This window comes from Scomber japonicus, chromosome 5, assembly GCF_027409825.1.
Source record: "Scomber japonicus isolate fScoJap1 chromosome 5, fScoJap1.pri, whole genome shotgun sequence".
NCBI classification, from domain to species: Eukaryota; Metazoa; Chordata; class Actinopteri; order Scombriformes; family Scombridae; genus Scomber; species Scomber japonicus.
In genome coordinates this window covers 18,949,607-19,007,783 of record NC_070582.1, presented here as the reverse complement: position 1 = coordinate 19,007,783, position 58,177 = coordinate 18,949,607, and the positions used below count along the sequence as shown (strand labels likewise).

At 39.0% G+C, this 58,177-nt stretch overlaps 5 protein-coding genes across 5 annotated transcripts; 2 read left to right on the top strand and 3 right to left on the bottom strand.

Moving 5' to 3' along the window:
* Positions 1 to 3,534: 3,534 nt before the first annotated feature.
* On the top strand, positions 3,535 to 6,310 carry tnni1c (troponin I, skeletal, slow c). The gene is made up of 7 exons (XM_053319140.1): positions 3,535 to 4,095; positions 4,226 to 4,264; positions 5,197 to 5,238; positions 5,397 to 5,528; positions 5,660 to 5,749; positions 5,881 to 6,063; positions 6,152 to 6,310. The coding sequence occupies exons 2-7, from the start codon at positions 4,241 to 4,243 to the stop codon at positions 6,251 to 6,253; spliced, it is 573 nt and encodes a 190-aa protein (XP_053175115.1). The 5' UTR covers positions 3,535 to 4,095; positions 4,226 to 4,240; the 3' UTR covers positions 6,254 to 6,310.
* A 3,247-nt stretch (positions 6,311 to 9,557) lies between these two features.
* On the bottom strand, positions 9,558 to 27,305 carry b4galnt3b (beta-1,4-N-acetyl-galactosaminyl transferase 3b). Its single transcript, XM_053319128.1, has 20 exons — positions 27,170 to 27,305; positions 22,908 to 22,957; positions 22,716 to 22,796; positions 20,596 to 20,691; positions 19,769 to 19,859; positions 19,567 to 19,667; positions 19,395 to 19,462; positions 17,502 to 17,580; positions 17,286 to 17,352; positions 16,918 to 17,052; positions 16,672 to 16,781; positions 16,059 to 16,159; positions 15,691 to 15,758; positions 14,342 to 15,590; positions 13,613 to 13,869; positions 11,798 to 11,951; positions 11,619 to 11,691; positions 11,377 to 11,530; positions 10,303 to 10,429; positions 9,558 to 9,696 (listed from the first exon to the last, which is right to left on the bottom strand). Exons 1-20 carry the CDS (start codon positions 27,303 to 27,305, stop codon positions 9,585 to 9,587), a joined length of 3,309 nt encoding a protein of 1,102 aa, XP_053175103.1. The 3' UTR covers positions 9,558 to 9,584.
* A 2,075-nt stretch (positions 27,306 to 29,380) lies between these two features.
* fkbp4 (FKBP prolyl isomerase 4) lies at positions 29,381 to 37,564 on the bottom strand. Its single transcript, XM_053319134.1, has 11 exons — positions 37,192 to 37,564; positions 36,535 to 36,679; positions 36,303 to 36,445; positions 36,046 to 36,166; positions 33,078 to 33,234; positions 32,806 to 32,896; positions 32,599 to 32,682; positions 31,545 to 31,730; positions 31,217 to 31,360; positions 30,784 to 30,879; positions 29,381 to 30,649 (listed from the first exon to the last, which is right to left on the bottom strand). The coding sequence occupies exons 1-11, from the start codon at positions 37,288 to 37,290 to the stop codon at positions 30,551 to 30,553; spliced, it is 1,365 nt and encodes a 454-aa protein (XP_053175109.1). The 5' UTR covers positions 37,291 to 37,564; the 3' UTR covers positions 29,381 to 30,550.
* Positions 37,565 to 40,555: 2,991 nt separating this feature from the next.
* Positions 40,556 to 49,132, top strand: ddx11 (DEAD/H (Asp-Glu-Ala-Asp/His) box helicase 11). Its single transcript, XM_053319131.1, has 27 exons — positions 40,556 to 40,636; positions 40,740 to 40,955; positions 41,063 to 41,149; positions 41,256 to 41,392; positions 41,488 to 41,545; positions 41,667 to 41,774; positions 42,756 to 42,843; positions 43,415 to 43,617; positions 43,816 to 43,890; positions 44,311 to 44,388; positions 44,474 to 44,520; positions 44,600 to 44,679; positions 44,819 to 44,860; positions 44,947 to 45,014; positions 45,109 to 45,147; positions 45,239 to 45,377; positions 45,709 to 45,843; positions 45,936 to 46,048; positions 46,133 to 46,205; positions 47,050 to 47,153; positions 47,257 to 47,406; positions 47,622 to 47,690; positions 47,796 to 47,896; positions 47,998 to 48,082; positions 48,583 to 48,658; positions 48,848 to 49,002; positions 49,100 to 49,132. Exons 1-27 carry the CDS (start codon positions 40,571 to 40,573, stop codon positions 49,130 to 49,132), a joined length of 2,625 nt encoding a protein of 874 aa, XP_053175106.1. The 5' UTR covers positions 40,556 to 40,570.
* A 235-nt stretch (positions 49,133 to 49,367) lies between these two features.
* Positions 49,368 to 57,869, bottom strand: wash1 (WAS protein family homolog 1). Its single transcript, XM_053319133.1, has 11 exons — positions 57,752 to 57,869; positions 55,582 to 55,722; positions 54,546 to 54,657; positions 54,247 to 54,393; positions 52,195 to 52,331; positions 51,879 to 52,014; positions 51,578 to 51,773; positions 51,267 to 51,431; positions 50,917 to 51,075; positions 50,339 to 50,410; positions 49,368 to 50,252 (listed from the first exon to the last, which is right to left on the bottom strand). The coding sequence occupies exons 1-11, from the start codon at positions 57,757 to 57,759 to the stop codon at positions 50,110 to 50,112; spliced, it is 1,416 nt and encodes a 471-aa protein (XP_053175108.1). The 5' UTR covers positions 57,760 to 57,869; the 3' UTR covers positions 49,368 to 50,109.
* Between the last annotated feature and the right edge of the window lie 308 nt (positions 57,870 to 58,177).

The window sequence follows — 58,177 nt, the reverse complement described above, 5'->3', positions numbered from 1 at the left end:
GTTGTGGTTGGTAACTCTTTAAAGTAGAGAGCTGACATTTAGATGTATCTCTATAATAAGTAAAATAAAAACTTAAACTTAAAGTTTTATTTGTGCTTTTGGATTTATACTGTACGTTTTTAGCTTTGGAAATGTTATGACACATAGTTAAAAGTTTCAAGCAATACAATGTGATACAAACCAATTCAATGTTAAACAGATTTTATAGCTTTAAGACTCCAGCTCTGGCTATGACCCTGTGAGAGCTCATGATTCAGCTCTGGGTTATTTTAACTGCGCTGTAATGATGTATTGCACTGCAGTGCCTTTTACAATCGTGCCAGAACTGTCATCTTGGACACCACCTTCCCCTTGCTGGCCTTTGTTCCCCTCTCAGGATTTATGCCTAAAATGTAATAACAGAGAAGCATGTAAGGAATGTGGTAAGTAAAGATTATTTGCACTTAATAAAGAACACCATTGCATTCAGCAAATACAAACTCTAAGATGCTTTCCCATAAAAGTAACCTCTGAGTAAATATGATTAAAATAGACCAGTTGTTTCCATTATGACAGTATCGCAAATCATTATTTAACATTTTGATGGCAAAAAACATTATGATGAGAGAACTACATCCACAAGAGATCAGAACCAGAAAATCATTGCCAAGGAGGTTTGCACATACAAGGCAAGGCAAGGCAAGGCAAGGCAGTTTAATTTATATAGCGCATTTCATACACAATGGCAACACAATGTGCTTTACATAAAACAGACACACATGTAATTTGGGAAACATTAAACCATACAATTAACCCCTTACCTCCACACCCCCGCACTAATAATAAAAACAAAGTACAGAAAAATGGAAGAGAGAAATAAAATGCTAGAATAGAGCATTAAATATAAGGGATTTCCCTCAATGTTGAGCTGCATAACAATCAAAAATATATACAAAATAATGAAATAATTCTAAAAAGGAAGAAATTTGCAATAAATAGTATATTCAAAGTGAGAGCTGCCACCACTTTAAATTATAAACTTTCTTGTTGGAGAAATGATAACAGCTAAGCAAAACTAGAATTAGGTATGTGTGTGTGTGTGTGTGTGTGTGTGTGTGTGTGTGTGTGTGTGTGTGTGTGTGTGTGTGTGTGTGTAAAAGTGAACACTGCCTGTTGAGAGAGGAAGATAGGCCTGAAATAGACTCATTCTATATGGAGCATTCTGCCAGCTGGATTTGTCTGAATTAAATCATAGAGCCTTGAGCTTGTCATCTCTCTCTCCAGTGAGGGAAGTCAGACTATAGGTTGGTATTTTTGGCCAGTATCTTTGAAGACAATTATCTGAGCCATCCTGAAGAGGGTGTCATCACTCAAGATTAGGTTACACATATGTAACCATCTATGTGAGCTAATAAAATAACTCCGCTCATATGGACACATTTTAAAGGTAGGGGCTTCAATCGAAGGAGTGAAGGTGCCTTTTATTTTTCTAAAATAAAATGTTTAATATTGTAGTTTATTACAATGCATGGAATAACTACATAAGGACAAGAAAATTACTCACCAACACTGCTTTTGTCCATGTAAACAAAAAAACATCAGTCTCAGAGAAGTGAGGCATATCAGAGGAGGCTTATACCATCGAGGTCAACACGTTCCTTCTTTCAAGGGATGTTATTAGCTATGAGCCATAAAGTAGAAAAGGGTCAAATGTGAATAACCAATATTTACTTTCTTTGTCATTCTATAGAGTCACGTCACAAAGTACACACATGCTATGTGACAAGTGATTTAGTCCCATGCAAATGTATTCTGTTTTCTGTTCAAATGCAGGACAAGAAAGAGGACAGAAGGGTACAAAAAAGTAATGACACAATGGACATTCATTCACTTTCTTGGTTATTTCACATAAACCTGTAAATATCCTCTTGGAAATATTAGTTTTGTGTTCAGCACTGTCACCTCATGTCACAGAAATGTCCTCTGTTCCAGTCTCAGGTGTGGTGTTTGTGTATGTTACCACAGTCCAAAGATATATTGTATAAGTCAGGTGAAGTAGCCTGAAGTAGCCTGGCATCCCTCAGTCCATGCTGGCACTCCAACCTGTCTGTGACCCTGAATAGGAATAAACAGGTATGGACAATGAGTGAACACTGCAGTTGGAACTTTTGATGCTGTTGCTGAAGTCTGTGCAGAGGTCATATTACACAGAGTCATTGCACATGTCCCATTAATAATATATTTAAGTAGAAAGAAAGCACAGGTCCTCACAGACATGGTCTTGGTTTCATTCTTGGTTTCAATAACACAGTATTGCATATCTTGTACGTCACTCATACACACATTTTACTGTCAGTGTTTTATTTACCTACTGTTATACATGAGAAGGTCTTGTTTCTATTAACACCCAGGATACAGATTCAACAAATGTGTCCAAAACATTCAATTTTACAAACATTATTCAACACAATCAACATATTTAGCAAAATGCAAAATTGCTTTATGTATGAAGGTTATGTATTGTACTGACAAGATACACATTCCTCATGAAAGATGTGTTTAATCAAACCGCCCAAAACTATTAACACATAGGAAATCCTGTTGCAAGGTCGTATTACAGTTTACTGTAGCAGTGCTAGTTGATTTTTGGTTCTGGCCAACCAGTGTAGCCAACCCTGTAGTTGATGTAAACCTGGATGTGACAGGGTATGGTACATACACAGAGATTAAGGGGTGTTTGTAACAACACAGTTTTTCACCTTGGTCGCCATACAGGTTAATCCAGCCATGTCTTAATAATAGTGGCTGAGTGGGTGTAGCACATTATGTGGATGACAGACATAGCAAAAGAAAGGTTACTGAGTATGGCAATGTGACATCTGCTGTTGAACAACACTAACAGAAAGATCAATAATGTATGTTGTTCTTTTGCTTGTATCTATATATTGTTAGAGTGGAATAGTCACTAGAAGGTACACATATGTGTGATATATTTAAGTGTTCTTTGAAAAATTCTTCTCAAATAACACCACAGCTCAGAATTTGAATGAGCATAAGGCAAATACGTATGTCCATCTGGTTTGCTGATAGGACATTATCCTTTCTAAAAGAGGTGATAATCATATCAGTCAGTAGAGAGTTGTTGAGTTAACAAGCGGAGCTTTCACATTAATCCTTGGTGACCGACCAAAAATTTTTGACTGACTAGTGGGTGGTGTTGCATGCCTGCTATGTGAGCAGTGCAGAAAAGAGAAGACATCTCACTATGTGTTTTTTCTCATTGTACCACAGATATGTTCCTGACAAGAGTGTGCTCTCACATTACTAATATCAATTCCCTTTCAAACATTACACTTTTATTTGGATCAAATTGTATTTAACTTTAACTTTAATAATAGAAAATACTGATGTAGAGGGCTTAAAGTTGCCTTTGTGTTATACTGGTTTTGATCATAGCCTATAAATGCATAAAATATCAAACCAGATTAGACATTTTGATGACAAAATGTGATGCTGTCATGGCATTCAGATAGTGAAGTGGTTACTGATATAATAAACTGATAAGGAACTATTGACTTTGTATTTTGAGTCAAAAGTTGCAAGATTTGTGAATTAACTACTGTAACTGCAAGGAGACAGAAAGTAGCAGGATGTCAGTCATTTTCAATAGAAACCTGCAACACAAGACACTGTGGTTTCTGCCTACACAGGATCCTGTGACTGTTTTGTAAACCAGAAGACGAACCTTAAGTGGAGTGGTTCATCTTCATAATAGATTATCTTTGGTGCATCAGTATATATATATAAAAGCCAACTGCAGTGAAAAAGCCATACTGATTTCTGTCTGTTGTACATTCATAATCCATGTTCTGATACTGGAGGTGTTTTCAGTGACTGGACTTGTTTTGTTTTTCTTTGTCAAATCCTATTTTATCCTAATTATTTCTTTGTGAAGGGTTCAACAATGTCTCATGAGTAAGTTCTATCATCACAAAATTTAAGAGTTTGCTGTTTCTAATTGTTTATCAGACAACATTTTATGTTCAAATATTTAACTGTGTCTCCTGTTTGCTTGTTTCTGCGGTCCAAAAAATTCCATATGGACAAAACAATAGCGTAAGTTACAGCCTGCATGCCTTACTCTGCTATCTGACTGAAAAAAATGCAGAGCGCATAAGAAATAATGTTCATGCAGCTCAAAATTCCCTTTCTTCATCGCTCACTTTCTTTAACTCTTTCTCCTCAGTATACGCCAGCACCCATGGCCCCCAGGGCTGAGATAAAGGTAATGATACATGAACTGACAATGTGTTTATGAATAATAGCCCCATTGTACTAACCTGTCAAGTAGTTTGCATGACTGCATCATATCACTCAGCTGGACAGCTTCCCTGGAAGAAAACAATAATAAAATCAGGTGGGGCACAGCACAAGAAGATAGGATAGGATTAAAAATGTAAAACCATGAGTTATAGATCGTCATTTCATATTATGACTACTGTACTATATCATATTTACTCTGACTCATAAATTCAAATTTAACTCTTTGTGAAAATGGGTACAACAAAACCCAGAGACATAATGATACTAACAATTAAACTCTGACTCTCTCAGCATTGCTGACAGCTTCAATGAATGATTTCAGCCTTAAAGGGTGTGTGCATGGACTAAACAATTCTCTTGCTCATTATATATTTTGTTGATGTGTTTGTGAACTACATTTTGCTTTCATTTACATGGCAACAGGTTTCAGAGATGGGTTCATATTTAATATCTGTAACGTATACTGAAAGTAGAGTCAGTTGTGCTGCTAATGTATCCTGACTTAACTGGGATTTTCAGAGTAAGGAGACATTCTGTGATTATTTGGCATAGAGGTTGCATGTATTTATATGAGAAAAATAACTTTTCTCACTGCTAAAATATTGGACTTTGAAAGCTGCTGTTGTCTTTGTATAGTGAAGTAACAAAGTCACATTTAGAGCAGTGAGCATGGCAGTGAGCAAAGCTTTTTCCTAGTTTGTAAGCAGCTGGTTGGTTTATGAGGACCAGTGGTGAATCTGTGTCCATTGGTAAAAGGAAGAGGTTCTGTTAGGCTTATGGCTTCAGGAATCTAGATGCCATTTACAGATCATGTACACATGGCAAAATACCTCCTGAGGTTAATTTCCTACTACAAAGTCAGGTTTAATATGTTATATCTTGTATTATTTTCAGCCCAAATCCAAGATTTCAGCCTCCCGAAAGCTATCACTGAAGGTAAAGATCACATAAATTAGTAAAATAGTCATATCTTATTGTATTAGCTCACACAATGAACATAAAACTGTCAAAATGAGTGACACTTTTCTCATGTAGAAATACACAGGAATATTACGAACATTAAGATTGCAAACACTGACCTTTGACCTCCTCAGATTCTCTTGCTCACTCATGCAACGGAGCAACTGGAGGCAGAGAAAGCTGCAAAGGAGGAAGAGAAGGTTCGCTACCTGGGAGAAAAGCTTAAACCACTGCAGCTCACTGGTCTAAACACAGAGGAAATGCAGGTGAGAGCCACAGATAAACAGTCAGAGAAGGTAACCATAAAATGCTGTTTTATGCAAAGTAATAAGAATTAAGTAATTAGTGTTTAATCTCTGTATTTGTGTGCGTATTTGTGTTTGTTATTGTTTTGTAGAAACTTTGTAAGCAGATCCATGCAATGATTGATCAGGCGGATGAGGAGCGATATGACTGTGAGGCCAAAGTCATCAATAACAGCAAAGATGTACGACATCAATACAAACTGGACAGTAACACACAATGTTTGAGTCATGTACATTGAAAACAGAAGTACTTAAAGAAAAAAAAATCTTCTATTAATATAAACTCACCAGCAAAGCTTTTCACCATGTCTAGATCAATCAATTGAAACTAAAAGTGCAGGACCTCGGAGGGAAGTTCAAGAAGCCGGCCCTGAGGAAGGTAAGAGTGTCAGCAGATGAGATGTTGAAAGCTCTCTTTGGATCCAAAAATAAGGGCTCCATGGACCTGAGGGCAAATCTAAAATCTGTGAAGAAAGAGGACATCAAACAAGAGAAGGTATGACTACACAAGTAAACACATGTGGAAGGAAAATAATGAAACTGCAAAGACATAATGGTCTAAATACGTGTTTTGAAAACTTTAGGAGCTGACCATGGAGGTGGGTGACTGGCGTAAGAATGTGGAGGCCATGTCTGGCATGGAAGGCAGGAAGAAGATGTTTGATGCTGCTGGTGGCGCTCAATAGAAAAGTCAGTCATACTGCACAATGTTAGAGAGTGATACTGAAACTGAAGAATACATACAAAATAAATAATAAAACAACAAAAAAATGCACAACTTAAAAAGTGAAAATATTAATATGTTAATTAAAACAAGAATTGCCTTGGAAGATTGTTACGTGATGAAGCTCAAATATAATTTTGTTTACAACAGCTGATCTTTGTTGATTATTTTTTGCTGCTTCTGTTTTTAAGGAAGTCTGTTATTTTTTACATTCAGTTCTTATGTAGACCATTTGTTAAAGAACATTGTGACATTGTTACTGTCTGATAATGCTTTAGATAATGTTAATAATGCCCTTTAGTTTCATTTATATTTATATACCACACAACAGATTTGAAGCACACAGTATATTTAATACTGACTTGACATTGTCCTTTCACAGTTATGAATAAGACATAATAGCTTTTTTCAGGTACAGTGTCGCTAAGTTATGCCATTGAATTATAGTGACAATTTTGTGTCAGTGCCAGGATATACTTAGTCTTTACTCTTGACTGGAATGAATTCCTCTCCAATAATAAATAGTAAACATCGTCACACACTTCAGTAGCTGTCCTTGGGCTGACGGGATGGAGTCGACAGCCTTCAAGGAATTTATTAGGGCCTGCTGAACATCAGGGCAAACGCATTATGTGCCTGTCTGAATGACTATTATTCATACCGTGTAGACCACATTCATCACTATTTTAAAAGCTGCCCTCAAGCCTCAAACCTCTATTCTTACTGTACATTGTATAACCTCTGAGAAGTTTATTGAGACATTATTTGTGTTTTTACTATAATTCAGGTAAGACAAAATTAGGCAGGAACCCACAGTGAGGGAGGGTAATTGTCCCATAAACCCATAATCATGGGTGGCCATTTTTTGTGTGTCTGTTTGTGTGTGATGCTCTGGATGGAACGTTTGTACCTGCCACAGGGAAAATTATAGCACTTCATCTTTTTATTTAACAATGTCAAAGAGTCTTACTTCATGCCCAATCATCGGCCCAATGACCACATCCCAGTGAATGGGAATATTACAAAATGCTGTTAAACTTAATGGACACACTTTAAGCTTGGAACTTTTTTGTGTCTTTACTTTAAGAACTGTTCTATATGTTTTCTAATATATTTCTGTGTGACACTGCTGTCTAGTAAAAACTGTCAAAATTTCAGCAACTACACTTTTCTGTATATCTAAACAGCTTTAAAAGGGTGTCATACATACCATACTGACCAAGGTGATCAATTGAAGTTAAAGCAATTTCCATAATGTAAGATTGTAACCCAACAATGAGAATTTGCAGAAATGTGTATTGTACAGGACAAAGAGGCACAGACTGCAGACTGAAACTGACAGAGACGCCATGTAAAACAAAACATGTTCAACAGCACAATGCTCATTGGAAAATAAGCTTACCCCACAAATAGAGTTACCTCTTATTTATCTTAATTTGAATGCTGTAGACATACAATTGACAGCCTGAATATCTGTTGTTTCCATTTTAATTTTGCAGCTTTTCTAAGGCCATTACAGTACCTGAAAGACAGGCAGTTATTTAAAATATACAAAATGTAATGAAAATAAAAGCAAGAAAAACTTTTTTTTTGAGAAATTTATTCCTCTGATTTGTCAAGGCAGTGTAAATGTTAAAGCCTGTCCCTGAGAGAAGAGAATTCCAAACCGTATTATTAAGGCTGAGGTGAACTCCCAGCGTAAAGAGAGTGTCGAGGTATATATATAAAAAAAACGAAAACAAAGGAGGAGATGTAGGAAAAAGGGAAACATCAAACTTTCTGGCCAAACCAGAAACCAGAACCTGAATGCTTTGATAAAAGAAAGCAAAGGCGGAATAAAAATACTACATAGCACTTGACAGTTTTACAAACTCAAAGTTTGGCATCACACCAGAATTTGTGCAGCATTTTTAGTGAAATGTCAATATCAATTTGAAATGACAGGCACAGCAGGTTTGTTAAAACCGGAATGTGAACAGACAATAGAAAATGTTGACCCTTGTCTTAAATAACAATACAACAATATGGTTAACACACAAGATCACGTTATAACTCACTACGTGAACAGAATATTTGCTATCTGTACTGAACATGTCAACAATGAATTAGGATTACTCTCTGTTAAAATAGGAAACTTCAGAGGCTGAGCCAAACATCCAAACTTTTTGGAACAAAGAATGAAAAATTCTGTTCAGCATATATATCAATAAAAAGATTATGAGCTGATGACATCGACATAAATTACAGTAAAAGAAGCTCTTGACTAAAACGGCCCTTCATGCCATGTTTAAAAACACACACACATACACATTCCTCCTGTTCAATTTCAAATAAGATCTTTGGTGAGAGTTTATGTTGAATAAAAATTTTTAGTTGTATAATATTTGATCACACACACACACACACACACACACACACACACACACACACACACACACACACACACACACACACACACACACACACACACAAACACACACACTCTTGAAAATCACTTCAATCATAATTCATTTTTCCACTTTAAGGCTTTTCCTGACCTGCCTATAAAGAGCCCTCAGTGGGCCCAGTACCTGAATAACAGTCAAAGCAGAAGGCACAATGAATGTTGATGAGGACAAACAGGGGAGGGGGCGCTCAACAAGTAAACTGAGGTACACTTTTGCCTTTTGTTACTTGAAGTGACATGAAAAGCAAATGGAAAAAAAAATATAATAAATAAAACTTGTTCCATAATTTACCACATGACAAATAAGGCTGTGCTTACATTACACACAATCCACAGACAAATACATGTATTTAATTTAGTCACAAACAAAACGAAGACTTTTTTTTCCAGTTAAGACTAATGTGCAAGACTTGTGATCTTAATGATATAAGACACTTGTTTGTGTTTATTATGTCTTTGGAGTGTTGTTTAACAGTCCAGTTTTGTCTGTGGAGTGTGTCAGTTCATTGCAGCAGGTAGTGCAGATCATCATGGTCTCAGTCAGCAACATGGTGCACAGCAGTATCTTCATATATAATATCAAGTCAATGGCACTCATCAGCCAGTACCCTCTTAGTAGTCAACAGCACATCCAGTGAAATAAACTCAGTAGTATCTCCACAGCAATGACCTTCACTGCTGCCTTGTAAGCTGCTGGTGAGACTGAAGTCAGCATTCAATCCTCTGTCACCCTCTCTGTCTATCAGCAGGTGTTACGATTAGGCAGCAGGAATTATGCTCCGGCCTTAGTGCTCTGGTTGCCGTGGTTGTAGCTGTGGCGACCGGTGCAGCAGCAGGTGAAACGCGGTCACCTGGGGCTGGGTGATACGCGGCGGTTCCACATCCCGCGTTTGGAGTGATAGTGGTGGAAAAAGTTCCTTAAGTAGATCCTCTCCACTTCCAGTCCACCCTGGAGGATCCTGGAGCAGAGAGCAGAGGTGAGCTTTTCTCACATTTCATTCGATTTACGGGAAAAATAAATAAATACCCAGTACAGTATACTCCCACACTGTTATGTTCAGTGAATTCTGGCAGAAGTTGTTTAAGGCCCTCTATTTAATTTCTTCATGTTGTCGTTTTTCTTCTTCATTTCTGTTTAATTCAATCAGCGTTTCCCCAGAATTGTTTTGTGACAGCTTTAGGAGCGTGCTAGAACTTGTTACACTTAAATCAAAATGCATTTATTACTGTTGGTGAAGAAATGCGCATTATCCTCTTTCATGATAGATTTTTCCTACAGTGGCTCTTTCTCTTTCATTCTGAGGGTCTGACTGTAAAATATTTCTCATACAGATTGATGAAAATATTCTGCAGTTGTAACTTGTAGCAGTACAGATATGATGTATTTATTGTGTCAGATCATCTATGTTGTTTGTAGGAATAAGAAATGCCCAAAGAACAACAGGGAACAGCAACAGACGGAGCCAACAGTTTTCTTTCCTATTTTTTCTAATAAAATTAAAAGGAAAGGAAAAAGCGGCCAGTAATTCTTCATCTGTATCACATTCATGGATCAAGGAACACACCTGTCGAGGAGCTCCCAGTCTTCTCCTCCCCAGCGGTCTGTGAATTCTTTTGTGTTCATTCCTCCTACTGCGTCCAGATCTGACTTATAGATCCCCAGCAGTCCAAACCCATTCACTTCCCAGTAACCTGCAACACAGATGGCCACAATTTCCTTCAAATTTGATGTTGTTTATCCTGTTCTTCATTTTATGTAGCAGTATTTATTTAACACTTTATTTTAACTAGTTTTGATACGCAGTCACAATATATGTGTAACCTCTGCCTTTTTCTAAAATATCAACCTACATCTGCCACTTGTTACAACGTGGCAGGAATAGATGTCACAACACAGGTGAAGCCAGTAGAGATATTTTAGAGTGTTTGTCTTCAGGCAATGAGCTTCAACAAGTCCAAGCGAGTACAACAGAGGAAGACATAAAACATCTTGAAGTTTCTCTTGAATAGTCTCAAAATTTGCATGTATTCCGTGAAGGAACCGGCTTCCCAAAACAGCGAGTAGTAATACAAAGGAAAAAAAGGTCGGCATCCGATGCAAAAACGTGTGGAAACTGCTCAACACATGCACACCTGCAGGCAGTTAAAGATGTAAAGAACACACTGAAAGTTTCTCACTTTTCTCGCCTCCATTTTGGATTTTAAATCCCGCCATCTCTCAGATCTCTTCACTGCCTGTCTCCCTATTTGCTGTACGTCTCACAGGGTATCTACACACACTGAGTTTTAACATCTTCTTGGTGACATTTAATAATTTAAAACTGGGATGTTTTGGAGTAAAGTATGGAATTGGTCTCATTACATATGATCTGTTCTTTGTATAAAAAATAAAAAAAGTCTCCATGTAAATCCATTCATTTAAGAAAAACATTTCATCTAGAGTTAATGACATGAAAATCCCATTTCTACACTCTGATGATGTGAAGTAACTGAAGGGCTGACATTTTGACAACATAACATCAATTTAAGAAAGTAAGTTTCATCTGTTTTCCTTAAATTCACAAACTTCAAAAGAAACAGACCACATTAATCATGGCCATATGAAAGTAAAGATTAAAGATGAGTGAATCTGTGCCTACCTCTGGGCTCCAATGGTGTGGACCCACAGTGTAGTCTCATAACTATTGGAGCAAAAGCCATGTATCCTTCCACACAGTGCTTCCTGATAGTTTCGATGATAGAAGGAGGGAAGTGGATGTGGAGGTCACAAAGAAACACAATGCTGTGGTTATCCTGAAGAGGAACAATAGGGACAGATTAAGTACATGAGATACATTGTTGCTACCAACTGATATTAGTGGAGAGATGTTGCAGGACTTACATTTATAAGGCTGATACCTGCTTGCAGACCAGCAGAGCGCTCGAAATTACCACTTAACTTCACATACTGGTACCTAGAAAAATTCATGGGTATAATTATATTCCATATATGTCCTTTAAAATGAGCTTCACAAGTTTGTATTCAGTATAAAAGGCTAGCAAACAAACATACACACATACCTGGGGAGAGAGGATTTCTGTAAAGCCTTCCTCACATCCATGTCAGTGCTGTTATAGTCTGTGATGATGAGATTAAAGTTAGCGTCTCTGGTTGATCTGAATATTTCCTCCATATCAGTAATCAGCTGCTGCACCCACCGAGCCTGGTTTTTAACTGAGGAAGACATACAAACAAATAATAATTTATTTTCACATTAGGAGATTCATAGACTCAGGTAATAACCAAATGCATAAACATAAACTATAAAGAGGCCTGTGCTCTTATTAATAACTGTAGCCATAACACGTTCAGTTAATGTCCAGATAATCACATGGTGTAGTGTTATTTATACATGAACATCTTAACATTTCACTGCAGTGTTACAACAAGTAATAATGAAGGGAAAAAGCCACAAACTATTGTATGCATATTCCAATATTACATCTGGTGTGTTGGCTTCAAAGATAAAATCATAAACACTGTGCAGGCGCCTTTTTCTTGATTAAATTTAGATTTTTTTTCCCCAAACAAACAGGAAAGGATTCTAAACAATACAGAAAAGGGAAATTTAAATATTATTATACCCTGGTCTGGGTGAATACTCTGACTGGCAGCAGGGTGTCCATTAATTCCTGATAATGGACATCTATTAAGTGGTTCCAGTTAAACTGTTCTTAATTAATATGTTGGCTAAAATGAGTTACCATGGCAACAGGGACAAAATCAAAACCTCCATTTCCAATTTATTGCAACACGTTAAGAAGCTAACATCTAATTACAACAGGGCCAATCATTTGTTTGTGAAAATCTTGACAGCTAGTTTTCTGTTAAACATACTGTCAAATTATATTTACTGTTCAACCGTACATAATGTTACTGACATTGAATCTTGCTAGCTTCTAGCTTCTGGCTCAACCATATGGGATGGTAATGACTGTTGCAGGTACAAGTCAAACCCTCAGGTGTTGCCAGGGAAACTGAATTATGGGTTAGGGTTACTGAACTTAAGTTTTTGATTGCAAAATAGCCGTTTTTCCTTTTTTAAAAGGCAAGTGATTATGGTATATGTGTGTCCATAATAAGGAATTAATGGACTCAAAAAAGATAGAGATGCAACTATCCTGACCTCCCAGTCATCCATTAAATCCTGATAATGGACACTTCGTCGGGCATTATCCCTTACATGTAGAACAAACATTTCAACGTTCACTTTCTAGACTCTTAGAATCCACTAAAAAGGATGATGATAACATGAATAGTATTACTTTATTCACTTTAGTATTTTAATTTAATTACTTCTGTTTACCTCTGTTACATGCTTTGCACACTATTATTTCAGCATCTGTAATAAAATTCCATTGTGCTAAACAGTAAGTCCTTGTCTTCAATATTTTATTTTTTTGTTCACTTCCCAGGAAGACTTTCCTTAAACTTTGTAATTTCAGAGACGGACTGCTACGGTTCACTCATGCAAGAGGTCAACTGAGATATTATGTCTTTCTACAGCTTCAAATCTTACACTGGTACTGAATTATATAGACTTATGCATGTGACAGGCTTTTGTTTGATTAATGACATACTGCCATAGATTCTTTGGCATGTCTTTAATGTCAATATTGAACTTTCTACTTTCTCCTTTCTCCTAAGAGTCTGAGACGGACATACTGACATACTGAGTTGATTTTATGTTGTTTAGAAACTGTTCCTACATAATTGCTATCTGAATTGCTTTTACTTGTTGAAACAGAAACCAACAGACAACAAGGAGCACAGTAAAATAAAGAATGAGTTGGTGATACTACATTTGAGAATGACTAAAGGTAGATGCGCAGTACCGGGCACTATGAAGTGGACGGTGGCAATAGGATTCCAGCGGAAGCCCACCGGGTTACACAGCACTTGTTGAGGTTTTGGCTGGAAACCAAAGTCTTTGCTGCGTTGCCTGCTGTGGTGAATCAGAGCGTAGATGTAGTGTGACACACGCAGCAACTGGCCGTTCAAATCTTTCAGTTCCAACTCTAGAAAGTAGCGGCTACCCTGAATCCCGTCCACACGCTTCTCCACGTTAACCACACGCACCAACGTGAACCGCCTGCACAGACACAGAGGATCAAAAACATGCAGTTCAATACTTTACAGAGCAATTATATAATCTATGACATGCCAGTACTCACTGTTCAGTTAGGGTCTAGGCACCACTAAACACTCAAGATAAATGTGGGGGGTCGCAAGAAACATAAAGAACTTTTTTCTACTCGTATTTTTTCTTGTGATATACTGCATTGTCCTCTAAAAGTGGTTAGTCTGAGAAGGGAAACTCACTCACACTGGTTGAATGGATCACAACTTACAGAAATATATGTGACCTGTTAGAAGGATTGGATGTAAATGTTCCTTTAAGGGGCCAAGAACCAAAAAAGCTGGGAACCACTGAGTTTACCGTTTTTTTTTTTTTTTTTTAGAGAGAATACAAAAAATACAAAAAAATCTGAGAGATTCCTCCCAAAAAGCTTCTCATATTTCAGGTGATGCATAAGTACAGAAGTCTATACACACACACTTACCCATGGTGCTTTTTGTTGAGTTTGTCCATGAAAGCATTGACCACCGACAGCGCATCACTGGACTGGAGCAGTAGGTTTCCAGAGACGTTGCAGCGCAGGTCGATCCAATCTGAGCGCTGCGCCTGGAGGTCCAGGTGGTTAACCTGGAAGGTCTGGCTCCAGTTCACCTCAGGGTCAAACACTGGTGCAGGGGTAAGATCTTCATCATCAGCACCTTCAAAGTCTCCTCCTGGTCCCCATAGAGAGTCTCTCTCACCCTCTCTGGTGTCTCTCCTGCTCTCCGCCCTATTGTAAACCTCGTCTTCCTCCCCCACGTGGTCCTCCTTGTCATTTGAATTTACCCTCTTTTTGACCATCTTGTCTCTAGTGACCATCTTAGCTCTGTGTATGTTATTTTCTATATCCTCCTGTAGAGGCATATTCATCTCTATCTCTTTTTTTCTCAGGCTTTTTCTAGTATCTGTGTTCCTCTGCATCAGGCTAACTAAAGGGCGGTTGGCGTCTCCGTTGGGAGTGGTAAAACGTCTGCTGGCAGCTTGCTGGAGCTCCATTTCTCTGTTTATATATCTCCGCTGCTTGGCCACTGTGGGTGTAGGCAGTGGAGCATCCCTCTCTATGGGTTGAAGCTGTGAGTCTTTGATTCTCTGGATTTGGGTATGGTTCATTTTACGAAGTTTCTGGATGTGACGCTGTTTATTACTGAGCTGCTCTGATGGGATGACAGGTCGTTCTTTTGCTTTGGGTAGCTCTCTGTCTGCTGGTATCGGTGGATTAGTCTGTCCAGGTCTCTCAACTGTCTCTACAGATTTCAGCTTTTGCCTCTTTGCTTGTTTTAGTTTTCCCTTTGTTTTTTTCTGCTGTACTTTTTTAACTGGGCCCTCAAATTTCAACTCTGATCTGTTCTGTTTCAGACTCAGGTAATGTTTTAAGGCTTGTGTCGGCACTGGCTCAGTCGGTTTCTGTGGTTGAGGCTGTGTGATGTTATCTTTCCCATGCCTCCTCAGCTTCTTATCTATGTGCACATTTGTGTCAGAAGAGTTTTTCAGGGAGTTGTTAGTTTCTTGCACGACTAAGGAGAAGAGTTTGCGCTTGCGTTTTAGAACATAATCATCATAATCATCCCCGTAATCTGGAAAAAGGGCATTATCTAACTGCTGGTCCAGCTTGGCTCTGTTTTCTTTTGGATAGGCTTCATTTTCAAACTCGTATTCCTCATCTAGGACTGACTTCAGCCTCTGGAAACCAAAATCTGAAATGCACCAGAAACAAAGACAGAAGAGGACTATAAAATGGACTGACAATACAAATATTCGACTTTAAAAAAAATGAAAAGTAGAATTAGAAAGTACCTCTGGCTGCGTTTCCTTTTTCCTGCGCATTAGAATGGTCTAGTCTCATGTATCTGGAGAAACCGAACCTGGAGACAACACGATAAAACACAAATTAATGCAAAGGTTTAGAAAAAGTTTTACTTTTCTTGGTGTTACTTGAAGATCAAAAATTGCAGTTTTCAGATGAGACCCTCACCACCCAAAAAAAACTTTCACCCTCTGCTGTGTAAGATCCTCAGTAGATTGAGGGTTACAGCACCCTCTGTTGGTTACACTGTGAAACCCACGCTTCTTACTGGGTGTATTTTCACTTGGCACAGAATGTCACAATAAATCTTACTACATATGGATCTATACTTTGTCATGTTTAGTGCCTGAGGTCTCACATTTTCATGTAGTAAGGGCTCTCAGGGTAGAAGCAGCTGTTCTCTGTCTCCATGTGTGTGAGTCGGGTGTAGTCATTGGGGTAGATGTAAGACATGTGGACCTGGGGAGATAAAATTAAATTCTGTTAAACCTATGAGAACATGTGCATTGAATAATGAGTTCAATTGGGTTTGTATGCTAAGGGTTCCATGCTGTATAAGTATGTGTATGAAGGTACTTTGGATCATTAAAAAGTCAAGTAATGAGACTTATACAATAAAGGTTGCACAATCAACGGAAAGAATTCAGACGCCTTGCTACTAAATGATCTTTCAGCTGTAAGTATGGTGGTGCAATTTAGATTCCTTAAATAACTCAGCACAACAGGAGCAAGTTCAGGAACAAAATAATAGAGGGCCATAAAAGATGGAAAAAGCTTCCCTTATTGCTTTGGGCAACATAAACAATAAAAAATATTTTCTCTGTGTAAATTGCGAAAATATGGGTCTTTAAACAACCAACATTGTATGTATTCAGTATCTTTTTTGTGTGAATGCTATGCTCTCAAGAACATGAGCTGAAAATCAAGCGGTAAAAATGTCAAATAATGAATTGAATTATATAAATACATACAAACTGAAGTCCTTGGTAGCGAAGCAGAGGAAAGTCTTTGATTGTATAGCTGGGTTTGTACGAGCAGTCTGGTAGAACACCAAGTAGGAACTTGCTGTTTATCAAAGGCACTACGAACAAATACAGCATAAAGATTTGAGATGAGATTACTTTGTTCCTTTAGTGGGAGGAAACAGGTTGCACAATACTTGCATCCGGGATGGTTTGAAACAGTGGCGGAAAAACAGAGCAGGAGAGGTCTCTCACGTTGGTACAGAGTGTCTCGTGGGTCTTCCCTCAGCATGTCAGCTGCGGCGTTGTGCTGTTTTGAAGGGTTGTGTTGGTGGCTGGCGGTTGTCTGTGGTATGTGGGCAACATCACTCATTAAAAAGGCAGACTCATCTGTTGGATAAAGCCAAGCATCAGAGTAAGACAAGCACTCCACTGCAGCACAAAACCACTAACTTGATATACAGTTTTGAGCATCCTTGCAGAATAATAAAGGCAGACACAGCTGTGGATTTTGAGATGCCGTGTGATGGAGATTTACCCTGAGCTCTGCACCCTCATACAGAATTCACTGAGTAATGTTTTTTCAAGCAGCAGGACTGATGTGTGGGGGTTTATGTACTTACTAACATAGAGGGAGATGTACTTAGATTCAATAATCATGAACCTAAAGCCTTGGTCCAGGAGCTGCCACTGTGTGAAAAAAAAACACAAAGAGCTGTTTGTCTTTTCCACTTCAGTATTCACATTGCAAATAAAATGAGCACAGACCTGATATAAGAGTTGGACAATGAAAGAGGGAGAGGACATTTTTAATGACTGTGGTAAGTCTAATTACTTACCGCCACCTCGACATGGTCAGTCCCTCTGTCATTTTGCTTATGGATAACCTCAAAAAAGTACCTCCTCTGTGCAGAAAGCCTGTCAGACAGTAACATTTCATATTTAGATACTATTATATTCATATCAAACAAACCTTAATACAATCATAAAGGTCCAAGCCCAGAATCTGGAGGTCACGTGGGTTCTGGTTGGCTGCAAAAATCTGTGTACTGGTCTCTTTCCACTGTTCTTGGGCCTCTTGAGGCTGATTAAACAGCACATACACATATAACCCCTACATTTTAACCCCTGTATTGCCTGATCTGTATTTTTTTTACTTTTACTGTACAAATGTTGTATTGCTTTTGCTGCTATATTTGTGTGCTTTCCTTCTATTCAAGTGTGTGTTAAAACGCATAAATTATCAGGTACTTGGCACTGCAATGATACAAAGCCCAGCACTCTGCATAATATTAGGGATACTACCAGAAGGGAAAGGTTTGACAGGTCAACAAGTTTTATGGAGTAGATTAGCCCTATCACTGACTGTAGGATAGTGCTTAGGCACTGGAAAACAAAGAATGCCATCCCTTTTAATGAATGGTGTGGAGAAATGACTAAAATAGCAAACTATGAACAACTAATATTTAAACTGAACAACAAGCTGTTGGTATTTTGGAAAATAGGGGGCCCTTACTTTAACATGATATTGAATGTTTAACTGATTGACAATAATGTAATACAGTCAAGGCTCTTTCTTTTGCTCTTTTGATGCCTTATTTCCTTCCTGGGAAAATGTGATATGCATTGGGAGTTGTAATGATGTTGTATGCTGATTTTTGATGATGATACTGCTCACCCTGTGACTTCTTTTTCTTTTATTTATTTATTTTTACTTAGTTTTATTGGTAGGGTCTGTCTTTTTTTGTCTTTGTGCTTTTTCACTTGTATGGTACATTTCTTATCCTGTGTGATATTATTGTTTGTACTAAAAAAACAATAAAAAAGAGAATTACAAAAAAAAAGTATAAATTATAAATAAATAAATCATTACTTCTAGTTCTGTTTCAAGTAGATGTGACCTCCTGTGATTTCCTGTGAAATGCTATATAAACCACACCTACACTGTGTGACAAAGCTTTCCACCATGCTAGCAAAAGTGTTACAATGTAGCTCATAGCAGGGGTGTAATTGTTTCCATGTTAAGTGTTGTTACAGTAATGCAGAGAGTTTACTATATCAGCAATTCTGCACTGGATTCCCAGAAGGGTAAATACATATTTACACAGAAATGGTTATACTCGGGTTATGAGACAACAGGTGCTTATGTCTAGACATTCATTTGATGTGATTAAGGGAGCACTAGTACTCCATGACCACAAAGGTAGGGGACTTGCAAGAGACATATATGAAACACTGTGTTCATAAATAGTGTGGCAGAGATTGTGATATCTTGACTTCTGGCCTCTAGTGTTGATGAAGCTCTTAAAAATATTTGGGTCCTATATTTCCGATAATGTAACTTAACAATGTCTCTCTATTAAGACCCTCCCTGCATGGTAGTGATGATATTCAAATGTAGTTAAATGCATGGGGGTGAACAGTTTCGGTTACTGCAACAGTTTCGTTTTTTGGTTTTTTTAAAACCTCAAACCGGGTTCCACTTTGTACGTGACATGCGCTCTTAACTACTTGACCACCTGCGAGCCAGAATCTGATTATAGTTGCCGGCTGATTTTTTTTTTTGTTGCCTGTGGGACATGCTACTGTTAATTAAAGTTGATCAAACTTTTTTTTTCAAACTAAACTTTAACAACACAGTTTTGTCAGCCAGGCAAGGGGATCATTTTTCCACTTGTGCTTAAGATCTTAGCGGTTGATTAACAAAAGAATCTAGTATGGTGTCAACTCACCTGACCGGTCTAGAAGTCTGACTGGCATACTTCTCAAATTCACCTGGGGCTGTCCATTCCGTGCCTGTCTATAAGAAACGAAAAAGCAACATGCAAACAAATACTACAGTGACAAGAATGAGGAAATTACCCTCAGCCCTCTGCCTCTTGAGAAAATGACAGACACTCATACCTTTCCGACCCAGGCCATCAACTGCAGGTTGAGGGGAGAGTCATCTGTGCTGAGCCAGAACTCAGAGTTGTCATCAGAGCTCAAGGCAAACACAAACTCTCCTGAGAAACCGGAGAGACAAAAAGGAAATAAAGTGATTGATTGAGAAAGAAATAATCAGTGAGTTATCAGACAGTGAAAAAAGACAAAGGACTCATTGTACCGTCAGAGTAAGGATGTAGATAACCAAAAATCCTGAGCCCATAGTTGGTCCACTGAGGAGACACAGCCAGCTTCTGCACTGTAGTCCTGGACTGAAAGAGCAAGGAAATGGAAGCAGAGACATTGAGCAAGGATGTTTACTCAAAGTGAAACTACACCTTCTGACCAGGGACATGAGGATCTAGCATGTGGATGTAGAATGCGCCTCTGAGTGGAAATGACTGTGAGTATGGGTGTGCCTTTCCTCGTGTCAGAGCGTGTGCCGCAATGTCTTTGCCACATAAAATTAAGAATTGCATTTCAGTCAGCAGAACATTTTTTTCCCAAACATGTATGTGTTAAATAGCTATACGTGATTGTGTGATCTTGATAAAGTTGCCTTCTTGTGAAAACCTAGATAAGAAAAGTGTTTATCTCCTTATCAGAAACCCACAAAAGAACATACAGCATCATTTCTTAAATGTTACAGACATCAGTAGTTTCTGCTGACATCCTGAGTACTTTCCTGGGTTTCTAAATATTAACTCGTGAATTACAAGTGACTAATGAATAACAAGGAGATTTCCATTTTGGAATGACATACAAACAACAAGAGTAAGTGTAAAGTTTGAATTAAAGGAATAGTTTGACATTTGCTGTCTTACTGAATTACATGAAAAACCGCTATAGCTGCTGGCTGTAGCTTCATATTCAAACAGACAGACATGGGAGTATGAGCAGTATCAATCCTGTCATCTAATGCTCAGCAAGTATGCAAATACGTGAATCTCCCAAATTATGTTTTTATACTTTATTAAATATGTTATGAATTGCTGGGGTTTGACTCACATGGGGGTAGAGTGGGTAGTGCAAGTTCTTGCGGAGACCAACTGTAGAGCTGCCACACCAGTCCTCAAAGACATGCAGATTAGCCTGTCCCTTATACTGCAGGAAGAGAAGAGAGTGTCATGACGATGCTGGTAACGCATCAGTGTTTATGCTGCGGTCAGCAGCGGGACAATTAACCATCTGGCCTCAGTACTTAGCCAACTAAAACCAACAAACACAGACATGCGTAGCTACTACTTCACACACAATGGCAGGCCTACTGATCTCAACTATTATCCATTTCCTGTAATCCAACTTCCTTCCTGTATAAACATAAGTCAGTTCAGCCAAATAAAACAACAGATTTTCTCCTTTATCTCTACTGGCATCTCAAGACATACACATAGTTTGGGGCCAGGTTTTGAGATGAACATAAAATGTAGGGATTTTATGTTTCACTAGTGGTCGTTACTGCATTATCAAATGACAAAAACCTTCACAGAAACCCATCACTCTGGACAGACAGATTGTGAAGGGTTTCATCATTGGATCGAACTTTTACCAAAGAAATAGTTCTTATAAAAACTGTTGACAGCATGTTTTTGTAGATTATTGAGAGTAAATGTGGCACTGTCTCGAAACAAAAATGTATGTAGATATTTTTAAGTGTTATTTTTCAGTGTGTTGCAATACCAAATACAAAGCTACCTTCACTTACACTAAATTAGGGCGGAGGCAGACATCTCAAGGAAATCAAACCTAAACTATTCTAATAGCAGGATGCCGCTGGAGCTTAGCAATGTTTTTATGCAATGTGGGTGAGTTTACATAGATAAAGAATCACAGGAATTGGGTGACAATGAAAACCGTAGTCAAATTTCTCTTCCCCACTTCCAATCCATTGACTGATGGAAGCACTGGAACGCATGCATGCACACTCAAAGGAAGTCGAGTTTCAGTAGAGGCCCATATGTCCTGTAAACATACACCTCTATGACATCTGCCAAACAAGCCATGTTATCTGAGCTGTGTGTATGTGTGAGTGAGTGTGTTGTTGACTACTGCAGGTTCGAGCCAAAGCCTTAATATTACCGGTCCTCTAGTAGTTTGTCAGATTTCATGAGTGGTCAAGCCAAACCCTGCTGTCATCAGCATAGCTGGTTAAATGTTAGCGTGACCCGGCAGGTTCAGACGGAACTCTGGAAAACAATGACTCAAGACATCTCACAGGATCTGTGCTGCATGTAATCTTTAAACAAGGGCTTTCTTTGCTAGTGATCAAAGGCCACTTGACTGGGAGCACATTTAGCTTTTTAAAAATATGTAACATCTCTAGTCATATACTGTCAACGTGTTCTGAAACTTCAATAATACTTCATACTACTTGAAGTGAATTTGTCCATCAGATCCAACATAAACTGTTCAGAATCTTCTCAAATTATGTAACTGTATTTTACTTCAACATTTACAGGCATTTCTCATGTAAAAAACAAACAAAAAAAACATACTTTCAACACTCTGACAACACATCATATACATTTCAGTGTAGGCTTGGGTGATGCACATATAAAATGTTCTTTCACTATTTTTATTGTCATATGATACATAGAGTATCTTGGTATAATTAGTTATCTGAATATTTCAGTGCAAAATCCATTAGACAAATTGCCATATTGCCCTACCCTGCTTGGGTGTAACCCCTTGTGTATCAGTTTTGAAGCATTTTTTTCACAGTGTAAACAACATCCAAGAAAAGACTAAGAACACACCATACATCACAGACTGGGCCTTTAATGCTCCACACAAACATGATCACTCAGAATATTTACAATGCGATCATGACAGACACACAGACAGCAACAGCTTCCCACTGAACATGAAATATGAGTTGCAAGCAACTGGCTGAAGCACAGCCCAGCCCAGCCTAGCTTAATATAGTAGAAACATGATGACTCTATACAGAGCGATGGAAGCTGCTCAAACAGACTCTGTGCCTGGAAATCACACTGTAAACAGAGGGAAATGCACCAAAGTGGGAGGGAATTGGGCAGGTTATTCAGAGTTCAAAAGAGGTGAGATGGAGTATTTAAACATGCGGGCACCTTGGAGACACACACACACACAGACACACATACACACACCTCTGGTTTCCAGGCTTGTGGAATATAGCTGGAGCTCCAAACAGCCGAATCCTCCAGAGAGTCTTGATGGTCCCTTCTGACCTGGAAAAAAACACACACACACACAGACAATAAAGTCACTGTCTTCAGCTTGGTTTCCTTCACCCCAACATATTTTCTATAACTACGTCTTTTTCCGTGCACCGTCCTTACCCTTTCGTCAGACATGGCTCTCCCCCAGCTGCTGCCGTCCGGATTCATACCTGAGGAAGAGGTTGTAAACAATCAGAGCAGGGCAGGGCTTACAGACAAATGGGAGCACTGTCACATGATTATTTCTACTGAAAAAAAAAAAGAAAAGATTTGTGGTGCAACAGGTCATTATTGTTAGGTGAAGGATTCAGCTGCCAGGGTGTGTGTGGAGAAGGGGAAAGCACACGTATATATGCAGAACAAACTCCTGTAATAGTTAAACCGGATCTCAGACAGCACAGACACACTTCTGCTGCGTATACCACAAACCACAATAAGCACTCCTGCAACTAGGCTATTGACACATAAACCTAACATGCACAATTGTGACTCACACGCTATAGGTGTTACCAGATTACCAGTCTTTTTTTTTTTAATACAAGATGCTTTTTCATCCATTTCTTGTGGGGTTATGTTGCATGAACAATGAAGCCCAGTGTCCCAATGGAGTCCCACCCACTCCCTGTTCCAATTCAATGCTTATGTCCGCTTCATGTAACTCATCTCAGCCTTCAATGAGCAGCGACGATACTCCTGTGTTGGTGAAAATCACAGGAGATGAATGAATGTTACTCCTTCACCTCTTCCATCATGTTTCAAATTATAATACAGTCTGTATTTTAAAAAGACCTCTGTGTTTTTCCTCTTTTTTTTTCTCCCAGAGCGTGTGGTGTCAGTGAGTGAGTTGAGTGTGGTTGTGGACTCGGGTGTCTGTCATTATCACAAGGGTGGAGATCTCCAAGCACACACACACACACGGAGCCAACTCTGACAACACACGTAATTTTAGAGTGGTGGTTAAGAAAAGCAAAAGAGAAGTATTTTTATCTTCATCTGCACTCCACCTCTCCCACTGTTGCCTTTTCTTCACAATATTCATCCCAGTGAGAGAATGCAAATGCTTTTTTTTTTTCTCTTCACACAGTCGTCACACAGAAACACAAAATGACTGACAGTGCTTTGTTTGTAGAGTTTTGGAAATATTTTTTTCATTTGATAGAAAGAAGATTTCTGCAGAGCTTTGCTGGTATTCAGCTTCCATGCAGGGCACACAAATCCCTTCTGAATAACAATGAGACTGGACGTTTTTCAAGTGGCATACTGTATTAATGTGATGTTTTTGTCTATTTTGGACACAGATTTAGCATAGCTCCTCTCCTGAGGCAGCTGAAAAATTACTGTGACACCCTGGTGCACTTATATGTAGATTCTCAGGGGAGAGGCTATATAGTTAATGTACAGTATAGAAAGTCAGTTTAAATAGTCAGCACATACATTGATCAGCAAGTATAAACCCAAAAGGTTTTCTCCAGCAACAAAACCGGCAAAAAAAAAAAAGATGGTGAAAAGGTCAAGCAAAGGATTATTCAAAAATACACCAGACATGCCCAGTAAATCACAACATTCACCTTCCCACACAGGCATTTCTCCACTGGGACATTTATTAACTGAGGCACTTCATACTTTATCTACGTTCTTAAGTGCCCATGTGACGTACATGTGGGAAAAACAAGCCATCCCTGACAGACCCATATCTGAAGAACCAAGCTCAAAAGCGCTCCTGTGGCAACACATACTGCAAGTCTTAATCATTCACTTTCTCGACTGCTGCTGCTAGGAAATGAATATGTTCCTGTCCTGCTGCACAGGAGGCAAGTAAAACAATTGACACCTGTTGTTTCTGGATTTATCATTTGGACACACAAAGCTGAAGAGGTTTTTAAAGACTTTAAACGTCCTATTCCTAATGTTAAGATACTCCAAGGGGCCATATTCTATTGAATTATAACACTGACTCATTTCTCTCCTCCCACTCTCCGACTGCATTGGTTTCATTTCTGGTACTTCTTCTATGAAAAGGTTTCTACTGTATGATTGTGAGATTGGTTAGAAACGTGTCAAAGCAGCTTCACGGTAGATTACACACAGTATCTGATCTTCTATACCTGAAATACAGCATTTATTTCAGAGGGGGGATTTCTGATTGATTGTAACATTTGATAATCAGGTGTAGATGCCTAGTATCTAATCAAGGCCTGCATATAAAGATGTCATGATACTTAATAATGTCACCCTGCAATATCTGTGTGTCATGTTTTCAGGGCAAGAAATAGTTGTGGAAATAAATGAAAAACTCCTGCTGACTGTAACTATTCAAAAAGCTATCGTGAATTGTATTTTGAATGTTTATAACAACTGTTTTTTAATCCTTATGTCCACTACTTTTCAAAAGGCCTCAAAAACTTTTATAGGATCACTACAATTACAAATATGGGTATGTGTATTTTTTATAGTCATACTATCTTTTATAATATATTAATATATTAATATTATAATATATTTTTCTTACTTATGGCACCATTAAGGATTGCTAAAGACTAAAGACTTTAAAAAAAAAAGAAAGAAAAAAAAAAAGGACTACATCTATATCTTTGTCTGCTGTACACATATACATGTACAATGACAATAAAGACTATTCCATTGTATTCAGTCACACATTAGCTTAGGCTATAAAGGCTGTGGTATGTGGCAGTGGTCCATGTAATCTTTTTGTCACTATAAAATTAATGAATCACCAAAATCTAAATGTATGGGTGTGTATTAGTAATTTAAACTGCTGAGGAGCCATGGAAATTACCGAGGAGGTGTATCGCTGTCCCCAATGAGGCCACATGAGAGCAATACTGGAGACAACTTCTAAGTATCGAGTTGCAGCACTTTTGTTCCCAATCTACACCTTAACTTCCTCAAAGCTTTCAAAAACTCTCTTTAAACTGCCTCCTTTTTATCTTCATTGGTTATAATTTACTGAGAGAAATCCAATAACAGAAATAATTGCTGTTACCTGGAGTCATCTAATTTGACAACTAGTTTTGCATGAGACTGCTACAAAACATTTCCATTATGAAAGTGTATATTTTGATAAGATTTTGTGTCCACTGCTTAAAAAGGGTAATTAATCTTGCTTTTGACATGTTTAGATCACTACAAACAGCCTGAACAGCAATGGCAGCATGTTTTGATGTGTCAGACACCACCTGCCATTGTTTTATTACACATATAGATCTTCACACTGCTCTTTGAGATCACCTGTTTGAGGGCTTTGCCGAGTCCTTCCTGTGAGAGAAGTCCCACTGTGACAAGGGGGCTACAGCCCTGGAATGTGTAGATAGGCAAGCCCTGTAATGTAGGTCTTAGGCATGTGTTTACACGCCTGGCTTTGTTCAAAGTGTGTGTGTGTGTGTGTGTGTGTGTGTGTGTGTGTGTGTGTTTTGTGATTTCTCTCTAGTTGGAAGACACCAACCTGACTATTTTCACTGTTCTCATCTCCATGTATGCCAGTGTGGTGACACCCTGATGTTAAACTTGGGTGTGAGTGCAATGCAACAGATGGCAGGCTGAGGTGTAAATAAGGTCGATGAGGGAGGAAGTTTGGCTACCCAGTGTGAGACAAGACATCCTTCGGTGTGGAAACCTGTGTGATCTGACTTCCTGACCTCCTTAACCCCCTTTCGAAACTGTCGGCTAATATTTCCGATACAAGCTCACCAAAAAAGGAGAAACAGTAAAACTACTATCCCTGTTAATGCTTATACAAAGGCTTATAAGGAATAAATGTTGTATTGTATATTACATGTGCAGTTATTTAATACATTTACTTAATTTCACATATACTGAGTGACCAGAAAATAGAATAACCTTTTAAAGCTTAAAGTGTAATTCAGTACAACACAATATTCCTGTAATGAATACTACTTTTATGTCACTTTCTATCTTCAAGAGTGTAGTGTGGTGTGTGCAGTATACTGCCTTTTATTCTAAGACGTTTAAAAAACAAAAAACAAAACTGCTATTACACATTTATGAATGAGGTGGACACAACAATGGAAACAGCTTTGCACAGTCCCATTTTAACACCAAAGTGTAACATCAATAACGTGTCAGACATGACTTAACACATGAAGAAGAGCTGGAGGAAGTTATCGCATGATGCCACTGTTTCTCCTTTTTTTCTGGTCACTCATTGCTTATTGTTTTGTTTTCTTTACCTGTACGCTTTGAGTTTTACTGCTTCTGCAATTGAGGTTTTGTGTAATTTACACTTGCAAGCAACTACAGGTTGTCTAATCGGCGCAGCGCAAGTGATGCATAGCTGTTACAAAAGTTTAAGGCTTGAGCAGGACCTGTCGTAACATCGTCTGCACTGGCCACCGCAAACTTACTGGTCCCATCGCTCCACGCTTTTGCAGCAACCATCTCGTGATAGACTGCAGCCGCTCCGACCAACAGGATCGCCCCGAAAAGAAGATATCTCCCGTTGCGCCGCAGTTTCTTCAGTGGGAAAAAAGTCCCGATCATCTTGGCTCTCGGGTTAAACCTCCTCCCGAGGAGTTATTCATCGGTCGAGTCACCCGCTTTGTCATCAGGAGGGGACAGACCCCACGCACCGTAAGCACCCGTCCCTCCGTCGGGCTGCCACTCACCGCTGCTCCGCTCCCCAGTGAGTGCACAGTGCACACTAACCCCGGGGCGCCCCGGTTATCCCCGGTGCGCACGGCCCATGGCGGTTCTCGTGATCCCCGCGAAACAACCTCTGCTCCGAGTCCCGGTGTGGCGCACGAGAAGCAGCTCGTGAAACAGCGCGAGTAGTGAGACCTCACATCAGCTTCACTGCACACGATTAATGCACAGAGGGACGCACAGAGGGACACACAGTGGGAACCAGAGGAAGCCCGCAATCTGCCTTCACAATCAAAGCACAATCGTGTCACACCGCCGATTAAATACACATTCAATGCGTCTGCGCTCATAGACACTTTAATACATTTATTTAACTTGCTTCATATCACTCATGACATGTATGTACCTTTCAGTGACGATACACCGCAGCACAGGTTTCAAAATACGCGTCACTTGTGGCATTATTTTGGAATCTGATACCGGAAACGTGCTGTGTATTGCAATAAGCTTGACGTCTGAGGGAGGAGTGTAGATGGGCAGCACCCACCGACCCCTTTACCTGCAACAGGTAATAGCAACATTTGCAGATACTTGACATCAGCTTCCGGGTGTTATCAACTACTACACTTTAATCATGTTGCAATATTTAATCATTCACTCTCCTTTGAGGAACACATTATTAAAGGCTTGCTCACCTTGTATAATGAAAAACATCCACATTGAGTGGAAAGGGTCTGGATTACAGTTTTGGAAATCAAACAAAATTAAAAGGGAATTCAAGCAGGCAACATTACCGGTTTCCATTCATTATATAACATACTAACCTTTATCCAACAAGTGTATCATATAAGATCGTTTAGCAAGAGTGATTAAAATGATGTTTGGATATTAATAACCTATAATATATAATATTAAGATTAAATCAGTGCGGTGCTGTGTAGGAAGTATTTCGTAACTTAACAGAAACTTGTGACTTTATCGTTGTTACTTATTTGCATGCCCATTATACATCCATTCTCCCATTGTCAAGCAAACAAACAGATTGCTGCTCTGATTAAAAAAAAAAAAAAAAAAAAGATTCCCAGGTGAGAGCTGTTCCTACACCTGCCTTCTTATATAAAACCGAGTCACCTAAAGGAAGCTGAAAGCAAGGAACCAGAAAAGATTATATTCTCAAAACAAGCAAAACATCTAGCACAGAATCATAATTAAAATAGTGCAGATGCATAATTAAAAGCTCCGCTTTGCTTTATCATTCACCTGTGGGGAACAGGTGGTGCTGGTCTGTATAACCACATCCGTAAACTGACACCAGTGTCCATGTGAGAGAGCTGGAGGATCAGATCAGATCCTCTGCGTCCTCGGGAAAAGAAGACTCTGACCTCCTGACTACTGATGGGTCAAATACTGCAGTTTGACTCAAAAATACATGACAAAAAACATACTTTGAGCATTTTTAACCCTCCAAAAATATAAATGCTGACATGCTGAGACCATTCAATTCAAATGTATTTGAGGGTGCAATTAATACTCATTTTCATCATCTATTGTTTTTGGTTGTAAAATGATGATTTAAAGTTACTTGATCATCAGGATTGTTTCATTTTAATTTTCTGTGGAATAACTTTCATATGTAAACATAGACTTATTAGACATATTTGTTTCATATCAGGTTGAATCTGAGCTACATATTGAAATCTACAAATGTGTTTCAAATTTATATTAACTCGTTAAAAAAAACTGTAAAACTGCAGATATTTCCTGTGAAATGATAACTGTCAGCAGATTCCTTGACTCTGCTCTCAAAGGTCTCCAACCCACATCTGACAAATTTTCTTAATATAGTTAGGAAAGTGGTTTTTCTTCCCTGAACAGCATCTGGTTTCTAAACAGTTGACAGGACAGAGGAACCGGAGCACTGGAGAGTAACTGGAAACTGAGAACAAGTACTAGTCAAGAATACCACACACAGCCACTTTGTAGCTATTGTTTATTATATCCTTTGGTCAAGTCAGACCAAGCAGTGACCCTTCCAACAGACAAATAGAAACTCGACACATGGCCCACAGCTCTGTTTTAAATTAGCCCCCTAGTTTAGTTTCTGCCCCTCTGTACAGGTGCTGTTGTCTATAGTGGAACAGGGCTCACATTTTCCTCTGGCACAGTGTTTTAAACAGCCTCAATCTGATGTGCGCATATCCATACAAGCACTTAATACAGTAAATTAAGACTAAGACTGAACTGTTTACTTTTGTGTGTCCAGGAGAAGCTAACAAATGTCATTTCTAGCTGCTTTAAAATGCACATATTCCAGTTAATTTGTTGTATTCATCATTTTGAGAACAATACAGAAGTCACAAGCACAACACTGAGGGAAAAATAAGTACAAAGTCAATATTTCCAAAGCAAAAAAAAAAAGAAAAGAAGGTGAACAGTCCTGTACCCTGGGGGCTGAAAAGGCGCTCTGTCTTTAGAATGAGAGAAGCTTGAAGTCAAACATCTATTCCAGGCTAACATCTTATTACTCCACCTATCCACAGTGCTGCTACATACTTACTTTTTGGGACACAGGCACACTTAATATTCAAAAACACATGAAATCTAAGAACAGCCATCACAACTCCAGAAATTGATCAGTAGGCCCATGAGGAGGGTTGGATGGATTAGCAAAAAAGAAAAAATATGTGAGTGGGGGGGTAGAGGACAGAGTACAAGGTGAATGGTCTAGCCCTTGACGGGTGAGAGGTTGATATTCTGCACAAAACACTTAAATACACTTTTCCTACCTGCCCCCCCCTGCCCTAAATTAAAAAAAAAGCTATGAAAACACATGCACAGTTCAAAAGCTGTGGGTTGAAAGGGTTTGGGGGTGGGGTGGCAGCGGCAAACAATTCATTTATTAAAAACCACGGCCCACAGTGCCATCAGCTGGGGAGGCCCCACCCGCTCGGCTAGCTGCCACAGCAAAAAGCCTGGACACAAAGAAAGCCAGCAAAGACGTGCCCATAAGTCAGTGCTCTGGTTGACACGCTCCTTCTCACACACATACATTTCAACAGTCACTCCTTAAACACAAATGGCTGAAGTTACAAAAGTCTGAAGTACAGATGAACCGTAATACAGTCACATCATCTGAAATATTTTTATGCTTTCGCTTCACTCTCGACTCCCTTTTCTGTGTTGTCGATTTCCATGTCGTCCTTGCCGTTCTCCTTGGTGTCACCCTTCACCTGCTCTGCTTTCTGCTCAAGAGAAAAAAAACAAACAAAACACACAAATCAAATCAGCTATTTCTCACCTTTCAGTCAGTTTGGCTATCTAAAAACATTGCTATCCCACCCTCTTGTGGCTGTTGTAGAAAACAGCAATCCTTCACCTTTGAGTCCTGCTCTGCAAACTTCTGGAACATATTAGCGTAGATGCGCTTGTCCTTCTCGTGCTGCTCTTTAATGTGTTTCTGACAGAGAACCACCTAGCAGGATATAATGAAGGAGATGTCAGACAGCCTTGTTTTAAGATCACGCTCGCACTCAAATGCAGCAACATCAATTTACTTGCCAAATGAGCTCCTGCCAGTTACAATAATAATACATCTTATAGTACAACATGTGTCAGTTTCATTTGGATGAAGGTACAAGAAATTCAGCCATAAAAAACAAATTAAAAAGACAAATTGGCAGAACTGGCAACATGATAGCTATATTCTGAAAGAGGGTTTTAAACTAAATGAATTGTGATGCACTCAATAGCTAGGAAGATACAGTCCTGGTTGAAAGTTGTTGGAATAATCCTGTAAGACAGTACTATACCTGGCTCTTTGCAGCCTTGTTGGCAGGATAAAGTTGAACAACTTGCTGGAAGTCGTCTCTTGCCTTGTCGAACTCCTTCGTAGCACACAGCGCCTCACCCCTCCTGAACAAAGCCTTCTCATTGGATGCATCCAACTCCAGAGCCTATAGATTTATAAATATATTAAAACATTTTTACATAATTTAACAACATTAATAATCAGTAATGGTATTAAATTACAAAACTATACCACAAAGAATAAAAGGCACAGGTCACCAACAGTCTCCTGCCTACTAAATATGGAATCAATTCAGTCCAACCAAAGTACAAGCCATAAATATTACATACCTTGTCACAGTTTTCTAGGGCGTGGTTCGGCTCCTGAAGTTTGAGGAAGCACATGGCTAAGTTCAAATATGCAGCCAGCCGTAATGCTTTCGCTTTCTTCTCATCCTCCTCTGACAAACCAGATTCATGTTCCAGCCATGACACAATCCTTTTATACTGCACTGATGCCTGCTTGTATTTCCCCTCCTGTAACATATGAAATCAACACATTAGAAAACAGTGTTCATACGTCTTAAAATTCCTTCTAAAAAAAGGTCCTGTGTGTAAGATAAAGTGGCATCTAGCAGTGAGTCTGCAGAATGAAACCAAATGAATACCCCTCCCCTACCAAGTGTGTATGGTGGCCATGAAAGCTCTGTGGAAGAGGACTTGCTCCTTAAGTAGATATAAAAGGGCTCATTCTAACAGCTATAATACACCAGGCACAGGCACCAGCCCAACATGTCTGTTGCAGCATGACTGCAGCACAGCACATCCGTTATAATCATCTGAAGCTGCTATACTGACAACCGAAGCTGCACACACATTCACAGGCATCACATGGCTCGTGTCTACTTCTTCACTATTTTTCCCCTATGCACAGCTATGCAGCCCTTCAACAGGTAAACACTACATAGAACCATGTCCAAAACAACAATCTGTTTAAAAATTCATAAAATTAACACCTTATTGTAGCAGAGGTAGTGCAACACAGAAGTGCAATCCACAAAATCAGTGTATCCATGATCTTATAGTTAAAACCATCCGGTTAATTAATTCAGGATCAGTTAATATAAAGGGTTAGGGCTGCATCACCGCTTAGCAAAACTCAAAATGGACACAGTGATGGAGACAGAGTTGGTGTAGCCGGTAGAAAACTCTGTTCCACCCAGCTTATTCGATATATCTGTGCCTGGTGTATTTCAGCTACCAGATAATTCAGGTGATTATACATGAATTAAAACTAACTTATCAATATTATATGCCATTTTTGTCAAGTCTGTTCCACTAGATCCCACTAATCTTACACACTGCACGTTTAAGCAGTGTACTTTGCAAATACATCCGTGCGTACCTTGAAATACTGTGTGCCCTTCTCTTTGACAATGATGCTCTGTTCCAGCTTCTCTAATGTGTTCATCTCCCAGGATTCCTTAGCCTAAAGAAAGCACAGATATTAGTCACTTCTCAGAGGGGAAAACATTGATATGCAAAGCAGACATCTAATTGGCTGCTGAGTAAAGTAAAGTCGTGTTTGCAGCACGGTGACAAGATCAGTCACCTTCTCAAAGGCTGCCAGCTTGATCTTGTACTTCAATGTTGCCCCACCGGGAATGTTATATTTTGCATTTCCTGCATTCCCAAAGCCATACCTACCACAAAAAGAAAGACACATCATTAGATGTATAAATAGTGTATTACCTGTTGCAGTTTAACTTAAAACAGTATTACAGTGCAGTGTACTATATAATTGACATAATTGAACAGCTACATAAAAAAAACAATGAAAATGCCACATAAAAATGTTTTCTTTCATGGTGCATATGATCATACTTGGGCTTGATATCGAAGAGAGCCTCCTCTCCCTGCTCCATAGCCATGATACCCTTCTCCACTCCAGGAGGCAAACCAAGACTCTCTCCATCGCCGATCTCAAACTTCAGTTCTCTCTCATCAAACACGTGTCCGTTACAGGTACCCTCCACAGTTACTGAAAGAGGTTTAAAAATAGTTGGTTAAAAATTAGCTTCTGCTACAAATCAGACTCCTGATTTAGCCATAAGGCATAGGCAAGCGATGTAATTTCCCAGCTGCTAATCAAGATGTTTTGCTTTGTGAAGGATACCTGCACATTAAAGAAAAGTTAAATTACAATGGTGAATGCTCCCACAGTACTGCCAAAATCTGACATAAGTGCTATAATCTATTTTTTAACAAACTAGTCCTTTATATGCAATTATCATGCTAGTCAATATCAATAACACTGGTATAAAATAGAATTGAGTCTTGCGTAGGTTTTGCTCAGTTAGTAAAGTTGCATTTACAAAGAAAGCTACTTTGCCAGTTGAGCAGGAATATTTGGAGATTTAAAAAGGGACATTTTTATATTTAATAAAGACTTTAATTTTATGACACGGATGTCTATATTTCAGTATCAAACCAGTCAAATTGAAAGGTTTAACAACAAACAATTAAAAAGTCAATTTTCAATTTGTTTTCAAACACAAACTTTTCCCAAAATGTAACCTAGCACAACACATGATAAACTTGTTTTCAGCAGGTACATGCATTGTTTTGCCCAAACCACAAAAATGAGCTATGTTTGTGTGGGCCTGTTGCTACAAGTACTGCAGAGATGGTGGATGTAGATGAAATATGAACTTGGAAGTCCAGTTCAAAAATCAGTGCATATCTGGAGTGAAAATCTTGCCTTACATCTCAGGTTAACAGTAGAAATAACATGATGCTACAAGGTATTATAACTGCAATGTGCACTTGGCCAATACATTGAATTGTCAGGTGACATTAGGGTGAACTGCAGCAAAATCTGAACCAGACAAACTTAACAGATCCCTCTGCTGATGCATCCCTGCTAAGCAACCATAGTTATTTCATAGTGAAATAAAGGAGGAGGATGTATTTCTTTGTTGCCGTACTATTGTCTTTCTGAATGTAGCCTTAAACCTATTGTATTTTGCTTGATGGCTATCGGGCCTGTCACTCAAATAGTTGTTTCCTCGTTACACAAACCACCAGAGCCAGTCTCCTTCTCTGCCCACTCCAAAACAGTTGTCACCACTGGAATCTATTTTAACCAACATGAACTCAAGCTGACTACAGCCTCTGTTCTTCTTGAAGCATGAAATTACAAACATTGCACAGCCACCTTTTCAAGCCTACAAGGGAGTGTTTAATTTCATCTTTGGTGTCTTTAAATGGCTTAAGCTTTGATGCAAATACATCCTCAGATATTTCATTTAGAGCTGTGGTCTGATATCTCAGTTGTAGCAGTAAGGACACTACTGTCACTACTCCTAAAGCAGTGGTTTCTCAACCATTGTTACATCTAAGGCCTCAGTAACAGGGTTCCCACAGATCCTCAAAGTCTTAAATAAGATTTTCAGAATTTATGGTCATAAACGTCTTTTAAAAAAGTCTTATTTTTAATTATGGTAGGTCTTAAATTTAGAGTCGATACTTAGTTGCATGAGAAATATTCTCTCAGAGGATTCACGTATCTAAATATGGATTGCAACTCGGTCCAGCTCTTTCTTTACTTTTTCTGGTAATGTTTCGATTGGCTCTCCACAGGCCACCTGCTCTGATGAAGTAGTGCACAAAACAGTACACATGATGCTAAACTAAAGACAATTAGCCAGATAGCTTCAAAGGAGCAACAAAGTCTTCTGTTGAATCTAGTAGTTGCTTGAATCTGCATAATGTTATTAGTACGGATCCACTACGGCAAATATGAAGGAGAGAGGCAGACTTAATTTACTGACTGCTTAACTGGTGTTTACAGATTTAATGGGCTGCTAAGATAGATGAAATGTAGATATACTGTATGTTCAGAGCTTCTGAGCAAGTATGTCATAACGGGGAGAATTAAGTATAACCTGCTCTGTGAGTACAACTACAGCCTCATTGTTTTACACAGTGATGTCAAAATTAACAATTCCAAACAAATTGTAATTCAAATTTACAGTAAAGTCACATATAGTTTATGTGATGTAAAGCAAAACGGTGGGACACAATTCATTGCATTTTCCATTAATTCGATTGCTTTGTGATGTTACACATTGTTATATTGAGATAATTAAAAAATCCCTATTACTATCTTCAAATTGATTTCAAACATGAAGCTCAGCCCTGATGTGATTTTATTTGGTTGTGGAAAAGATAATAAATTGTTGAGATCTTATTGAGCATTACATTTGATTTCTGAAAGTGTGCAGCAACCCTGAGTAAAAAAATGTGTCCTCATATGTAAAGCATGAAAGCCTAGAACAGCTCTCAGCTAAAAATACACACAGACTCTGCTTAAAATGAGAGGTATCAGTATTACATATTAAAAGACCAGTGTATAGGATTCTGCTATGTCTAGTGGTGAGGTTGCAGATTGCAACAAACTGTAAACCGCTCCCCTTTTAAGTGTAAAACGTACAGTGGCCACAAGATTTGTGAAAAAGGCCAAAGCCCCTCTCTTTGCCAGTGTTTGGTTTGTCCATTCTGAGCTACTGTAGAAGCATGGCGGTGCAACATGGAAGATATAAAGGGCTATAAAAGGATTCTTAGTTTCAGGTGATGATACACCAAATAAAAACATACATCACATTATTTTTCATTCCAGCCAGGTTAGATGTCACTACATTTTTATACCCTGCATCTTTAATTAAATGATTATCCTATTAATGATTTTTGGTGATCCTGCTATATTTTTACACTTTGTTGCTCAATGAAAAAGGTTTTTTCCCTCTATCTCAGTAAATAAAGAAAAAAAGAGCAGTGTACAATCTGTTACCTTCAACAGCAGCTCCTTCATTAGGCTTGGAATATCCTTCCCCTTTAGTGACAATACGACGGATAATTCCTCCATCCTCTTCATCAGTTATGTCCTCCCCTCGAAAATCAAACAGTTCCACCTACAGGTGTGCAGACATGTGAATTAATATTGACAGGTACTTTTCCCATTGATACAGGATCAAAGTATAGATCAAATACAAACTCAAGACTATGATTGAAGAATACTTAGATAAATCATAATAATCTAATGCTTACCTCAAACACAAGAGTGGCATTGGGGGGTATCTTGGGTGGGCTGCCTGCAGATCCATATGCATACTCTGGCTTACAGATGAGCTGGGACACCTCCCCCACTTTCATTGTGGCCACACCAATGTCCCATGCCTTTATTACTTGACCTAAAACACAGATAAGACTTGATGAAATAACACTGGCTTCTACAACCACGGCAGGTGAGTGTTTGTGTCTCCACTAGATATGAACCAACCTTTGCCCAACTCAAAGGAGAACCTCTCTCCTCGGTCTCTGCTCGAGTCAAAAAGAGTGCCATCCATAAGTGTGCCCACATAATGCACAAACGCCTTGTCACCAGTCATAGGCAGCTCTGTGCCTGTGCCTTCCCTTTTCACCAGCTGGAAACATGCAATAATAAGAGAAATTAAGAAAAACTGGAGATTTGTTTTAAACACATATATAGGGCCATCTTCACACATTCATGTACTGTACAGCCACTCTGGTGTTTTGACATAAGAGATGATAAAGATGCCAGGAAATGCACATATACTGTAAGATCTCATTCAAAATGTACATGAATAATAAATGAGCCCATTGGCATTAACTGAGCTTTTGCATGTGGTATTTATCGAGAGGTCTGGAAAGATCTAGAGGTTTCTAGACATGTGAACTAATTATCCATGTTGTTGGCACGATAGCAATTACTCAGCAATTCAATAAATGAAAACGAAACCAGATTTATGGCATTACGTTGCAGTCAGCATTGAAACTCAGCATTCACCCGCTAGCTGTTTTATTGACAGTGCGTGCTACAGCCTAGCTAACCACAGCTAACATTAGCCTAGCTGAGCACCGCTAATCTCTAAGCTAGCTGGATCAACACGCGGCACTAAAAACACTTGACATGTACCTTTAAAACACCCCCATCTTTCTTTGGCGTAATGTCCTCTCCCTCCATTGGGATGGTGTGCTGTCCTTCACTTGTCTGCTCCTCTGCAGTCATTGTCATGAAGCAGTTTTCCTTCCTCCTGCTCTGACCTGCAGCACAACTCAAACCAGCCAAACCCTGACTGGTAGTAGTGGTTGCTAAAGCGGACAATACTTCAGTGCAGTCGACTAAAGCTGTTTAAAGCGGCCAAATACTGTCAATAAAAGCACCGCTGCAGCCTCTGTGGACTCTGCTGTCTCTGCTGTCTCTGCGGGCCAGTCACACCAGTATCTCAACCGGACTGGGACGTCTCAAGTCCACGTTGTCTCGCTGTCTGGCTGGCATCTGACAACTGCTCAAAAGGAGGGCAGAGAAGTTTCCAGACCTTAGGAGGAAGAGGAGGGGGGTGAGCCCGCACTGGTGGCATTACATTTACTACACCAGCACCTCCTGGTGAGGGCGGTGCACGCACGGAGAGCATCTTTTACAGATACATTGTATGTAATCACATTTGTATCATTATCAGTGTTGGGGAGTTACTAGGTACATATACGGCGTTACGTAATCTAATTACAAAATAAATGTAACTATAATCCATTACAGTTACTGAGAAAAAAGTGTAATTAAATTACATTTACTTATGAAAATACAAAGGGGGTCACATCTGAAGCCAGACCTTTTAGATTTTGCTCAGGAGGACAGTTTTTTCCTCATTTTAAAATATGTAACGTGTTACAGAATATACATATAACTGTAGGCTATTGATTTAAGTATTTTAAATCAATATGTTTCATATTTAGTAAATAAATCATGACATGGACTATGCCGTACTTTTGCCTACTTAGATTTAGTAATTCAAATAGTTACATAAATAGCATTTTTACCTCTGGTTCAGAATCCAAAAGTGTGTCAGTGGGGGCATTTCATTGTTTTACATGTAGGATGATTACAATGACACAAATCTGACTCCATACAAAGTGTGTCATTACATAGCTGGTAAATGAATTGTGTATTTATTAAAGATATTCTGCTATAATAAGAAAAAAGTCCAGTGATGAATGAAAACAATATAGCAGTTGTAGAAGAAATCTTAACATCATTTTAAGTGTCCCTCCACTCAAAAATATGGTATTCTTTAGTCTTGTCTGGATGTTTGAGTTTCACTGTGCAGACTAATGTTTGTACAGAGTTTGTTTTTACACCCATCTGCTGAAAATGGAAAGTTTCTCTCTGTTCATTGAAAATCAGATTTTAAGGGGCAGGCATATGAGCAGGATTTGTGACATCACAGCTAGTTTAGAGATCATACTGGGCTAAAATTCAACACAAATGTGATGTGAAGACTTGAAGCCTCCAGTGCACAAACACTGAAAACGGACTTTACAGGAAAGAAGGAGAGATCTTGTTTTCAGCAGGAAAAACACATTTGCATATTTATAGATATCCTGGGTTTTTAATGATGGAGAGGGAGTATAAATAGTATAATTTTAAGGATTTTAAAATTGTAATTTAACATTGTTATTATTATTCATATTATTATTATTATTATTAGTAGTAGTAGTAGTAGTAGTAGTACAGCAGTGTAAACTCAAGTAGAAGTATGAAAAATCCTACAGTTTCATCCTTCTGGCTGATTATTATATATCATTAGATTATAAATACTGAAGCATAAATGTGTAAGTAGCTTGTTACTATTGTAGCTGCTGCAGGTGGAGCTAGTTTCAAGTACTTTATATTATATTTATTGACCTACAGTTAGCTAGTTTAGTCCAATGGTTCCTAACCTAGGGGCCAGGCCCCTCCAAACCAGTTATATATGAGTGGTCATGTCATGATTAATCGGGAAAAAACTATTTTTGGTGAAATATTGGATGATTTGAACGTTAATGAAGGTTTAAAGGTAAAAAATCACTATTTGGTGGAGCTGTTAACAACTCATAGACTTTTGGCTACACACTTACTTTATTTATAATCTTTAATAATGTGTTGTATTTTAAAAGCTTGTTATATTATCGATTGTGTCAAATCATCTGAAAAGAAATGACAGCTGTCAAATAAATGTAGTGGAGTAGAAAGTACAATATTTCACTCTGAAATGTACTGAAGTGGAAGTATAAAGTAGCATCACATGAAAAATACCCAAGTAAAGTACCTCAAAATTATACTTAAGTAGCTTCTTAGTTACTTTCCAGCCTGGAGGAGACATATCATATAAATTCTTAGCCCCGCCCATGCAAGCACAACTTTACAATAAAACAGGCGCTTCTTGTTCAGTCTGGCGCCCTATTGGTCAATCTCCGTGTCCACCGCTCTGTGTTGGCGGGTTTGTTGAAGAGCCGCCTGAAGTCGAAAACAGCAAGAAAACATCAAGTATAAAGTGTTGTTTTAAGATATCTGTTGGTAAGTATTCAGCGACGAGCCCTATATTGATTTTAATCAGCTGTGGATATAGAGACTTGAGCTGATGAAGCAGCTTGGGTTGGTTTTATAGTTAGCTCGCTGTAGCAATGGATTCAAGACAGAAGATATGTTGATATAGTTGAACAGCTCTGGCAGCTGCTTTCTGCAATATGCTAACGAATGAGAAAGGTTTTTAATGAACTAAATGAGTACTTGGTTCGTGGTGGGAAGTTCAAGTGGAGATTATATTAGTGTAGGAAGAGGATTTTTATGACATTGATCTCTACCAAAAAGAAAAAAAAGCAGCATCTAGTCTGAAAGCAGGATTTTGTGCCTGCCTGTGTGCTGTGGTGTTAGACATAACATCATTATCAGGTTTAGCTAGGTAGCTGATACGAGCCAGTCAAAACCATAGACTGTATGGTCAAAACACACTGTCCTGCGTAGTTGATGGCGTATGCAGGGGCTCATTCATGATGATGACCATGTCTAAACTGAAATGTTTGATCTATTTCAGCTGATGTATTGTTTTTACAGCTGCAACCATTAGCTGATTAATATATTAGTTGCCAACTATTTTGATGGTAATAATGATAATGAATAAAGATCTAAATTCTCTGATTACAGCTTCTCAAATGTTGAATATTTTCTGGTGTATTTAGTCTCCGAAGACAATAACCTGACTATCTCTGGATTGTGCACAAATTCAACAATTGAGGATTTCATTTTAGGCTTTTGGGAATCAGTAGTTGACATTTTTCATAATTTTCTGGCATTTTCTGGACCAAGCAAGTCATCGATTAATCAAGAAAATAATTGATAATGAGAATAATCGTTAGTTGTTGTAGCCCTAATTGTCGTAACTCATATATGTCATCTTCCAGGGAGGTTAACAAGCATGGAGAACGGCAGGGACCGATTCCCATTCCCTTACCAGCCCTACACCATCCAGGAGGAGTTCATGCAGGCCCTGTACAGCGCACTAGACCAGAGCAAAGTCGGCATCTTTGAAAGTCCAACTGGAACGGTGTGTTTGTGCATGACAACGAGAGAGAGAGAGAGAGAGAGAGAGAAATCACTGCAGCAGTTGTGAAATTTTGTGTTTTAAACATATATTTCCTCTAACCCAGGGCAAGTCTCTGAGTCTGATATGTGGAGCGCTGAGCTGGCTCACAGACTTTGAGGAGAGGAGAAGAAAGGAGACAGCTGCTCTGCTGGAGGAAAGAGAGACAGTCCTTTCTTCCTCTGTTGCCGAGGCGTCCACTGCCAGCTTGTCAGCAGAGCCTGACTGGATCACAGATTTTGTTCAGAAAAAGGCAGAACGTGATTTGGTGTCAAAGTTAAAGGTGAGAGTGTGATTTAGATGTGATCTTGATGTTACCCCTAAGAAAACTTGGCTTTAGACATGTGTAGCTTTCCTGTGGAACATTTAATGAATGTTTTTGTGTGATAGGAGGATGAATTGAAAAGAAAGAAGAGGGAGGAGCGGTTAGAAATGATCAGGAACAACGCTCAACTAAAGTATGCAATGAAAAGAAAGGTAAGCCATTTGTCCCCCCACAAATTGATTATTCAGTCTCAGTCTTATTCAAACAAGTGATTGAAAATATTTATGTGTGTGTGTGTGTGTGTGTGTGTGTGCGCAGAGCTGTGAAGAGGATGAGGCATTTAAGTTGCTTCAGCTCAGCAAAGAGGAACAAACGGAGACCCCAGGAGATGAAGAAGATGAGGAGCTTGTCATTGCAGAATATGAAAGTGATGACGAGTCAAAGTCCAAGAGCAGGTGAGGATCAGCGGTGTCAAATGTAACCATCCCTGAACACGAACTTGAAACGAACAGACGATGACAGCAGGGTGTGTTTTTGCTCACATGCTCAGATTCTGCGGGGCTGAGGAAGAAGAGGATGATGAACTGGTGGAAGAACATGTCACAAAGGTGTGTGTGCATGAAGGAGACAGATTTGACATCACAGCTGTAAAAAATGTGTGTCCCAATCATTTGATATTGTCATAAACCACACAGAGAGGGAATCAGCATGGTTTTTGAATATTCACAGATTTACTACTGCAGTCGCACTCACTCCCAGCTGGCCCAATTTGTCCACGAGGTTCAGAAGAGCCCCTTCAGCAAGAACATCAGTCTGGTCACGCTGGGCTCACGGCAGGTATGCGTGGTACACACATACACAAAAGCTATTGTACTGAATGCTGCGTTTATCACCCACAGTGGTTATAATAAGATCCTTAAAAGTCTTAAATTGTCTTAAATTTAGTTTTTGTGATATTCAAGGTCTAAAAATGTAGGCATAAAATTTGATTTGAGCGTCAGTTTATGTTATTTATCATTATTTTCTCAACTTATTAATTAAAGTAAAAAAATAATAACCTTTAGAACTATAATAACACTAATCATTAGATGCAGTCCTATATAAATGACTTCAAAATGAGCTCTATTTCAACCCACTACAACAGTAAAATCCTGCTTTTGCATTATTATATGTCTCATAATATATTATGTATGAGTAACAGTCACATGTGGTAATGCATACTATTACTGAAGTGACATTAGTATTTATACATGAGTAAAGGGTCTAAATTCTTCCTCCACCACTGGCATGTATTAAGAACTGCTGAGTAAGGGGAGCCTCCAACACATTTTTTTTAATATAAGTACATATTAATTGTCAAGCTTTCATATTACACTGTATCTAATATACACAAACATGGAGAATAAATCATGGTATACTGGAGAAATGATGTGCAATTAGTTTTTCAGATTCTAATAAGACTCAAGTAGCACTGAAGAAGTCAGCCAGTCAACGCCTGGATATGGTAGAAGTATGTAGGGAGTTCTAGCAACAGCTGCAAGACAGACTCCCAGAATGATCTAGAACATTCAGGTCTGTTTCCCAGCTGAAGTCAAGTCATTTCAAAGAAAACAAGTTCTAACATTTCTCAAGTCATTTATATATTTTATTACTTTTATTTCCCAATGGCTTCATATTGAGTCAACATGCTCAAATGCTGGGTGTTTAATAACAGTATATTACATCCACATTTGGGGAGACTTGGGGATGCACAGAAAGGATTGTATTGACTCAGTAAAACATGTTTGTCCAGTAAACACTAAGTTGTGTATTCTTCAGAATCTCTGTGTCAATGAGGAGGTGCGGCACCTGGGCAGCGTTCAGCGCATTAACGACCGCTGCATGGAGATGCAGAAAAACAAACATGGTGAGAGTGCCTCACACACAACCGCCACAACTACTGATCTTAACAAAATACATTTCAGGCCAGCCGTAAGCTAGAGTAAGAGATTTGTATTTCTTTTAATATTTTATTGACCCTTTACTTGTCGTGAAAGCTTCATTGAGATTACCTCTTTTTTAAGAGTGTCCTGGCCAATATAGGCAGAAATAGCAATGAATTACTCACAATAATTCTATTACAGTGATTTAAAATTTAATACTAGAAAGAACAAAGATAAGACCCTCACCCCATTTCAAGCACCAAAACATTTAGTCCACATCAGTAAAGGTATGTTCATATGACATATGAAGAATTTATAAAGTTGGAATTCAAACATTCAGCTTTTGTTTTGGGCCAAATTATATCTTTACACAGCACTCAAGGTCAAAATTGAGCCTCATATGTGAGAAAGCTGAGCTTGTTCAGAACATTTTGGTATGGAACACTATATAACAATCAAGAAAATACTCTTAAAACCCAGAGGAGCTGCCTTAAACCATAGAATAAAATAAAACCAATTTGTGCTTGCAACTCTGCCTGTTGTTCCATTTTGCAGAAAAACAGCATCATGAGGAGGGTGTGAAGCGTAAGCGAGGTCATGCAAAGGCTGTGTGTCCCTACTATAAGGCCTCAGCACTCCAGCAGATGAGGGATGATGTTCTGGGGACCGTGCACGATATAGAGCAGCTCCTGAAGCTTGGCAAGGAGAAGCATTCATGTCCTTACTATGCCTCACGTCTCGCTATTCCCCCTGCACAGGTAACACAGTAGTCTTTGTACTGTTCTTTCATCCCTGAGTCTCATAACTTTATGATGTTCTGCGCTGGCACTGCTTGATTTTTTTTCCAGAGGGAGAAAATAAGCCTCTTGCTCACAATGTTTTTATTAATGTATTCACTTTTTTCCAAGTAAATTGAAGTTTCCTGTGTGATCTGTGTGTTTTTTGTGTTTGTGTAGCTGGTAGTGTTGCCCTATCAGATGGTGCTTCATGAAGCTACAAGAAAAGCAGCAGGGATTCAGCTGAAGGGACAGGTAGGTCGTTTGTTTTGATAATTTATTCCTTTATATACAGTGCCAGTGTGGACACACTTTCCCATTCACATCAATGAGACAGTGTATCCAAACTTTTGAATGAATATATACATGCATACATACAGGCATACATGCATACATACATATATGGATCCAGGGTCTGCTACCACAGCATTCTGCAGCGCCTATATTCAGTATTACCTTTCATGCAAGTAATAAAGCACTCTTTAGTAGTTTAAATTTACTCACACAGTGACATACAGCTGTAATACTTATGAAAAAAATATAGCCATATGACCAGTGTGATTATGTAATATTCAAAACCATTTGGGTACTTGATAATCAGCTTCAGCAATTATAAATGTAATTGATTTGGCAAATTTCTGACAGTAAAATGTGTTTGTCATGATTTGTTTCCAGGTGATGATAATAGACGAAGCCCATAATCTGAGTGACACACTCTCCTGTATACACAGTGCAGAACTCACTGGAGCTCAGGTAAAAACATTCATACAAGCTGTTTACAGAACTGAGATTTCAATCACGCATGTTGCTCGTGATATGATAAAACAATTTTCTGCAGCTTTGCCGTGCCCACGCTCAGCTCACCCAGTATGCTGACCGCTTCAAGTGAGTATGCACAGACACGCTTATTACACTCATTCACAGATTAAATATAATGTAACCGTTTGTATGTCTGTGACATCAGGGGCCGGCTGAAGGCGAAGAACCTGATGTACATAAAACAGATTCTGTTTGTGATTGAGGGACTTGTGCGGGTGCTTGGAGGTGAGTGTGTGTGAACTAAAATAAGTTTTAGACTTTTGATTAATTGCAGTCTGCAGTAACAGTTAGGAGGAGGAACTGATTGAGATTGCAGTCAGCCAGTTTGACATTTCCAATTATGGTGTAAATGTTCCCCTTGCAGGTAAAGTGGGACAGAATCCACAAAGCCAGCCAACACAAGCAGGTCAGTCAACACACACATAAACACACACCAATACTAAATCTAAATTGAAAACTAAAAAAATAGAATAATTTTTCTTTATCATTCAGGAACAGAGATGCTCACGATTAACAACTTCCTCTTCAAGGCTCAGATCGACAACATCAACTTGTTTAAGGTAGTTGTCAGTGTTTTAATGTTCTTTAAAAATTCCCATTTATGTCAGCTCCACCACCACAAACTGCATTTTTTTTCTGTCATTCTCACTTCAGTTACAGAAATACTTTGAGAAGAGCATGATCAGCAGAAAAGTAAGCATTGAACTTGTCTACATGGAATTTTCTGACTTTCATATGATCTGCACTGTGAGATCAAATCTGTACTTCACATGTCTTCTTGCAGCTGGGTGGTTTTGTGGAGAAGTACGCAGGTTCGGGTATGAGTGTGCACACTCAGAGCAGCTCCAACAAGGAGAACAGACGCACAGAGGGCTTAAACCGCTATCTTCAAACACTACAGAGCAACCAGAGTGGTGCAACAGGTCAGGGCTCAAATGTTATGTCACCGACTGTACATATTAAAAAGCACATTATGGAAGAGGTTGAATTACGTTAGCAGTATGACATTGTTTATAGAAGGAAACTAGATTGTATTGTTTTAAAGAGAATGAATTTTCTGCTTGTCAAGCTTAAGCAACATTTTTAAGTTAAATTTAGAGCTGCATACACTGACATGATTTTTCACTCTTCACCATGTCTCTGCCTCTCACATCCAGCTCTGACTCACACTGGCATTTATTAGAATTGAAGGGACAAATTTAGCATGACTCAGGTTTAAGTGATTTCTCTTTTCTTCCTGCCCTCTTCCTGCAGTTCCTTCAGACGACCAGCAGGGGTCTGTAGAGGCAGAGAAAGTGCTCTCTGCGTCTCCCATGATGCAGATAGAGGGGTTCTTCATGTCTCTCACCAACAGCAATGCTGACGGAAGAGTGGTGTTGCACAGACAAGGTAGCATTTTAACACGCAACATGAATAAACAACAATAAATAAATGAGAGTGTATCAGTAAAGTCATCATTTTGTTACATTTCCATGTGTCAGGTACTTTATCAGAGAGCAGTGTCAAGTTCCTTCTGTTGAATCCGGCAGTCCACTTTGCCCAAGTGTTGAAGGAGTGCAGAGCAGTCATCATTGCCGGAGGAACCATGCAGCCCGTGAGTTATTTTAAACACACAAGAAATAAACAAAGTCGTTGCCGTGGAAGTTTTTTACGCTTCTGAAAAAGATGCTGTATGTAGGTTTCAGACTTCAAACAAGAGCTACTGTTTTCTGCCGGAGTGGGAGAGGAGCGCATCACTGAGTTTTCCTGTGGTGAGTGGCCCATTTTTATAACACCGCAGGACTCGTGTGGAGTTCCACTTTGGTGTTTTTATAATGCACTCTGTTAGTGATGTGCTTATCAATATTTCTGTTTTGTGGGACATTTTGATAAATGAATCCAAAAATTCAGAAACTGCAATAGTAACCAAGTTATAGCGTGATGACTCATTTTATGCTGGGTTAAGTGCTCAGTCTGACTAGACCTAAGAATCATGTCATGAATGTACATCTGGTTCAATTGATGGAAGTGTCAGATTTATATTTTGAACTGACCAAGAAGAGATGATAAAAAGTCTACAGAGGAAAAGCAGATATAAGACATCTTCTTAAAGCGATGGTTCGGCGTAATTTCGATCCAGCGTCATTTGCACCATTACGTCTATCTAAACACCCTCTTAGCCAAAATTGGTGGAGTTAGAGCTATCAGCCAAATTGCTTAGTACAGGCGCTAATGGATCCAAAAGTGTATCTCGTAAATGACCCCACTAATAATGCCTGGATTGTTATCAAACTTCTACAGTAGTACAAATAGGGTCTTTACTCATAAATCGATGCATTGGAAAGTTTGTAAGTACACCAGGAGTTTATTAAAATAACAACATATATCTGTGAAGGAGGCAGATTGTTATACGCCACTTGGACAATCCTCAGACTCACAAGATCTGAGTCAAATTTCATTATCACTAACATTTTCATAATTTATAGGCAAGAAGGTTGCATATGTGCCTAAGAATGTTGTTTTTGTATGTGCTGACAGAATAGTTTGGTTTATGGAATATATAAATTGATATACATTATGTTTGTATTGTTATATAAGTTTGCTTTGTAACTTTAGGTCATGTAATTCCTCCTGAGAACATCCTTCCCATCGTCTTGTGCAGCGGTCCATCTGGTCAGGAGCTTGAATTTACTTTCCAAAACCGAGACTCTCCACGCATGGTAACAGATATACATATTCACACTGTTTTGTTAACGTCTTATTGTAATTTTTTTTTTTTTAATTTTCTGCATTTGTTGTTTGTTGTTGTCTGTTTGCTGACAGATGGACGAGACGGGACGCATCCTCTCCAACATTTGTAACGTGGTACCAGGCGGTGTCGTGTGCTTCTTCCCTTCTTATGAGTACTCGAGGCGTATTGTTTCCCATTGGGAGGCTAGTGGGACTCTGACTCGTCTGGCTAACAAGAAGAAGGTGCATGAGCTACACAATTTCTTTTACAAATGAATTTTTAAATTTAAATTTTTTTTTTTTTTTTAATTTAAATTTTTAAAACCACTGATTTGATCCTTTTATTCTTTAAAACCTAGAAAGCCTTTTCAATCATGACTTAACTCATACGTAGTGTTTAGAAAATCATCTTGAAGGACAATTGTGACAGTTACTAGGTATCATAATTGTCTCCTCAGATCTTCCAGGAGCCAAAGAAGGCCAGCCAAGTAGAGCAAGTGTTGAACGAGTTCTCCCGATGTATCCGGGTAACTGTCACCACTGACACATTGACCTTCATCACCAACATGGGTAACATAGTGATTGGGATTGACATCTGTATGACTGACAGTCTCTTTGTATTTTGTCATCAGAGGTGTGTTCAAGACGGTGGCACACTCACAGGAGCGTTGCTGTTCTCTGTGGTGGGAGGAAAGATGAGTGAGGGAATCAATTTCTCTGATGACCTGGGCAGGTCTGTACAATTCATGGACATTCAACAGCTGTCTAATAGATTAAGTGTATATAAAGTACTGTATGACTAAAATGTTATATTCTGTTGTGAATGTGATACAGGTGTGTGGTGATGGTGGGAATGCCATATCCCAACATCAAATCTCCAGAGCTGCAGGAAAAGATGACTTATCTGGACAAACACCTGGTCAGACTCCTTACTGCCATTAAAGGATAAATGTGGTCATTTTCTAGATTTTTCTTATTGTCAACTACTCTCATGTGCAGAGCCAAACCAACAATGAATTGATCCTACTTACAAGTACTGTGTGTATCCAAAGCCTGATACATTGTATACCTCTGTGCTGTAGACTTTTGTAGTTGTCTAAAACTATAATAAACACGTCAGTGAGCCACACTGCTGCACTGGGTGAAATGTTCTTTTGCTACAAAAAGTATGGTCATGGTTTTTTGTTTAAAAATGGCTCCAAACAGCGATAACAACAGAGCTAGTCAGAACAGAGGAAAAAGATTTCTCAGGCTTTAGATAAATGCACAATAAATATAAGTAGGATCATTCCATTGTTGGTTTGGCTCTCATTTGTTGACAGTAAGAAAAGCATAGAAAATTGCTATTGCCAATTACAAAGCACATACAAGATCAGAACATTGCTGATATGAAGCTTATCAGTTTTGTTTGTTTTTCAGTGTCACAGTGGAGGAAAGAGCCCTGGACAAGCACTCATAGAAAACCTCTGCATGAAAGCTGTCAATCAGTCCATAGGTAATGATACGATAGTCACAATAGTAAGATATGAGAAAAATAATTGAAGAAAATGCTTATTTCAGAGGTAGTTCGATAATATGATCAGCAAATCCTGTTTCAGTGTCTATATGGGCACCTGAATTGTTTCCAGGCTTGAAAAAATGTGAATCTATCCTTTAATATGTATTTGATCTCCTCTGTCCAAAGGAAGAGCTATCCGTCACCGTGGTGACTATTCCTCCATTGTGCTGTGTGACAGGCGGTACTCTCGACCTGCTACACTCTCTAAACTTCCTACATGGATCAAAGATCGCACTAGCACCCATCAAAGTTTCGGCCCTGCTTTCGCTGCCTTGCGGAAGGTGATAAGCGAGTACACACACACACACACAAGTCACAGTTTCATGATTCAAACTTTCATCTCATCCACGTCATGACTGTGTATCCTCTTTGTTTCAGTTCTTCCTGGAGAAAAAGCAAAAGCAGGTGTAGCTTCATTCCCACTGGACTCAACTGACACTTTTAAGTATGGAAGATCATCAGAATTGGGGAAAAGTTTGGGAAAACTGGAGTGTAACAGCAGCTTCTATTTTAGAAGCCTGAAAAAACTGAATGTGTTCTAATAAAAACACTGAAAGATAATTAGATGGCCTCTGTAATACGTTCCTCATCACAAGATTGCCACAGTTCTTGTAAGCTGCTTTATGTTTATGTTCAACATTTTGCAGACCTGACTGCTCCAGGCTGAGCTCAGCAATCATCCAGGGAGGCAGGTTTTCTGTGTTCAGTGCTTCATACTTGCTTTATTTTACATTTCAATGTTTAAATCTAGTCTATGTCTTGTGGTATGCTTTGACCTGCTAACATCTCTCGTTTAGACAAGTTGAGATTATTCAGAGAAGAATGAACATAAGCGTTTGATGGCACAATGAAGACAAAGACTAAATGAGGATGTATTGCTGGGATATCCTCAAATTCAGTCTGGAACATGTTGCAGGAGACAAAGAAAAAATGTTTTTAAATTCAGCATGTTGAAATGAATTACTGAAACAGCTCCTGCGCAGATATCAAGCACATCACTGCCGTCCATGTGACTGAAATCTTAAATATTTAAAGCGCTCGACATGAAGTGTTATGTAATGCAAGGATTGCTTTATTTAATACAAAGATGTTAGTGAGACGGTTCCTTGATCTTAGTTATGGTTTGAATATCTGCTAGTTTAATTTGATGAAAATATGCTTCACAATGACAATGACTATGCAATCAATAAATTGTTTCATTATTTCCATTTCAGTGATGTTTTCTTCAACTGCTTTAGACAAACCACTGCACTCATTGGCATAATGAGGCAAATTATTGCCCATTTTACACTAACAGCTTCTGTCAGCAGGAGAACTTATTACTTTTTTATAATAATCTTGTTGAGTCAATTAAATTATCCAAGACTTTTTGTTCATCGTTCATTGTGTTATGCCTCCCAGTCGTCATCGTCTGTTGTTGGCTGTGGAGCAGGAAGTGGTGGGATGACGTCTGACATCCTGGCAAATGCTCCACCAGTACCAGCAAGAACTTCCCCTGACTCCCCACCTGCTGGACCTTTACCAGAGATGCCTACAGAGAAGAGACACATTATTTACTGTATGCACTTCCAATCGCCTGCATCAATGTTCTTAATCTCACTTGACACAAGAGCTCACCTTTTCTGCGCATGGCAAGCTTATTGAAGAGATCGGACATGAAGTCTCCACCGCTAGAAGCTGCTCCCACAGCTGACAGGCAAAAAACAAGCAGTTACTAATTAATCATGTAATCAGTGTTTTTACATTTTTATAATTGGAGCAGTGAAATGGTTTCACTCATTCACCCATAGGTGGGCTTCAAAGTGGAGCACATAATTACAAGACATTTTATCTACTTAAGCAGCTCTCTTCAGATATGAAATGCTAGGTCGTGACCTGGCCAGCCAACCAGAAATTATGACAAGTTTCTACAGTACTATTAATTAGAAATACGACTGTAACCAAGTTAATCTTTTAATGGGGTTCATAAGATCAAAATGTCATGAGCTGCCCTAGAACGAGAGATACGCACAAAACACTCGCCCTGACGTGCAGTGTGACACTTTGCATTAACGTACGGGTGAATGCTAACGAGGAACTGGTCACGCTCTGCTTTGATTGCATGACTTTTTTTTTAATCATTGTTACAGCTGTGTCTTGCAGTGGCTAAATAAAACATGAGCAGAACCACATCCCTACTCAAACAATCTCAACACCTTGCTCTTGCTCCTTCTGTTTCTTCTTCTCCATCTTGCGCTCTTTCATGTTGCGTAACTTGGCTTTGCCGATGCCTCCGGCGTTCCGGATGGACTCCAGGAGACTGGCTCGGCCGTCTGACGGTTGAACCACATCGCTGGGAGCACCAGACACAGGGCCTGCATTCAAAAGACACAATTTAAGGAATCAGGAGTGGCAGTGTAATTCGAGTTTAAGCCCATTAATATCAAGTAGGTCAATCTAAAGTGACTAGGTTTTTTTAATTGCGTGTGGAAGAACTTTTATACCATGTGTCTTGATCATATTCTCCCAAGACTAGAAGATTTTGAATTGCATGCATGCGACAAACCTGAGCTTGGCACTTTAGAGGCTTCTGAGGTGCTTTCTACAGGAGGAGGTGGTGGAGGAGGTGGAGGAGGGGGAGCTCCTTCAGGAATGGCTGGAGTGATGGTGGGCTCAGGAGGAGGAGGTGGAGGCGGCGGGGGAGGTGGAGCATTAGGTTGGAGCTGAGATCCTGAAACAAAGAAATGAAAAAGTCCACATCAGCTAACAAACATATTACCAATCCCTAATATAACCACACAGTTCAAATCAGAGATGGTACGTATGTGTGTGTGTGTGTGTGTGTGTGTGTGTGTGTGTGTGTGTGTGTGTGTGTACCTGGTACGCTGCTCTCCTCTGAGAATGATGGCAGCTCAGGGATGTTGTGTGTTGGTCCTGATGGGGCGAAGCCAGGCCCCAGGTCTGCACTATAAGACAGGTCATCTGCAATACCCGGCAGGTCTGGCAGGTAGGACGGCACATCTATCTCAGGCACCTGACCCAGATCTGGCACGTAGAAATAGCTCTCTGCTGTCTGTTAAAGAGTGATATAACAATGTGTCCTTAGTACCAATTTGACATTTTAAAAATCAAGCAAATATATTATTTATAAAATATTGTCGCTTGAGAAAAGGTGTACCTGTCTCTCCAGCTGTTCTCTCTTTGTAATGGACAATGGTGCATCAAATGGTTTCTCTTCTTTTTCCGTCTCTAGTGTTGTGTGTGTTTTTGTCACGGCTCCCGCCAGAGGATCAAGGAACACATACTTCTTATATCTTTAACAGACACAAAGCCGAAGACAAAGACTTTAATATCATTTTTGTGTTTATAGTTAGCATTTTATCTATTTGTGTGTGTGTGTGTGTGTGTGTGTGTGTGTGTGTGTGTGTGTGTGTGTGTGTGTGTGTGTGTGTGTGTGTGTGTGTGTGTGTGTGTGTGTGTGTGTTTGGACTCACAGGTTCTCAGTGGTATTAAAGAGCAACAAGGAGCTGACAGAGGAGATGTTACGTGGCAGACTGCCCAGCCCCTCTTCTGTCTCATCTTCAGACTTCTTCTTATTGCTCACACACACTGGGAAATACATTAACTTCTCCTAAAAGGAAGACAGGCAGACCCAGGAGTGAAAGGAAGATCTGTAAAATGTCAGCTTAATCCCGAATAACACAAATCACAAATGCCACCAAAGTGCTCCTGTGCACAGAGGCGCACGCACAAACACTGCAATACTGAATTAAATGGTTAGGGACTTTGCTTCTGGGGGATATTGAATAATGCATTTCTGCACCAGTGAAAATTGCCAGAAGTGTTTTCATTTTTTCTCCCTCTCTGACAAATATACACACAACTACACACTTGCGAGGCCGAGCACACACAGCAGAAAATATGCCTGTTTCTTAAGATGGTGAGGAGAAAAACTGTGGCGGTCACTATAAATAATGCAAGAGCTTGTGTTGAACACACACACACACACACACACACACACACACACACACACACACACACACACACACACACACACACACACACACACACACAATGTTCTTCAGGAAAAAAATAACACATTTACAGTCTGTTCTCACTGTCCAGTGACAGATACCCACACACACAGCATGTATCACCCTATCTACTGAATGTACGGTTTGTGACTAATTCATCTGCATCTTGCATCTGTGGATCCGACTGTGACTCTTCAGGGTATAAATGCATATTTAAAACACAGCATTTTTTTACATGCCTATGTTGTGTTCACCCCCTCACTTCATAACCAAGCATCAAATTTGGATTAAAAAAAAAAAACACAAGCTAATCCAATAAAAAGATCTGCTCTGCACCCCTGCCAGATCTTTGGACCTGCCTGTTCTGATAAATATTCTGTATTAAAAAAAAACAGAATATTTTAGTGCAAATGTCACAGTGCCTATTACAGCATGTGCTATGTAACATTTGATTAACTGGATGCCAATTGGTATTTGATGTAACTGAGACTGATGCGAATGAAAGCTCATTAGAGCAGGCTGAGTGATAAGCGGTGTATCAACATGCATGCTACTAATCACGAGCCAACAGCTGCTCATCTAAGAAAGAGTTTAGCTGCAGAACTACAAAAACAGCAGCACAGAACAAACGCCAACAATAACACAAAAATGTGAGGCGCACTTTAAAACAGACAGGTTATATTTAGAGCTAAGAATGTCTATCGCTGTATATTGTACCCAAATTTGATTTCCAATACTAATAACCTGGATAATACATCATTATTTTTAAATACTACTGCAGTGTGCAGGTTTTCCTTCATATTCAAAGAACAGTATTTTTTTATATTTAGACAGTATTTGATCCAAAGAATGATCATAATAAAATAGCTCTTATAAACAAGAAAGCTCCTTCAAAAACAGTTTAATCCTAGTCTGATTCCCTGTGAATGAATTCTGTTAGGAGTAAATATAATATTTTTTGGAAAAAGACGGGCAGCAAGCTGAGCAAAGTCACCCAGATGTCCTTTCCTGCTACGTCATCCCACTTGTTACTACAGGATCCTCGGGTGATCTCAGGCCAGACAGGATATGTAATACCTCCTCAGGGAAGAGTCTGGCAACATCCTGATCAGATGTTGCATTCACCTCAACTGGCCCCTATACAACATGAGGGAGAAGCATTTCCACTTCCAGCCCCTTCTAGATATCTAAAGTCTTCATCCTGTACCTAAGGATGAACCCAGGCTCATTTAAACTGCTTGTATCAACTTTCATCACAACACTTCAGCAAACATCTGCCTCACTGTGGATGCCACGGTGAGAATAGGCTGGCAGATGGTGGGTCTCATCTTTAAAAAAAATATTCCCAATATTGATGTATCACACACACCTCATACTTCAAGGCAAAAGGAGACCTTCGATTTAGGAAGAGCAAAGTAGATTCTGTTCTGGCCATGTAACAGTGGACCAGGTTCTGACTGTTTCAACTCTTGGGAGGGGTCATAGGAGTTCACATCACACCTTTAATCTCACCTGTAAGGCCTTCTCATCAAAGGGTCGAAGTTTGTTCTGTAACCTATGTCGAGGGCGTGTCTGTAAGGTGGGGTCTGTAGCTCCAGAGAAGATAGATGAGTAGTCCTGGAGTCGGTCTGGGGCCGGATACTTGGCACTGGAGAAAACCTAGATACACAGATAATAGCTAACACAACTGACCAACACAGGGCTAAATATTTTTTTCATTAATGTTTGTTATCTTTTCGTCCTTTGGTCTTTATTGTGTATCATGGCTGCAATATGCAAAACTGCCATGGAAAGCAAAGGTGCTGTGTTACCTTGGTGGCCTTCTTGCTGCCTTTGATCTTGTCGACACGGGCCTGAGCTAGTTTGATCCGGTCGGTGACAGTCTGCAGCTGGCGGCGGTTCTTCTCTACACTCTCAGACACCCTGAAAGAAACACACACACATCCATGCCATGATCAATAGGGATATACACGCGTCCACATACAGAGGAAAATATGACTGAGACCATATTTCACACAACAATGTAGAGAAGTGTGAAACTTCAGACACTACGCAGAGTGCTAAAACTATGAATTAATTAATAAAGTAATTATTCCATTTCGAAAAGATGATGTGCAAGTATGACACCGCGGCTTTGGCAGCTGCATTCCCCTGATTAATTAATACTGATCATCTAATTAGTGACATGATCTTTCAAGCGGTTATATTGACTCAATTAATTCTTTTCAAAAATGTCACTGTTTTCACAAAGTTTCTGGAGACACTTCTGCTGATGGTAATGACAACAGCCCCGTGACAGACTTATCACCTGACCCAGGTGTTCAGGCTGCAGGACAATATAGAATATATGAATAGATAGAGAAAATAACTCTTACATCTATACCTTCACTATTCATTTCAAACTTAATTAATCTCTGTTATTTTTCCCATTAAATATTCAGTAAAATGTCTAAAGTAAGGACAAATGTCGAAGCTACTGAGAGATACCATAGCCCAAAATGATTACAATCAAAGATGCTGAGAAATGTAAGAAAAATCATAATCTGTGAAGATGTAGTCAGTAGATAGATTGATGCATTCACTTATTAACTTCAACTTTTAACTGACTGTCACAATAACAGATATCTTGTTTGATTTTATCAAGCAACTTAACCTTTTAGCACTATGTATGGATGCATGATGTTAATAATAAACAACCATACATGCCAAATATGAAACATAGCAAATCCTGAAGTCATTTGCATGCTAAGATAAAACAATCACACTTGAATATTAAACATAACTGCTTCAGAAGCTTTGATTTTCTTTATAGATTCCACTTCTAGATGGTGCGTGTGCTGGGCTTACCTTCTGAAGATGTCCGTAGAGATGGTCTCCAAGTAGAGTAGTGCATCTGCTATCTGATTAACAGCCTCCTCTCTCCTCAGGTCTGGCTGGATAAGAGGCACTGAATACACCTGGCCCTCCAGGCAGTGCTTCTGGGTCATCCTGTAAAGCAGCAATGCAGAGCAAAATTTACATCAAGATCAAGGCTGTGCAAAGACAAACTCTGATGATAAACATGGAAGTTCATTGTTAACACTAAACACTATTAGTCCACTGATCATTGAAATGAATGAAAAATGTGAAAGCAACACTTTTGATATTCAAATAATTGATTTAGTCAGTTTTTTCAAAAGGTATGCCTCCTAAAAAACATTGTATAGACAAAAGTCATCCCTCTCAGTCATCACTTATGACCCATTATAAGTGTGTAGCTGTGTATGTATCTGCAGAGACCTGCCATCTGCCTGTACTTTCTTATTATTTTTCAGTGTTCTGCATGTTTGTGGGCATCAACCTTTGAGCAGTGGGTGCTTAGACCCCAGACAATAACAGCACACACACACACATATACACATATATATATGTATATATATATATATATATATATATATATATATATATATATATATATATATATATATATATATATATATATATATAGAGAGAGAGAGAGAGAGAGAGAGAGAGAGAGAGAGAGAGAGAGAGAGAGAGAGAGAGAGAGAGAGAGAGAGTAGCGACCAGGTGACATTGCTGTAGTCATCTCTCTCCTCTCCTCTGCTCTCTGTCTCTGTGTCACGGATGTATAAAGAGCTGCAGGTCTGTTTGTCTGCTTGACCGTGGGTGGGGCTGAGCTACACACACACAGAGAAGAGACGCCACAGCAGGCAGGATGAAGCTCTGCATTCACACAAAACCCAGCTATGCAGCAACTTCCCGCAGGACTGTACAGAGGTGTGGGCATGTTCATTTGCGCATCTCAGAAGTTTTATTGATCCAATTCACTACTTTGTTCCCACCAGTGCTGCTCGCTGTTTTCTCTCTCTCTCTCTCTCTCTCTCTCTCTCTCTCTCTCTCTCTCTCTCTCTACTCTTAAATGATATTCGTTTATAAACACCAACCCAAAAATCCTGCATAGACCCTTAAAGCAAATTTGCAAGTTTCTCAAATTTGATGAGAATTCACTACTTTTCTTTGTCACACATAAATTAGCTGAATATTCTGGGATTTGTGTTGATCAGACAAAGTAAGATATATTATTTGGTCCTTTCATTCTTTAGTACTTTTTTAAAATTTAAAACTTTTTAATTATTTATAGTATTATTTATTATTATCTGATATTGTCAGTATTTCATTCCCATACTTTGAGCAATCTGACTTTTTGTTTTGTTATATCTTATTGCACAAGGACCAAATAATGTTAATTTCCATACTTTATTGGACTTGCAATAAAAAACCTTTGAAATCTTTGACATTTTTAAATCACCACAATCTCTTTTTTTTTTTACTGTTTTCTGACATAGACAATACCATTATAGACAAAATAATAGAGAAAATAATTATCAGTTGCAGTTACACACGTGATCAGTGTGTGTGAAAATTCAGTCAATTAATTTCACTTTTTATGTTTGCAGTGAAACACAAAGCGAAAGAAAAAATGTGACAATTTAGACTGTTGTCTAATCTCGGTCATCTCTTTCATAATGAAAGCTCAACACGGTGACAACATCAAATGCACCCAGTGTGGTAAAGTAAAGCTCTACTGTATTAATACATCCGTGCTTAACACACACACACACACACACACACACACACACACACACACACACACACACACACACACACACACACACACACACACACACACACACACTTCTCATTTTTGACCTCATTTCTCACATGACGGGGCTGCAGTATAACCAGCAAATGCTGCTATTCTTTTTTATTTTTCAGTGTGTTAATTGGACCATATTCAAATTTCTTTGCGGCGATTGATAATACCAAAAGCTGACAGCTGAAAAACACTGCATTCAAGGTGTTAACTGGCAGATACATTTTATTTTACAAAGTAGTAAATTGACGATCAAAGGAAAGTCTTCTCATGCTACAGAAAGACAGTCGCCGTTTTGGGCTGTAATTGTTTAATGACAAGTAACAAAGAGAAGCATACCCGCTTTAAAAACAAATAGCTTACCTGACCATGGATGTTGTTTTCTGGTTACCGCTTATAGAAAAGATATATTAAGAAGAAGAAGGAGCTAGGCTATCCGCACTAGCTACTTGATAAGCAAAACAACGGTCTCCTACTTCCGCATCCATGTGACATGTGACTAGCAGCTTGAGTGTTGCCTTCAAGTTCTTGCGGAAATTAAACAACTTAACTTTGACTCGAATGACCTGAACTAATGATCGACGTAAGAGAAAAAGAAAGAAAACCCAGTTTATCTTTGTAATACATAAGATAAAACGGACCACAAACACAAAAAATGTAGTCGTCATACCTTAAGAACATACGTATTAATATTATTTTAAATAATCTTTACTTTTTCTAACTTATTATGCGCCATTTAAATACAACTCCAATTGTTGTAAAACAGTTGGGGAAAACGTTAGACAAGAA

Excerpts from the sequence above, each read along its gene's own strand:
- b4galnt3b (XM_053319128.1), bottom strand. The coding sequence starts at position 27,305 with ATGATCGGGACTTTTTTCCCACTGAAGAAACTGCGGCGCAACGGGAGA. Across the intron at positions 19,463-19,566 it reads TGATGGCCTGGGTCGGAAAG|ACAGGCACGGAATGGACAGC; the intron begins GTATGAGTGTCT and ends CGTTTCTTATAG. Across the intron at positions 15,759-16,058 it reads AGCCCTTACTACATGAAAAT|GTTCGGTTTCTCCAGATACA; the intron begins GTGAGACCTCAG and ends TGTTGTCTCCAG.
- fkbp4 (XM_053319134.1), bottom strand. The coding sequence starts at position 37,290 with ATGACAATGACTGCAGAGGAGCAGACAAGTGAAGGACAGCACACCATC. Across the intron at positions 31,731-32,598 it reads AGGGCACACAGTATTTCAAG|GAGGGGAAATACAAGCAGGC; the intron begins GTACGCACGGAT and ends CATATGTTACAG. Across the intron at positions 30,650-30,783 it reads TTGCAGAGCAGGACTCAAAG|AAAGCAGAGCAGGTGAAGGG; the intron begins GTGAAGGATTGC and ends TCTCTTGAGCAG.
- ddx11 (XM_053319131.1), top strand. The coding sequence starts at position 40,571 with ATGCAGGCCCTGTACAGCGCACTAGACCAGAGCAAAGTCGGCATCTTT. Across the intron at positions 41,393-41,487 it reads GAGTCAAAGTCCAAGAGCAG|ATTCTGCGGGGCTGAGGAAG; the intron begins GTGAGGATCAGC and ends TCACATGCTCAG. Across the intron at positions 45,148-45,238 it reads AGAGCATGATCAGCAGAAAA|CTGGGTGGTTTTGTGGAGAA; the intron begins GTAAGCATTGAA and ends GTCTTCTTGCAG.
- wash1 (XM_053319133.1), bottom strand. Across the intron at positions 51,432-51,577 it reads AGAGGAGAGCAGCGTACCAG|GATCTCAGCTCCAACCTAAT; the intron begins GTACACACACAC and ends TCTTTGTTTCAG. Across the intron at positions 51,076-51,266 it reads CTCTAAAGTGCCAAGCTCAG|GCCCTGTGTCTGGTGCTCCC; the intron begins GTTTGTCGCATG and ends TTTTGAATGCAG.
- tnni1c (XM_053319140.1), top strand. The coding sequence starts at position 4,241 with ATGGCCCCCAGGGCTGAGATAAAG. Across the intron at positions 5,239-5,396 it reads CCCGAAAGCTATCACTGAAG|ATTCTCTTGCTCACTCATGC; the intron begins GTAAAGATCACA and ends TGACCTCCTCAG. Across the intron at positions 5,750-5,880 it reads TCATCAATAACAGCAAAGAT|ATCAATCAATTGAAACTAAA; the intron begins GTACGACATCAA and ends CACCATGTCTAG.